Here is a 60,948-nt window from a genome sequence, read left to right as displayed (position 1 = left end):
CAACGGGAGGGACACAATCTCAAGAGGGTGGGAAGAGGGAGCGAACATAGGCAACATTGCTTCACAAGGACTAATGAATGTTGGGGGTGGAGGGGGGGCAATCAGGAGTACATTCACATATTGGTGATCTTGGCAGCTAGGGCCCTGGCATTGTCCTTGGTTGGGCAAACACAGGTGGATTTATCTAAGTCCTCCAACATGAGGGACTCGCCAAAGAGTTCGGCGTCCTTCTGGCATATCAGGCGACGCCACCTGCAATGCAGAACTTTGGTCAGATCCACAGTTGATCGCAAGAGCCATCCAAACCCACATGTTGATGTGATTCTTGTTGAGGGTCCTGTTTGCTTGGAGCTGGTGATCTATTGTGTCCCAGTGGGACACGGTCTTGGTGTCAGGATCAAATTGATTCTTGAGTATGGCAAGTCGGATGTAGGCCCAGCGGGCCTTGAGCATGACGTGATGATCTTCACCCAACATTGCATTGATTTATCCGTTGGTTAGCCAAGGGTTGCCCATGAGTAAGCGCCACATAGCTCGGCAGTACTTATGCAGGGGGGGAATTGAGGGCAGGACCGGGGAGGAGCCCATGGGGAGGATACCTGTGCAGACAAGGTGCCAAAACTGGTATTTCTTCAGCTGTTTACGGAGCTCAGAGTCAGCAGAGCCCAATGCTTGGCGGTTACGGTTGTGGAACCCAGGGAGGGGGGAAGTGGGTTCGCAGGTACACTGCAGGTTGGGTATATTGCCACCCAACAAGAGATTGCTGGCCAACCTTGGAGGAGTCACAATAGTCCCAGAAAACCTAGCCACTGATTTCAATGAGGTCAGTGGTCCTGAATCCCTGGGCTCAACCACATGTACATATGTAATTACATAAGCAAACTGTGAAAATTTTTGAAGTCAGGATCCCCCTTGCCTGAGGAGGATCTACAGACTTCAGCACACCAGAACCAGTACACCCCAGAGACACCCAGGATCACCATATCAGAGGCCACTTCACTCCCAGTATCACCACAGGATATTGACAGTAAGTACCCTCTTTCACTGAACTTGTTTATATCAGAGGAAACTCTGTTGCTCCAGACTCTGCTTCACCTGTTTCTTCCAACTCTTTCAATCTTCAAAGATCAAAAGGTTATCTCTGGTTAAGTCCTATAAAACCAGAGCAGAGTAGTAACCCTACTTCTGAAGCCCACCAGCGTTTCCTTGTTGTGAGTGGAGGCTGTTGCACTCTCTTGGCCTTGCACAGCTGGCATCCAACTTTTCCAGGTTGAGAATAGCCCAGATCAATTATTAAAAGACTTAAAGTCTAGGCCTGATCTTATATTTTTCTTTTTCTCTCTCTCTTTCTCTCTCTCAGTTTGCATTTCTTTATCCCAAGAAATCCAAACTATTCCCCCCTTTTTTCTTGTGTCCTGCTTTCACATAAGATACACAGGCTCACACGATGTCTGCCAAAGAGCCGGCAGGCACACCGGTCGGATGGCTGGTGTAATAGCAGTGTCAATGACAGTCAGCAGATTGTCCACACGACCAGGGATGTATTGATGACGACAGAATGGGTGGCATTGTGACGAGACCCCCACATGCCATAAACTTAAACACCAACCCCCAAGGTTGGTCATAGGAGGCAGAATACTGGCGCTCAGACCCAGGCAGGCCGCAAGCCCAATTGGCAGTCTTATTGGACGGCAATTATTTTTACTTGAGCAGATTGATTATCTTTGCAAACTCCACAAGCAAAATTATATTTATGTACACCAAGCTGATTAACAACTACAAACATTACATATAGACTTCTTTTACAAAATTTTTGAGCTTATTATCCGCGATAACGGGCCGTAGGCAAACAAAAAGAGAGCAAAACAAGAGCAAGAGACAAGGGAGGAGCAAGCAAGTGAGGAATGATGGAGCAATGAGGAGCAAGAAGGGAGGATGTAGGAAGGAGTGAGGAGCAATGGAAGGAGGAGGGAGGATGGGAGGATGGAGGAGCAAGGAGGGATGGAGGGGGGAGTGAGAAGCAATGAAGGGAGGAGCAAGAAGCAAGGATGGGAGGAGGATCAAGAGGATGAGGGGGGGGGGACTTGAGACTTGGGAGGACAAGAGCATGCCTTTGTACTCTCAAATTAGGTGATGTCACCCCTGCTGTTCAAAGTTGCCCCAAGGACTTGTGCACAGGACCAACCACCATCTGCCTGGGAAACTGACCAAGTTGAGCAGCTCCCAACAGGTCTGGCATCATGACCAATAATATTTGGTCATGTTTCCGGTCTCTAGCAAGGCAGACGTGGTTTTGCCGGGGTTGGATCCAACCTCACAGTGGTTTTGCCGGGGTTGGGTCCAACCTCACGTCCTGGCGGTCAGAGATGGGGCAGCGGGTTGTCTGCAGGGCCCTGATCAGGCAATTTGCCGTCATCTGGGGTCATTTTGGCGTCAATCTGGCCTGTCCGTTGGCTGGATCATCCTCAATCTCTCCCGCCATGTAGTCAAACCAGCCGCTCACCCCGCAAAACCATCTGCTCAGACCCCTTGTGGCCCCCCTCAGGTGAGTAATTGGCCCGCGCCAAAATCTGAGAACAGTCGCCGCCCAAGTGCAATGCTGACCATTATCAACTGAGACTTTACTGCAGGGCTGCACCAGCAGTAAATCACCTTTTTACTGGCCTGGGACCTGGCCAATCTGTTCTGGCAGCAAAACCTCACTGGCTTCAATCTTCTGAAGTTCTAGAGCGAGAGGGCTTAGATATCAACATAATTTATCTCTTGTCACTGCAAAGTAGATTGTATTGGTTGCAACCCACAGTAAGGTCAACCAGAGGCAACCAATATAATGTTGGTCTCCAGGAGCAATCCTACGTTGGCAGGGCCCACCAATACATTACAACAAAGGGATCAATAATTACAACCCTCTTGGCAGTGTGTGGGTTTAATTTTTACCACTGATTCCTGGTACATGAACACATGGAATAGGAGGTTTCATGTTGGCAAAAATCTGCTACTGATTTTGACTTCCAAAGGGTAGCTGCCCACCAGAACATTGTAGCTTTCCCAGGATAAGCGAAAGCTGCAGGTGATGGTGTTGATGATTGATTTCAAATAATGCTGGAATTTGCCCAGGCTCTGCACACCATTAGCCCAGTTCATGTTTGGCCTCAATCAGCAAAATTTTAATTACAATCAGCTGTGTTTAACATCAGCTCTTGCTGAAATTCTGACTTCCACGGTTATTTTAAGGCTTTTTAAGCTTCCAATTTCATCAACCAGCAATATCAATTTTAGTTGGGGACTTAAAATGCCCCAACGTGAACCAGGCTGTTGCCGGCTTGGTCAAAATTTGATGAACTTTGAACTGCCTTGTGCCAAGCCTTGCAAAGCCCACGGGAAACCTTTCATTTGATTTGATTTCAATTTTCTTCACATTACTAATCCTAACCAAATAGGACGCCGACAAGCCGGCTGGGCTTGCCAGGGTCCTCACCAGATTCACTATTTTCAAAACATGCAAAATACAGTTTGCATAAATAATTCTTCAAGATACACAAACAGGAATACCAATCTTAATCTGATCCAGAGGGACTCAATGCACCTATGACATTTTTTGCAGGAATAGTACAATTGAATAAGGGTCTGCCTTTTTGCACACCAAAAAATTCCCCCGCGCACACCAAAAAGGTGTGCATGTCTGTGCACTCAAAGTTCCATGGAGTGCGGGTCAGTTACTCCAAAGACCACACTTCCCTGGAGTTCTCAATGACCGGTCAATGCTGGTCATTGGGAGGACTCATCCCTCTTGATTGCCGGTCCACCCTCAATGGCCAGTCTGCGGCGGCCGCCAAGGGGGGAGTGCGACAGGGTCTAACTTAACTAAGTCCCACCCTCCTACAGGTGGAGTGGTAAAACACTGGTCGCATTGCGCCAACCGGAGGGAGGGACTTACACGCTAAACGGACTTACAGGCTGACAGAATTTGGTTTTTTGGTGGGGACTTTTTTAAAACTGCTCTCACCCATCCATTTCCTGTCCAATTCCATTATTGTTTGGATTTCCATGATGACCAAAGTCTTCTTTATCCATGTACTATACCTACCTATCCCCAACCTGTATTCTTGATCTGCAATGTCCATTGTAACATCATGAGTTTTGGATTCTGTACAGTGTGAACTTTGTAATATAGGATGAAGCGGACCACAGATAGTCACAAAAAATGTATCTGAGGGGTTCTGAAGGCCTCAAAAAATTCAGAAAAATCTAGAGGGATTCTCCTTGATCTTGGGAATCTTTTGTTCCCCCAAACCTTTGCTGCCCAATGGGAAAGGGTGAAGCCAGAAGCATTTGAAAAAAGACATAGTTCTGATTCTGTCAGCCCAAAATTGGACATTGGGTGTAAGTCCCTCCTTCGGAGGGTCCCGGCGCGACATTGTCCCCCCTCAAATAGAGGGACTTTGTTAAGGCCCTGTTTGGCAGCAATCATGTTATGTCATATTGCACACTTACCTAATGTGATGCACATCACTCTTGAATTGCATATATTTCAAGATAACACAAGTGTTTGGCTGCCACTCGCGTCATACAGCTTGCCTACATAACAAGCTCCATGGCCGGTAAATACCGGCCATTGAGCGTACATACCGGCAAGGCTAATCAAGTGTTTAACTCCTCTCAACAATGGCGGGTACACGGTCATCAAAGGGAATACAGAGTTCCTTTTGGGGAACACATAGTCCCATCAATGACCATTGGTCATTGAAGGGAATACATGGTCCCTTGGATGACCAATGGTCATCGAGGAGAATATGTACACAGTCCCTTCAATGACCAATGGTCATTGAGGAGAATACATAGTCCCTTCAATGACCAATGGTCATTGGGGAGATTCCCCTTGATGACTGATGGTCATTGAAGGGACTGTGTACATATTCTCATTGATGACCAATGGTCATTGGGGGGATACATGGGCCCTTCAATGACCAATGGTCATTGAGGGGAATATCCCTTTGATGTCCATTGGTCATTGATGGCCGATTGTGTTGGATCGGTCATCAATCTCGATGACCGGTTGTGTTTGCCCATCAATTGGAGTGTGTACTCCGCTTGGTGACCGGTACAAAGTCTGTACCGGCCATCAAGGTGAGTAACAGAGGTCGAGTTGGGGGTGTGTTGTGTAAGGGTGCCGATATCACCCCAAATACACCCCCAGGGGTACTATATCGGAAATGGTGGGGATGATGAGGAGTGATGAGGAAACTCGTGATGACCCTCATAACTTCTTGAAACTGCCAAACATGCGAGTGATACGATATGGGCCTTGGTGAGGCCCGGTTATAGAAAAGCAGTGGTTATTACATAACATCACTGCTGCCAAACGGGGCCTAAGTTAGCGACAGGGTGCACTCCAAGGTTTTTTTCTGCGCACCCCAGCATTTCCTGGAGTGAAATTAGTTCACTCCAAAAACCACATCTTTTTGAAGTGAACTATTTTCACTCCAAGAAATGCTGGAGTGCACACCTTTTTTGGTGTGCCCGGGGTAATTTTTCGGTGTGCCAAAAGGCAGACCCTTGAATAAAACACGTCACTTTATTTGTGATGTGAATCCCGCTGCAGGTAAAATTAATGCGGATCATTTCCTGAGTCCCACGACAGGAGTTGGAGCAGCTTGAGCCAGTGGCGATAAAGTGCCATGATACCGATGGGTGCAAGGGCGATCGGATGAGTTACGCGCTGGCCCACGTGGTAAATATGCAGCGTCTAATAACGTCTCACATCGAGTGCAAGCTTTTCAGGGCAAACGATGTACGTACTTATCTATTGACATGCTTCCCAAGGCCGATTCAATTCAATCTGGCCCTGGCCGTCCAGAGATGTGCCAGTGGTGGTTTGCGCCTGCCGGCCGCCTGTTTGGACAATCCTTGCTCCCAATGGTCGGAGACTCCGACGCCAAAAATCAACAATTTTTTATAGAGATATTTATTATAACATGAGCAGGGTGGAAATTTGATTGCAGCCGTCGCCAACGACCTAACTAAATGTCAAAATATGCGATCATAAAAAAGGAAGGACTCCCCCCAAGGAGCAAAACAGTGTGAAAGATACAAAAGGGAGCGTCTTTCAGGTACGTGCAACCTTCGTGCAGTTCTTTATCCACGTCCACAGAAATCCGTTGGCTGTACAAACATCTCTACCCCGGTTCGTTGCCTTTGATCATCCAAGTAACTGAACAGTCTATATAGTACCATCCTCGCCCTCCGCAGATACAGAATACTTCGCACAAATCCCCTGGACGGACTTGCAGAGCTGAGAGGGCGTGTTCCAGCGTAGTCCTCGGTTTACTAGTGCCGAGTCAGTTGTTACGTATATGATATATCCAGCTACCTTTGACCGATGACCAGACAAAGTCTCTATACTTCAGTTTCCCCAGGAATCAGATTCGCAGCTCAATGTCGGACCAGATGAATACCTATCCATCTAATTCGCCATGCGAAGCCAACGGTGGAACAAGACATGTAGAGAATGGCATGCGATCTCCTCGTATTATTGACCTGAGAGGCAGCGACTCATCGAACAGCTCAACCGAGCTTTCGTTACACCGCGAAATTGTCGAGGGTCTCAACAGGCGAACGCTTTTGGTTCCCGGTCCAGCGCCGGATGATCGCTCTTTTGCTTACTCCAAAGTTATACCCACCGGTGAGTTCATCATCCAGATGCCTCCACTGGTTCGTCCTCCATCGGTTTTTCGGCTCCAATATGTCAAGTCAATTCGATTATACATCCACCCCCGTGCGGCCTGACCGCGACCGAGCCGTGCCACGGCCAAGTTACGGAAGAGTCTCTGGACTTGGCTAAGCACCAAGCCTCAGGGACTGCATCACATCGACGGAAGTGGCAAGGACAGATCACAATCCAATCCAATCCCTACCCAGACTCTGGGACCTCCAGCAGGATTCTCTTGCGTGATATAAATGATAGAGGAAAGTCTTTGATTGTGATAAATTGATTGATATATGTTCGCTTTTTTTTCTTTTCCTCTGGGCCGTCCCATGGATTCTGAACTTGGACATGTTGGTTCCACCTCCATCCCTCAAAAATCTCCGGGTATTTGGGAACATCTTCGGTAACTACTAGTGGTTTTATGTGTGTGATAAAGCTTTCCCTCATAGCCGTCATGATATTCTTCTATTCGTTTTATCGCTTGTCCCTTCGCTCGTGATTTGGGACGGCCTGGGCCAAACCTGATGGGGTTCCAGGTCCATGATGACACATCTCAGATTCATGACATCCCAGTGGAAATTCATATCAAGCCTGTGTGGCTGATCCTCCCAAAACCTCTTTCGGCCCACTCAGATGATAACCTTGGCTTGGACATTTATGATCAAATCACGGCAGTTGAGGACTATTATGTGAGTGCTCACACAAAAATCCTGAAAGAATGCCTTTGTCGGATTGCTTTGCGGGTGTCTGGACAGCTGGATGAAATGAAATATATATTGCTGATGCTGAACGTATGAAGCCTTTTGCCACCGAGTTAGCAATCCTCCGGGCCAAGGGCCATGAGATCGTGAGTGGAGCTTTCTTCCCTTGCTCGCACGCAGATTTACTCGCAACTTTTTTTCTGCCTGCGAGTGCGATGGCCTCTTTTTCACACCTTGGAATTTAGCACCTTGTACCTGTCGGTTTTTTGCTACCCAACTGATGAGATTGCATCCGGCTAGGCGTGTCGCCTCGGTGGAATGCCCACTTCTTCAACGCCCAATCGTGGAGAAAGCCCCGTAACAAAAGATTCAGATCAACGGAAATTGATTAATCAGGTGCATGTGGACGGGTAAGTTGATTATGTTATACAAACCAGTCTTGGCTTGAGTCTCGCGTCTTGTCTCAGCGCTACTGTCAGGTGCTTTACACCCTATGGGCTTCATTCACGCTAATATGCCATCCAACCGCGTTCCGTGGGTCAAGGTTTGCTCACCCTGAGCTGGCAGATTATGAAGACTTCTCGTCCTCTCCGGCGAACGCCACCGGTTTCTCCCTTACAACGATCGAGTTGGGTGCAGGGTCAGTCGCCAATTCTTCCTGGTCCTTTAACTGCTTATTCCCAATCTGCTCTCCTAATCAATGTTCTGATCCAATTTGTTTTGTGGATGTATTTGTTAAGTTCTTTAAAAAAAACCTCACATCTATTGGAGAATGTGGCTCGACTCCTGCGAGCTCGTGGGGCAGATCAAACGGTGCCACATTTGTCGCAAGCAGAATATTATGCAGTGAGTATTTCAATTTTTGACAGCTTTCAAAACATGCACCTTATCTTTTCGAATCTGCAGCTCGATCTGGAGATGGAACAATTAAACTCGACTCTATCGGCGATCCAACTGCAGGAAGATAGTGGAGTGGGACCTGAGGTCGGGAATCAGGTTCAAGGTCATGGTATCTGCGGGACTTACACCCAAGGCCTGGATTGGATTTACAAGTCGTTGACTACGACCAGTCACGCGAAAACCGCCGAGCTTGGGAAAACCGAATGTCGCAAAGCGATTCTTTGGTTAGGATCCTCGATCGGCAACTTTTCTCCTGCAGAAGCCGTTGAGTTTTTGAGAGATGAACTCGGTCGAGCACTGGATCGTGACAGTCGAGCGCTGATCGGTATCGACAATTGCCAGCTGGCAGAGAAGGTCCGGCTAGCCTATGATGATCGGCAAGGAGTCACCAAAAAATTCATCCTGAATGCGGTCGCAGTCGTCGCTCGCCATCTCGGTCTACCGGAATCTGTCTTGAGCCCTAAAGATTTCAACTATGTATCGCGATACAACGTGGGAATGAATCGGAACGAAGTCAGTTAAGAATCGAATGATATCGATCCCTCACATGACTTTCCGACCCGTCACCCACTGGGGGCGTGCATGGGGTGGAAGCATTCAATTGGGTTTAAATTTTTGGAGCCGATTAAGTTTTTAATGCCAATGTTTTTTCTCCTCATACCAACAGGCCTATTTGCGGGCTAAGCGCGACATTAGTTTCAAAGTCGCGCCCGTCGATGGAATTGGCAGCAAAGTTCAAGCTACTTCCACCCGAATCAAGGCGGGCGAATTGATCTTGATCGAAAGGTCGTACAAGTTCTCACCAGACGACGCATATCGATTGTTTGATCAAGCGGGTCTGCGAGTCATTCAGAAATGGAGTGATTCCCCTGATCAAGTTGCCCCGACACACACCCTCTACCTCATAGAACGCGCCGCTTTCCACTTTGTCCGCACGCCGCCATGGGCTTCAACGGAAGACCATCCACTTTCTTCGGCTGAACTGCCAGTAATCCAGAAGGAAGACTCGTCCGGATGGCAGTCTCTCCGACAGATATGGGCCAAAAACTCAAAACATTCCTTGCCAGTTCGGATATCGGATACACATCAGCTCACACCCGCAAGCAAGCCTCCTAGTAAGAAGAAGCACCCCACCTTTGTTTGTTTTTCAGTCTGCTGATCTGATGGCCAATGAACTCTTCATTAGATCCTCAGGGAGGCAATGTGTCGATAGGGTCCGAGCCATCCAAAGGGGAATTTGGCCCGACAAATAGTGGGGGATTGCCTTCGATGTCAGACTGGATCACATTATGGAAAGCATGGGACACCGTAACGATAGGAATGATTCCTAAAGATATGTTGCATCAAAAACCCATCGACTTGCGACATGCTTGCTTGTGTAAGCCAGTCATTCCAAGTCAGGATACGTGAAGCGATGCACTTACTTCGTTCACTTGGTTGTTCCCTTACCAGTTTACCTGGGACACATACCTGTGTTTGCAGACATTCATCTTAGTCGATACTTCGACGCAGCAACGACGGAACCTCACTGGTTTGCTCAGATTTTCGAACGCGGAATCGATCCCAACTTGGAAGATCCAAGCAAATGCAATGAGCATTCCCCGTTCCCCGACCAGGAAAGTGAATGGCCATCCCTCGAAGAAGTGCTTCGATTCAGAGATAAATTGCGAACGAGGCTCACCGGAGTTTATGACGGACTCGGGAAAGAACCGGGGAGGAAGATTCGACTGACAAGGAAACTGGGCAGGGTTTTGTCGATGGTCAGTCACTGATGAAGCCTCTTCCCGAAACTTAATTGCAAACAAGACATTCATTATCACGTGCGCTCAATGCGATGGCAAAAAATCGCGATTCGCAGATATACGAGCACGAGGCAATGCATCTCGAGACACTGCTTTACATGTTACAACAGACTCATTTTGTCAATCATCCACCTGAGTTCACACCACCTGATTGGGACTCTTTGGCTCGTGAATGGGATTCCGCAGTAGAAGTAGAAGCTCAGAGTAGGGAGGCCGGTCTGATTGAGTACTCCACTCTGCAAATACTCACTGTTGGACATGATGACTTGGAACAAGATGATTCTTCCAAACCCTTTTCGGAAGTTCACGAGTATGGATGGGATAACGAAAGTCCATCGAGGAAGGTGGAGGTTAAGCCTTTCAAGCTCGAAGCAACAACCATCACCAACCAGGAATACCTCGAATTCGTGCTCCAAGGCCTTTCTGACTCCGAGCCCATCCCTCATCATGCGATTCCTGAATCTTGGGGTTATATATTCGACTCTAGCGATCAGGAATCGAAGAGACATCAAGTCAAGATCAAGACAATTTATGGTCGAATCCATTTCAACTTTGCGAAGCACTGGCCAGTGCAAGCATCGGGAAGCCAGTTAGAGAGTTTCGCGAAGTGGAAAGGCGGTCGGTTGCCCACTGCTGATGAGCTCAGGTTGTACCTTTTCGACAACCCGATCAGCCTGTCAGCCCAAAATCCAATCGGATTCCTCAACTGGCATCCCCTACCACCTCAGAGGCCCCGGAAAGGAATAGATGGACGCTGGCGAGGAGGCTGGAACGGCGGAGTTTGGGAATGGACTTCTACTACCTTTGGACCTCACCCGAACTTCAAACCTAGTGAATTATATCCCGGTTATTCGAAAGACTTCTTTGATGGAGAGCACAATATCCTATTGGGTGGTTCTTGGGCAACGATCCCACGAATCGCACATCGACAAAGCTTTGTGTAAGTGCTTGAAGTCTACTGCTTGAGGGCGACCTAGAGCTGAGACATTCTCGTTGTATCTATGTATACTTACGTCTTTCAGAAACTGGTATCAATTCAAGGTACGGGTCAGATTGCATGTTCCATTTAAAAGTTAGAAATCCTGACCCGGCTTGTTTTTGACAGTATCCATATGTTTTTGCCGGTGGTCGAGTTGCCTACGACTACTGAGCTCACACAGTCCGAGTCGCTTACGCACCAGCCAGCAACCGGGCGTCTGAAGGAAATGCATTGCACATCACCCAGTCTCTGTGGATTCAGATTGCTTTGCCCCCTCATACCGAATCGGAACCGTAGGTAGTACTCAGTACTTCGGGACGCACCTAGAGCGTCTCCCTTTTTGCCCTTGTGGCCCCTGACGTGCTATTGACGATTGCCCTTTATTCTGGATTTCCACACATATCATTATTCGACAACTCATGCAGCTAGAACAAAGGAGCCACGTTATCCAACTTTGCTGGGCTTAATCATTTCCTATTTTTCACACGACTTCTGGGCTGGTTATTGTTGGCGGTCGCTCATCAGTTGTATTCAGTCAAATATAAGATATGCCTGTGCCTCTACCGAAATGCTCTTGGCTTCCGTGTTATACAACTCATCAATGAGAGGCTAGTGGTTTTTTAGATAACCCAAATATTTCGATGCGATTTGACATGTCATTGCAGACACATAACATAAGTCCTTTGAATAAGTGTAAAGATAAGAAAGAACATACATTACTACGGCGCAAACAAGAGGAACTCTATTGGTTTATCAGCGAGCAGCCTTCATTAAACTTGAACTTGAGACGTTGAGACGAAGAGCACTTACTTTTTAGAAGCTTAACTAATTGACTCCCAAGAATTTGACTGTGGACTCCCAAATGCATCGAGACCCAAATTTGACATCTGTTCCCGGTCCCCAGGACTGAAAATTGACCTGGGGCAGTTTTGGGAGTCGGAAGTTGAATTGCACTATCTGTTTTGGGAGTTGGAAATCAAAGTTTTCAAAAATCCCAAAAATAAAGAAAGGTTTTCCACATGGGGTACCCAAAGGCCACCAAAATATTACAGCGGGAAGAATACCCTCTGGAGATCACATGTGGCATTAGCTTGCACCAGGGAAGGGGTGGAAACTGCGGGTCTAATTTGTTGGATTTCCTACCAAGGAAAACTACCCAAACCTTGTCACAGGTGTCCCAAAGCTCACAAAAGTTTTATAGGGGGCAGAATACCCTCTGAAGAGCACATTTTGACTTGCATATGGCACAATTGATAGTGCCTCCCGCACAATTAATAGTGTCTCTGGAGCAGTTAATAGTGTCTCTGCCACAGTTAATAGTGCCACCAGCACTGTTAATTGTGTCTCCTGAACTGTTAATATTCCTCCAGAACTGTTGATAGTGCCTCCAAAACTCTGTGCTGTGCTATGCCAGCACTATTAACACTTGGAGGCACTATTGTTGTGACACTGCTGTATATCTCAACTGCAACCCCTGTCACAGATGTTTATACATAGACTATTTAGGCTGTTTCTCACTCTATCTTGTACAATCATCAATTCTAGCTAGCTGCACTTCCAACAACTATTAACCATTCCAGAGGCACTATTAACTATGCCAAAGCCTAAGGAACTATTGAATTTTCTGGAGGCACTATTAACTTTGCTAGAGGCACTAAACTGTAATACTAAAAAGTGGGTTTGAAACCCTCTTGCCAAATGCTGAAGGGGATGATGGAGATGCAAAACTTTGCCCTTCTGGCTATCAGCTAAAGAGACACACCAAGCTACGTGTGGAAAGTTTTAATCAAGTGATGGGACTGGTCTGTTCCAGATGAAGATGTTTAATGACAGTTATGTGAGAGTTGAGAGTGAGTTCAGTGTTTATTTTCAAATCTAAGGTTTGTTGTGATTAAAGAATGTCAATCTGTACATGGCACCGCTTTGCGGGTACCACCTGCACCTGAATGGTACCTGCCAGGTGGTGCCAGGTGCCTACTTTTTGGAGGAAAGGCGGTGTGGTACCCAGGTACCCCCGCAAGTACCGCTCAGCACATATCATGGCCCCGCAGCTCCATGTGGGTTGGGGGAATCATGGGAACTATCCCTGTTGCTGCGCCACTACCTCTTGCTTCTCAACCCACCAGGAATCACCCTCTTGCTCCTCAACCCACCAGGCACCTGCACCAGCAATACCAATGGCTCTCAACCGCAAAAGACAAAAATCAAAATTACCTGGTACATATCCAACCCAAGATACAACAGACAAAGAAGAAACCCCGGGCCAAACTGTTAGACAACAAGAAAACATGACCTCTCCAACCAGTACCCAGACACCGCCTACCGCAAGTCAAATACTCACCAATGAAGAAGAGCTATGTGAGTTAAAGAAACTCATTGATTTCATCTTAACAGCTCATCCCTAATATTATATTAATATAGGACAAGCTCAGAGGATTGGGCAAAATGGCGGGAGCACAAGCTATGAATTTTACCACATAACCCAGCTTTCCAATCAACTAGACAGGAACGGCAGGCGCATGATCACCTATCCATGCAAATTGTAAGTTAAATATTCTATTTGTATCTTTATTGTTCCCTTTGGTTTGGACTGACATTCAGCATCAGATGTGGCACTAAAATCAATTGACAAACGGGGGATTCCTCTTGCAGCAATCTCAACAAAAATGCATCAATCTGCTTGCGCAAACACAAGGATGCTAAATCCACTCAATTTTTGGCTTCTCTAGGCATTACAGGCATAGGTGACATCCATATGAAGGAGGTAAGCCGGACTTTTCATGTCTTGAGATCAGGAAATTTACATTCTACATTCTTCTAGGTCCCCCAACTCTGCCCAATATGGTGTGCTGAAGCTGCTCGGCTGTTTTCAGCCCTTGTAGATGCTAGTCACAAGGTAATTCTCCATCCAACAGTTGTCAAGCATTCACCACAACCGCACAATATATCAAAGGATATCAACTTGCTCCACTCAGCGATCCAACACAACTACTGCACTGTTTTCAAATTGAGTCCAGTTCTAAAATTTCTTTTTACAGTTGTTAATATTCTAATATTTTATATCTGTAGGAGAAACAAGGAGTGTCATATATTGGAGTAGACGCCTGGCAGTCAGAAAACGGCTTTGATATCTTGGGCATGGTAATCTATCAATTAGTACAAGATGAGAAGTCTGATATGAAACAAGAGGCTATGCCACTAGATTTTGTTTGGCTTTCTCATCCACACCGGTGAGTATTTGGCCAATACTTTTTGTTTAGCACCAGGAAAAAACAATGATAACTTGCCTACAAGTGACATGAGAAAGTACAAAGGCCCCTTTTTACTTTGCTATGTCACTTGCAGACAAGTGATGATTGTTTTTTCCTGGTGTAGCCGTGGAGAAATTCAGGATTCAGGACTGGAGCTTTTTTGTTCCCTTTCTTTGAAACTGACAAATGTTTTTGATATTTAGATCTGTGGTCTTCTCAGCAACAACGCAAAGAGTAATGAAGTCATGGTGAGGGAGATCAAGAAGTTCAAGTGGCCAAGTTTTTGGGGCAAGCCACAATGTATTCACTATTTCGCCCATATCCTCAACCTTTGTCCGGCCGTTGTGGTCATTATTCCTGTGTTTGTAGGAGGAAAAATTCAAACTTTTATGTGTACTCACATAACGCCTCAAGATACGGCCAAATGGACATCAGAAATGAAATCTAGGACCAAAATAACCCCTAGTCACCCACTGAAACCACTCTCATATCTCTACCGGATCAGAAGATACGCAAATCATCCCTTTCACGCACCAGTCCCAGCGGGTTCACACACAGACTCAACCCTTGGCTACCATACTTGGCATAATGCATACGGCACATGAATTACTTTTGTTCCTTCCTTTTATCAGTTCTCACCTCCTATTTTCCTTTGCATATGTTTGTTTTCCATTTGCATATCTTTGATCTTGGAAAATCCCTGTATGAATATATATGATCCTCTTTGCATATCAAAGGGACGCATTGTAGATAGTCTAGCCAAATTCCCTCAAAGCTGTTCCCCTGGAGCTAAATTCCCTCATCATTGTCTATATAAGGAGGCCTCTGCCTGCCAGTTGTTCCCTCCTCATGCCATCTGGCGGTGGATATTCTCTACTCACTTATCACTCATATTATCTATCCATGTCACAGTTATCAGCTCACATCACCACTCAGTTTCACAAACCTTTCACACTTTATTTGAAATTCATATCACCGCTCAGTCACACACCTTTCACCAGTAACCAGTCCCCGGTTCCACTCCTGGTTGAGCTTAGCTCCCTCTCACCCTCATCACTCCTCACTTTCTGAACTTATATACCCCCCAGGCCAAGGACCTAGGTTCAAGCCCCACTCGAGACATCAAGTCACCGTCACCTATCACATACATCAGTAACCCCATCAACCTTGGACATCGACAACAATCCTCTTATATATCTCATCTTTGAACATATCCTATCACAAAATAAATTGCCAAGCTTACCTTGGTGGTCTTGTTTTCTGATATACAGAAGGGCAGAGCTTGCACCTCATCCATACCTTTCGCCATTTGGCAAAAGGGTCACACGACACCTTTTGAGTCTTACAAGGGAGTCCCCAACGTGATTGGATTACCGTATAATTGGATTGTTGAACGAAGTCAACCAAATTAGTCAAATACTCGAATAAGAAGAAAGAACAACAAATCTATCAGCCACTACTGTCATTTAAATAAACGGATAACTCAGTTACTCTGAAGATCAACTAGTCTACTGAAAAAAACTATCCAGCGATGAAAAAGACTCACCATCTCTGAAGAATAAAGATTGAACAACGAACCAGTACTGAAGGACGTATCTTGAAGAAAGCAGCCAGTTATATACCAGAAGACGGAAGATTGCCAAAAGATTTGGATAACTAGGATCCTGTTAGAAGAGAACGTTGGAGCACCACTCAAAGGAAGCGGACGATTAGAAGCTCGGAAGAAAGGTTATTGCACCTGAAGAAGCCGGACAGACATAGACTCTGGATAATCGTATACTATTAGAAGAACCCTCCCAGCTACTATTAGTTATTTGGAATAAAACCCTCAACTTGCCCTGGTAAAGAGACCAGAGACCATTTATAATCGAGAAAATCACAGATTAGCAGGATAAATACTAAACAGATAGAATTTTTTTAGAACAACCAGAAAATCAACAGAAGTCAACATGGGCTTACCATTGACAAACATGCCAGAATTGGAAGGCGGATTTGCTCCTCTAGAAACTCCTTCGAGAAACCAATTTTTTGCAAACACTTCAAACTGGAATCCACAAACCGGTTTACCACCACCACGCCCAGACAAAGGCAAAGGACCGGCAAACACGTATAGAGATCAAGAGGAAGGCGGAAATGAATCAGACTCCGGTACACCTCAGAACAAAAGTCGACCTAGACCACAAGCTCAGGGATACGGGATGCATAATGTTCGCCAATCTGAAGGACTTATGGAAGAAGAAGACGAGCCTCCTGTCATGCAAAGAGGAGCACCAAAAATTATTAAAGACCCGGGATTGCTCTACAACGGGACCCACTTTATGAAGTTTTTAAAACGATACAAGAGAGCAGCAAGGAAATACCAGGCAACAGATTACGATAAGGCGTTACAGATCGGACGATTTGTGCAGACGGAGGAACTTGTTGAAAAGACGACCGGAGAGCAGATGAGGATTGAGGAAAAAAGCTTGATTGAGGTTTGAGGCCTAGAGGAGAAAAGCTCTGAGGCAACCAAAAAGGAGAAGGAACCCCAGAGAGAGGTCAAGCTGCTAGCTGTGAGGAGGAAAAAGGCTCCTCACTACAAGAGACTCACTGGTCTCAGGGAAAAGCGCGCAGGAGCTGATGGAGTTTTGATTATCCAGATGAGCAGACTTTGTAGCTGTTACAACTGAGTGACAAGTTGTGGGCAGAAGGTGAACAAGCATATTCATCTGGAGGGAGGAAAAAGGAGTGACAGATGTGTGACAGGGAGAGAAATGGACCCTGGGCTGTTGCAGTTTCAACAGAACTCAAAAGCGAACTCAAGGCGATGGACGGATACGACAAATGCGATTGGAAGAAGTTACGAAAAGATATGGTAGAATCGTGGGGCGAATTGGACGACACAGTTCTATACACCACAGCCGATCTAATCAAACTAGCAGAAGAATACTCCAGGGAAGGTCAACTTAGCAGTCATCGAGAATACAAAGCATACCTTGGGAAATTCACCACCATTCTCAAGTATCTAGTCAGCAATGAGCACATAAACAAAAAAGAGGATGCCTCGCTATTATTTTTAAGTGCATTTTCAAAAGAAAGTCAGAAGAATATCCGGAGATCGCTTGTCAGCCAAGGAAGACTACCCAAGGGGAAGGATGGAAGTAACAAACCGCCACTCTGGGACCATGCGATAGAAGCAGCCGAGTTGGAAATCCAAACGGAAGAAAATGGATATGTAGATGTACAAAGCTTTGCCGATTCAAACCGGGTCATGCAAAAAACCATGGACACTCAGAAGGGAGATAGTCGTCGACGAGAAAAGATGATTACCAACACGCCTAATTCCAAAGTAGCAGATAAACAGGTTCAAGAACTCACTCAAGAGATATCAGCTCTCAAACAACAAATGCGAAGTTTAGTCCCAGTTACATACAACCAAAACCGTCCGGCAGAAAGGCCATCAGATTGATCAGAATTCTCACGAGGGAATGGAAGACCTTCAACACCGCTCTATGAAAGCCAGACTTGTTACTACTGCCATAGGGAAGGTCACTCCACTACTCGGTGCGGGGAAATGTTGAAAGATGAAGCACAAGGCTTGGTAAAACGTAATGGGAAGGATTGGTACTTACCAAACGGCCAGCACATTCCTTGGAATCCAACTAGGCCCATCCGAACAGTTGTAGCTACCGCGTCAGCAGACCCTAAAATGCAAGAAGCAGCTCAGGAACATCAAAATTTGCAGCCAGTCAAAACCTCCGCACAAATAATTGAGTGGCAACCACCAACCCTGGGGGCGGAAAATTAACTTAAATCTCATCCAATGACAAGGTCAGAAGCTCAGAAAGGACAAAGAAACGTAAGTATCCAGGAGCCCGGCCAAGAGGAACAAATGGATGTTGACCAAGCAGAAGAACCTGAAACACCGGTACGCAGCCCAGCAAGACAAATGGTCGAGAAAGTATGGAGCAAAGAGAAGGGACTAGCTGAAAAAGGGAAGGAATTGAATCCGGAAGAAACACTACTCCAGGAACTAGACAACGTCAAGATACCAACAACATTTGCTCAGCTCACGGCAATCTCTCCGGCATACACAGCCCAGATTATTTCCAAGTTACAGAGCAGGTTACCAGAAAAATCAAACACCACATACATTTCAACAAAGGACACCAAAGTAGCACCTATGGAACTCAATAACCAGGAAGAGGAGAGGGACCCGTGTTACTACAGCTGCGCCTTGGGATACGTTTCAGCCGAAATTAATGGAGCAAAGGTCGATTTCATGATAGATTCAGGATCCATGGTCAATGTCATACCTACCTCAGTAGCACACAATCTTGATTTAGAAGTTGTGGCAGTGGACATACCAATGAAAGGGGTAGGCGGTGTGCGATGCGACATCAAAGGAGTAGTGGGAAATTGCCCGGTAACCATAGGAAGATTCTCAGGGCCAGCTCACTTGTTTGTATCGCCGAAAGCTCAAGATTGCATCCTTGGACGACCCTTCCTTTTAGACTACGAATGCACTTTAGGATACCAGGAGACAGGCGAAATTCTCACGTTCCTGGGTGACAAAGGAAGACAAGTATCAGTACCTCTTGCAAAAGTAGGACAAGGAAGGGGCTGGAACAACATGAGGGATCTCGGCGCAAATAATATACGATCGTTTGGGTTCAGCTTGGTTCCACAAGGGCTCAAAATAGGACAGGTTTTGTTATGTTGGATAATGGCCTTAACAATGATGATTGTGGAGGGAGTCAAAGGGCTAGCAAAGATCAGTACATCAATTTGTAAATCCTTCAATGAAATACTGTTGATCACCCTTTCATCTATCAGTGGCTACGTCAAAACGGGAGCAAAGAAGAGTTGGGAACTGGGAGCAAAATTAGGACGCCCAAAAATGGAGAAGGAAGAATCGATAATCTGCCAGTCCCTATGCTCAATCAAATCAACTTCGAGGTTTTCCACCAACCAGTTGCAGCATCTACTAGCAAAAGGCTTACAGATCTCGTTCCAGGAGCAATTATGTCGGAACTGGAAGGATGGGGGGCTTTGGTGTCTGACAAAATACAAGCCAGTGGGGAAGAAGATCAGACCAATCAACGAAGCAATTCCTCAATCACTCAACCCACCACTTCAAAGGCCTGACCTTTCTCGAGACCCCTACAAAACCCCACTCACACCAAATCCACCAGAATTCGAGCCAACGCTGAAAGTAACCGAGGAACAATTAAAGATGGTCAATTTCGGACCTGAAGGATGGCTTTGGAATGAAGAATTGAAACTCTTTAAACACCTGATCACAATTTGAGAAAAAGCAATAGCATTTTGCCCAGCGGAGAGAGGACTTCTGAAACATTCATACGGCTTACCTTACGTGATACCAGTCATAGACCATCAGCCTTGGCAGAAGAAACCAATCCCAATTCCAGCTGCAATAAAAGACGAGTATGTGGAGTTAGTCAGGGAACGAATCAGGACAGGCTTATATGAACAGTCAACCTCAAGTTACTCGAGTCCAGTTTTTTGTGTAGCAAAATCGGACGGGAAACTTCGAATTGTCCACGACCTGCAAGAAATGAATAAAGTCACTATCAAGGACGCAGGATTACCACCGGCAGCAGAGGAATTTGTAGAATCCTTTGCAGGAAGGGCCTGTTACGGTCTAGGCAACATCATGGGCGGATACGATGAACAAGAATTAGCGGAAGAGTCACGACCATTGACCACTTTTGACACACCACTAGGAAGATTTCAACTCACTCGCCTCCCTCAAGGTGCTACCAATTCTGTAGCAGTATAGCAAGCACAGATGATGTGGATCCTTCAAGACGAAATACCAGGAAACGTTGGAGTATTCATTGACGATGCAGGAATCAAAGGGCCTAGCAGCAGATACAATAACAAAGTCCTAAACGAAAACTCAGGAATCAGAAGATTCATTTGGGAATATGCGGTTACTTTGGAGAGAATCTTGTTCAGAATTGAAGAAGCAGGACTTACGATCTCGGGGAAGAAGTTCGCAGTGTGCGTTCCGGCTTTGGATATTGTTGGCCACGTGGTCTGTCAAGAAGGACGGCGTGTTTCAGCGCACAAGAAGAATAAAGTATCAACATGGCCTACACCAAATAATGTAACGGAATTACGGGGATTCTTGGGAATAGTAACTTATGTTCGAATCTTCATCAAGAACCTTTCCGAAATCGTGGCACCTCTTAGGAAACTCACAAGAAAGGACGTAGAATGGGTCTGGGGTCAAGAATGTGACAAAGCCTTTGAAAAACTTAAAGAGATTATCGGAGAAGAAATCACCTTGAAGAAACTAGATTACTCTGAATATGTGGGAATGATTAAGTTAGCGGTAGACTCAAGCTTCATTGCGGCCGGCGTGGTTCTCCTTCAACAAGAGCTAGAAACAGGACTAGATCGTCCGGTACTTTACAAATCCATCGTGTTTTCACCTGTAGAATCCCGGTACTCGCAACCGAAATTAGAACTTTGCGGGGTGGCAAGAATTCTAAAGAAGCTACAGATATATCTTTGGGGTCAACATTTCGAACTCCAGGTGGATGCACAGTCATTAATTCAAATGATTAACTCACCATCACTCCCAAACGCCCCGATGACGCGCTGGGTATCTTTCATCCAACTCTTTTCATTCGATATTGTACACAGAAAAGGGAGCACATTTACCCTCCCGGACGGGTTATCCAGAAGGCCAATCAGTGAAGACGAATCAGAGTTCTATGAAAACCAAGAGGATTTTGACGAGGACGCACCGGTAATCAGAGTCTGTTCGCAGTTTAGAATTCTGAAGACATCATTGGAACCACAAGAATGGGAAGCGCCGGGATTCTGGATGGACCTTAAATACTTTCTGTTATCTCTGAAGAAGCCTGAGGGGATGGAGCCAGAGGATTTCAGACAATTAAAACAAAAATCAGTTAACTTCTTTGTGCAGGACCAGAAACTAATGAGGCGGCACGCACCCATGGGACAACTAGTGATATCCAATACAGATTATCAATTCAAGCTGTTGAAAAGCGTCCACGAGGAACTAGGGCATAGAGGATTAGAAGAAACTTATCAACGACTAGTTTGCAGATTTTGGTGGCCAAGTTTGAAGAAACGAGTGAAACTTTGGGTCCAAAGCTGTGAAGCATGCCAGAAACGGGACTCTTTAATTCCCCGAGAAATCCGAAATCCGACTGGGGAAAGTACATTGTTTGGTTGTGTAGCATTGGACATATGCCATATCAAAGCAGGGCGGTACAAGTACTTACTGGTAGCCAGGGACGATTTATCCGGATGGGTAGAAGCGGCGCCTCTAGAAAAACTGACAGCAGCAAAAATCGGGAAATTCCTACTAGACAAATGGGTTTATCGGTACGGCCCTATCAAGACAGTCACCGTCAACAACGGGCCGGAATTTAAAAACAAATTTATCAAAGCTGTGGAAAAGATTGGAGCAAAATTTAAGCCAACAACACCCTACTACCCAGAAGCTAATGGCATGATTGAAAGAGGGCACAGACCTATTAAAGATACCTTGGTAAAAATGTGTGGGGAGTCTGGGGGAAAGTGGCGGGAATATCTGCCTTTAGTACTTTTTTCCGACAGGATCTCTACAAAGCGGACGACAGGATACTCACCATACGAGTTGGTATTTGGCCAGAAATCAGTTTTACCCGTGGACCTGGAAATGGATACATATTTAGGAATCAATTGGACAGATATTAGTACAACTGCGGAACTCTTGGAAGCACGGACTTGGCAACTAGAGAGAAGAGAGGAAATTCTAGGAATAGCTCATCAGAAGCTTCAAGAAACACGAGAATCATCAGTTAGGTTCTGGGACAGAAAGATGGCGGCCCGGCTTTGGAAACCTTTAAACCCGGGCGAAATGGTTCTTATTTACAATAAAAGTCTAGAGGATCAATGGGGAAAGCTGTTTGCGCATCGTTGGAACGGGCCTTTTAAAATTAAGAAGCAACTCAGTGGTGGATCCTACATTTTGCAAGAACTGGACGGAACAGAACTAAAAAGGGCTTACGCAGCATCACATATCAAACGATTCTATCCACGAGGACGGCTATTGACCGAAATTCAGGAGGATGAAGTCAAAGATTTAGATCAGGATTCGGACCAAGACGCCGAGGAAGGGTCGCAAAGCTCAGAATGAATCATATTTCTTTGTTGTAACAGTATCAAGAAGGTAAAACATAAAAAAAGAGAAAAAAGAAAAGGAAAACAATATAAAAAGAAAAGAAAACAAAAAGATTAAAAGAAGAAGTTAAACTCATTTTTTTAAGTTGGGGGAGGATCTTTTACCATGTAACAGTATCATTCTCAATTTGGTTGAGGACAACCATCAAAGTTGGGGGAGGGGGTTCTTTCTTATCAGTCTCAAAGTCTCATCAAAGTCTCAGTTTTTTTTTTTTTTTTTTTTTCAAAATTTTTAAGTTTTACTTATCCCCACTCTTAAAAAGTAAATAATAGAAGAATCAGGCTTGATTTCTTACTTGCAATCTTCAGACATATCAACCATAGGATTGGTACTCGGGACAAGCTGGAGCAAACACAGGAAGCAGGGACTTAAAGTCTTTAACAGTACAATCAGGACGACAGTATAACAAGCAGGACACAGGATCACAAGAAGGGAAGGTTTTTTTTTCAAGGCTTTACAAGTTTCTCAAGGACAAATGGAACGGAGAAGGGATTCGTTTTCAGAGGTCAACACATTTTTGGCCGCCGATATCGAAGCCGGGTCTAAACAGTCAACAAGCGAAAAGAAGAAGAAACAGTCAGTACTCAAGTCAGGGAACAAAAGAAAAAGGGACATACCTAGAAGTAGCCAGCGTGGGTGGTAAGGAACACCGCTCGATTGGCGGTGAACGCCCATTGGAAGTTCTGAAACAAAGTAATACGAGATTCAAGCTCGCCAAGGGTGGACGCTGGATATTGGTTGCAGTGAAGGATGAAGTCGTCGGCAATATGGTTGAAAATGACGAGCAAGTCTTCTTCCTGGTAGACTTGGGTACCGAACGGAACAGTATGGTCACCCACAAGGGTACGGCGAATTTGGGGAAGGTCAAGATTAATCAGACGAGTAGAAACGGCCGGCGGAGCAGGTGGCGGACCTTCAGTGGCCCAATCAGTAACTGGACCAAACTCAATGGGTGAATTTGGACGAGGGAGAGCTCCAGCAGGATCGACACGGTCAGCCACATAAGGAGGCGGGTCATTCATGACAGCATCAACTAAAGTCCCCTCCGTAGAGGAATCGACAACAATCAGAGCCGCTGCAGTCGCTCCGGGGGCTGGAGAACTGGCGGGCGAGGTGGAAGTAACACTGGAAGGGCTAGTGGAGGAATCGGAGACCGGCGGATATACCGGGCTGGCCAAGCCAGGAGGAGCTTGAATGGAGGAGTTGCTAACCCAGGCCGGGGACCAATCACCGCGGATGGGGTAAAAATTGATTCCGTCCTGAACTCAATCGACCTGGGAACAATAACGAAGATCAGTATCACCCAAGGAAAAGAAAGAGAAGATTGAAAACGAACCGAGTTGGGCACCACATCAGCATGGCGGGGACCAGCGGCAGGATCAACATCCATGTCCTGGAAAACAACAAACAAAGAAGTTAGAAACAAGGACACAAAAGAAGGGAAACTGGTGAACTTACCGATTTGTTGGAGGTCTTCTGGCTAGGAACAGGCTCCCCAACCGCTCCAAAAGTAACTGTGGTATCGATTGCGAGACGGTTCGAAGACACAATGGTCCCAAACTCAGACTAAACAAAAGGGAAACAATAACATAAGTAAGGAGGAGGGTGGAGGAGAAGGACGAGCAAAGTTATGTACGTTATCGGTTGGAGGAGAAGGACGAGCATTACAAGCCGGCTGGGGAACAAGCAAAGAACGGATTACAATCAGAATTGTGGCACAGAACTCATAGGCCATAACCACAATCAAAATCTACCACAAAGGGGGGAGCCTCAGGAGAGACACGTTGAGAACGACGGCGAGTGGAAGGCATAAAGATCTGAAGACAGCTATCAATAAGGGAAACCTGGGTGTGCAGACTGAGGACGGAACGGAAGAGCTGAAGACAAAACGCTTTTATCTCTTGAGGATCAATATTGAAGCGGACAATACTCTCCTTGCACAGGGACCCCATTGACCCCCGTGACAAGGAGAGAATAGGAGTCGATTTCGAAGCGGTTCCGTTAGAAATAACAAGGATTCCAGTCAAATTTCATTTGGATGCGATATGCATATGGGCGGGCCTTTTGTTTGAATGTACGAGTAAAGTGAATAAAAAAAGGAAGCGGGCAATTAGTTCTCTCTTGTAAACGAACTAGAAAGCGCTAGCAATGGCGAATCTTCGGAGAGGATGCTCTAATTAGAGAAGAAATGAGAAGAATGCGAACAGGAAACGACTTACCTAAGAGTTAAGCACCACCGCGGCCAGAACAAGGAGTGGGTCGTAGACGTGGGGATGAAGGATGAGGAAGAAGCTGCTCGAAGCCGGGATCAAACAAGCTGAAGGGATATCACAGGTGCTGTCACGGACTCGAACTCCAAATCGGAGAAACGCACACGTCACCAGAACGCGCAGAGCGCGACTGCGGGCGCAGCAGCAAGGCCCGCGCGACCAATCACGCAAACCAAGTACCCCTGATGACTACTCGACACCCGAGGCGCGCGAGCAAGCACAGCGGCAACCAGCGCGCACTGCCGGCTGTGCAGGAGCCGCTACAAGCAGCTTGGACACCACAGGACCACGGTTCAAAACCCAAGGGGCATAACCACAACCAACCACCTATAACCTGGGTTCAATTCCCACCAAACCCAACAAAACCGGACACCACAAGCGCGCGGTTTCAACCCTCAACCTCAGTATGAAAATAATTTCAGCCAACAAACAGGGCGCCGGTTCAAGCCTCCGCCTCAACCCATAAATTCGAGTCTCACTCTCCACAAAACACAAAAATACCTATACAAAAACCATGAACTCAAGAATACACTCTCAAGCCAAATCAAGCCTCAACCTCAAAACAAACACAGTTATCAGTCATAATTGACTGGGGACAGTCAATAAGTTGGGGGAGGATGTGGTCATTATTCCTGTGTTTGTAGGAGGAAAAATTCAAACTTTTATGTGTACTCACATAACGCCTCAAGATACGGCCAAATGGAAATCAGAAATGAAATCTAGGACCAAAATAACCCCTAGTCACCCACTGAAACCACTCTCATATCTCTACCGGATCAGAAGATACGCAAATCATCCCTTTCACGCACCAGTCCAAGCGGGTTCACACACAGACTCAACCCTTGGCTACCATACTTGGCATAATGCATACAGCACATGAATTACTTCTGTTCCTTCCTTTTATCAGTTCTCACCTCCTATTTTCCTTTGCATATGTTTGTTTTCCATTTGCATATCTTTGATCTTGGAAAATCCCTGTATGAATATATATGATCCTCTTTGCATATCAAAGGGACGCATTGTAGATAGTCTAGCCAAATTCCCTCAAAGCTGTTCCCCTGGAGCTAAATTCCCTCATCATTGTCTATATAAGGAGGCCTCTGCCTGCCAGTTGTTCCCTCCTCATGCCATCTGGCAGTGGATATTCTCTACTCACTTATCACTCATATTATCTATCCATGTCACAGTTATCAGCTCACATCACCACTCAGTTTCACAAACCTTTCACACTTTATTTGAAATTCATATCACCGCTCAGTCACACACCTTTCACCAGTAACCAGTCCCCGGTTCCACTCCTGGTTGAGCTTAGCTCCCTCTCACCCTCATCACTCCTCACTTTCTGAACTTATATACCCCCCAGGCCAAGGACCTAGGTTCAAGCCCCACTCGAGACATCAAGTCACCGTCACCTATCACATACATCAGTAACCCCATCAACCTTGGACATCGACAACAATCCTCTTATATATCTCATCTTTGAACATATCCTATCACAAAATAAATTGCCAAGCTTACCTTGGTGGTCTTGTTTTCTGATATACAGAAGGGCAGAGCTTGCACCTCATCCATACCTTTCGCCATTCAGCAAAAGGGTCACACGACACCTTTTGAGTCTTACACCGTTTGGAAATAAGGATAAGGAAAGAACTTCTAATAAAAGAACCTCAATTAATGCAAATCACGGCTCAGATTAGTCATAATTTGAAGACAATGAAACCAAGGAGCAAATCAGACAGTAAGTGCCACTCTCATTCCGCCTGTGGCTAATCTTTTTATTAATTCATATGTTGGATGCTGCTCTATTCTCCCCCGGGGCAACAGTGATATTTCTACCCACCTCATAGATGAAGAGAGCAAGGGCAAATTTTTTCATGAACAAGAAGATGGTGACGGTAAATCTCTCAGCATAGCTGACATTGAACAAGCAAGTGAAGAAGACAAAAGAGATACCTATACAACCAATATATATAAGGGGTTTCAAAGTAAGGCAAGCCGGCATTAAACTCAAATTTTGAACGTCAACTTGCAGTCTCCCCGCAAAACTGGGTTATGCAAAGTGACCTGCATGCACACGTGGGTCTACTTTGAAACCCCCTAATAGATGCAAACTCACACTGGCAAAGGTAAATTTCTTCACAGCATGAACACTCCCTCATTTAAACTTACCATCTCGTTTCTACAGTTTTGAGCCATTGCTAAGAAGTTACAATTCTCTCCTAATTTGAGGGTGGAGTTTGTTGCAATTTGTCAAAAGCACAAGTGTCAGACTCCTCACAGTGTGGAAAGAGATGTACGTACTTGGTGGAACTCATTGTTTGCTCAACTCAAAAGCATCATTTGCTGTGATGCTTGTTGGAATTCTCCCTGCACTCCGCTCTCAATGATCCAGGTGCTCTGCTCTGACTTCCTGCTCCGCTCCCCGCTCTGCTCTCCTTCTTGTCCATCTCCTCCAAGCAACAAAACACATTCTGAAAATCTCTCCCACTCGGGTCAACGGTTCAACACTCAGTTCAGCCTCTTCCTACATTCCTGAAACACTCAATGCCACATATCTCAAAACCACAAGTTGGCCTGTCTCTTCCTTGAATATAAAAATGGGTCTTTCTCTCACTCTCCACCAATCCTTAGAAGACTTTGTCCTCAGTTCTCCCCAGTCACACCTCCGACCTACTATCTCCATTGCCCCTTCTGCTTGGCCTTTGCTACCTCTCAAGTTCTTGCTTTGACTTTGGTTCCTTCCTTCCCTTCTTCTCTTCCTCCTATCCCTCATCCCCCTCTTAATCAACTCTCATTGCCGAAAAAATCTTATTGAACTCACATCAAGCTTGTCCTCCGTCGTTCTTGTTGCGCCCTCTCTATCCCTCAAATACATCAATTGGCTCTTTCCAATTTGGTGAGAAAAGCAATAAACTCACCAACTAATCATCAACCTCAAGACTAATCTCCCGATCCTCCATTGACCTTCTTCTTCTTTTTTACAGTGTCTACTACTTGAACCTCTTTGATCTAGTGTTCTTCAGTATATCTGTTCTGCTTCCTCCAAAATCTTCCTCTCATTGTGGTATGCCTCAAAATCACTTTCCAAAAAAACTCTCTCATTTTTTATCTACATTAAACTAACTTTGCATATCTTCTAGTTCTGGTTCTGGTCACAGTAATAAAACCTGTTTTTCTTCAATGCTGTAATTTAAGTTGTCCTTATTCCATTGACTTTGGTATCAGCTTAAGATTGCTGACTGTGCAATCTCACATCCTCACGGCCTTGAGTGGCAGTAGCATAAGCAACATGGTATTGAGCGCAAGTATCACTTGGATAAGTCTGATATTGACTTAGCACGTGATTTAGCCCACGTCCTCAGCATTTTCCAGGAGTTAACACTTCAATTTTCCATCACTGGATAGTCTTGCCTATTCAACATTGTAGTCTACATCAACCAAATCACCAAGCACTTATCAACTGTTATCAGTGATTTAAAATACCCTCCAGCATTGAGGAACACCTTCAGATATGGATTAAAGCTAACTAACAAGTACTATAGCTTAACTGAAGCTGTCGAGATAAAAGTGTGACACCTGATAAGGATAGGTGTTAAGCCTCCTTTCTAAGATAACTCCGAGTTTGAATGGTTATCGGCACTGGGTTTCCGCAACGTAAAGACCTCTTCAGCACTCCACAATGAGCCTGAGATGATCTGCCTAGTCCACGTTGAGGAACTCCTTCCGGTGCTAGGCCGGCGGCAGTTGGGGGAGGGGAATGGAAAAGAAATGAATAGCTTGCGTATGCCCTCCGGTGATGCTTGGCCGTGAGTGAGCGCGGTGATTTGTGTAGCGTTGAGGGGGGGGGGTTTAGATTTTACAACGGCTGGAGATGTGCGTCGGCGGTTTTGTTTGAGAAAAGAGCCGGGAATACTGCCGGCGGGGTTGTGATCTAAACCAGAGAGGTGCAGGAGATCGGCGTTTGCGGGGTAAAGAAATTTAAAGATGGGAGACTTGCGGGCAGACAATTGCCAAGACTTAAACTTTGAATTTTTGATGGAAGACTGAAAAAAAAATACGGTTCAGAGGGGGTCCATGCCGCTCCAAAGCCGGAGTTCAAACTGAACTCAAACCCTGTAGCTTGTGACATCTAACCAACAGCTCATCACAACCTGGCGCGCACGCGCGCGCTACAACAAAACAAGAGAACACAAAACAAACAACAAAACCAACCCTCCTCATCCAAGACCTAACCAAGACGCGCAGATAAGAAAAGAAAATAGCAACCATAATAAAAGAAAATACAGGAAAACAAAACTATCAACAAAGAAACAAGAGAAAAGAAGGGATAAGGGGAAAGAAAACCTGAAACGCCTTGAGGACGCGCCACGCGGCGCCTTTGAACTTGAGGAGGCCTTGAGGGCTGAAGGCTTGAATCTTGACTTCCTCTGGCGCGCGCCCCGCGCAATAAAGTCTTAATCCTACGCGTGTACCAATCCGTCCACCACATCCACCCACGACTTGCAGTCTGTCCCTAGACTGCTTGTTGAATGCCCGTGCCTAAAGAAAATCCAAGCCCTAAGAAAGAAGAACAAAAAGAAACCAACCAGGCGCGTCCGCGGTGCTCACGAGCGTGGCAAGAAGTAGAGTTTTGACAATACGCGGTAGTAACTACCCGGGAGATGCATACTTGGAGGGGAACTTACTTCTGGTCAAGAATGTCCCCACAAGAAAAGAACCTTTTTACTTGATCCGCGGCGAAGCGGCGCTTGAGCTCCGTGCCATCGAGTTCCGCCAGGACATAAGAACCGCCTTGAACCTGCTCCACGACGCGATACGGGCCGTTACATCGGTGCGCAAACAACTGACCCCACTGCACTTCCAGTGACCGGTTGTAGGCGAGGACCTGATTGCCGGGCTTGAGTGATTCGCGAATCCTTGAGCCGTGCTTCTCCTCCCAATATCAAACCAAGTCACCCTGTGCGTCCATCATCTTCTTGAATGCGATGCCTCTCGTCTCCTCACTGCGCTCCAGCTGACGAGACCGGGCCGCTAGGAGGTCGGCCGTATCTTTGACGGAGTCCCAGTCCACGCCCAGGTACGACTCAATCTCCATATCCAAAGGCAGGACGGCCCGCTGGCCGAAAACTAGCTCATACGGAGAGTAGCCGGTGGTCCGCTTTGTCAAGATCCGATCAGCAAACAGAACTAGCGGTAGGAATTTGCGGCAGTTTTTTCTGCTCTCACCCACCAACTTCACCAAAGCCGCCTTGAGGGGTCCGTGGCCACGCTCTACCATGCCTTGTCCTTCGGGGTAATAAGGAGTAGATACGCAATGCTGGCCGGGCAGTGCGCGCAACATCTCAGCTAACGCACCACCGAATTCGGAACCGCCGTCTGTCGAACACGCCTGAGCCAAACCGTGACACATCGTCCAGTTCTCTTGCAAGAAGGAGGCTACCGCCTCTGACGTCAGGTTGTTGAGAATTTTGGCTTCCACCCAGCCTGAGAAGTCGTCCCGCGCCACTATCAAATACTTCGCGCCTCCAGCCTTGAGATGCACGGCGGCCATCGACACCCGCCCAAAAACCGTAGCCTCGCCAGTGGGATAGCGCAGCTCCTGCGGGCGCCTCAGGTCCCTCTTCTGACACGCTTCGCAGCTCCTACACCACTTAGCCACCGCTTCCTTCAACGACGGCCACCAAAAACGCTCTGCGACTCGACGATATGTCTCTGTGGAGCCCCTGGGGCCCAAATCCTTGTGAAGCCTGGTCAGTATCTCGTGCTGTTTTGACGGGATAGTTAATGGGGCAGGCTAAATCCACACCAAAAAATTACTTCATCCACTCCAAAAATGGAGTGAACAGTAGTCCACTCCAACTTTCATTGGAGTGAACCATAGCCTACTCCAAATTTTTTTGGAGTGAACAAAATTACACTCCAAAAAAGCCTGTTTTTTGGAGTGTACCCATGATGCACTCCAAAAATTTTGGAGTGAACCCAATTCCACTCCAAAAATATTTTTTCAAGGGAGATTTTTTCATTTTTTTTTTTTGGAGTGCACAGATGTTTACTCCAAATTTATTGGAGTGGATTAAGGCTTCTCAAATTTAAAAAAAAATGCAATTTGGAATCTGTATAATTGAAACTTGTAACTTTGAAAAATGTATATTCCAAGTTCTTGGGATGGAGTACCAGGAAAACTTTATAGCAGTAGTATGCAGGTTAGATGAATCAACCTAATTGAATCCCCCCTAATTTATTTCTGGTGAAGGTTTTAGTCATTGTAGAAACTGAAAGAATTGTACATACATCATTTTAGATGTATTTTAAATACACATATGATGCTGACATAAGGTTTTGTTCCTCTTTGAGAACCCTGAATTCTTTCACTAGAATATTGTGGAAAACCACTCCAACAAATTTGGAGTGAACGTCTGTGCACTCCAAAAAAATGAATCATTTTACTTTGGAAAAAATATTTTTGGAGTGGAATTGGGTTCACTCCAAAATTTTTGGAGTGCATCATGGGTACACTCCAAAAAACAGGCTTTTTTGGAGTGTAATTTTGTTCACTCCAACAAAATTTGGAGTAGACTATGGTTCACTCCAATGAAAGTTGCAGTGGACTACTGTTCACTCCATTTTTGGAGTGGATGAAGTAATTTTTTGGTGTGGATTTAGCCTGCCCCTAGTTAATACAATGCGAGGTAGGGGACTTCCCCGCTTCATCAATCTTCCGGCTTGTAAAAAGAAATCCGACAACCGGCGCTTCAGCGCTTCAAAATCTTTTGCGTCCATTCCGTTGGGCTTGAGCAGAGTAGCCAGAAAGCGCTTGAGGTCGCGCCAATAGCCTTGCTGATATCTGGTGTACGAGTCCAACGCGCTCATCGCGTATGAGTGCCGTGCTTGAATGTGAGGAGCCTCTTCATCAAAATCCAAGGGGGGGTCTGATTCGTCGTCTCCTTGTGGGCGCTGAGAAAGTCCATCGGGCATCGTGAAAGTCTTCCTGGGCCGGTGTACAATGTCAAATGAAAATAGTTGAATAAACGCTACCCAACGCGTCATAGGCGCGTTGGGAAGGCTAGGAGCATTGATCATTTCGATCAGGGAGTGGGCGTCCACCTGCAACTCAAAATGCTGGCCCCACAAGATTTTCTGAACCTTCTTGAGAACGCGTGCCACACCGCAAAGCTTGAGTTTGGGCTGAGAGTAGCGAGAATTGATGTCTGAGAAGAGTAAGGACTCGTACAAAGCCGGCCGGTCCAATCCATTCTCATCTTCCTGGGTGAGCACGGCTCCCGCCGCGTGAAAACTCAAATCCACGGCCAACTTGATCTTCCCAGCGTCCAATCCATAGGCAATCTTCACCAACACTATATCCTTGCCAACTATGGTCTTTAAGCATTGAAAAGCCGCCTTGCAGTTCTCCATCCAAATCCACTACGAGTCCTTGCGCATCAGGCGCCGCAGCGGCAGGCAAATCTCCAATAGATGGGGTATAAAGATCCACACATAAACCACCACACCCAAAAATCCACGCACTTCCGTAGGGTTCGCCGGTGTTGGCCAGGAGAGAATTTTATTCACCTTGGTCTGAGACATCTTGCAACCCTCCTTGCACACCACGTGCCCGACAATCTCCAGGGCCGGGACGCACACCGCCAGCTTCAAAGCCAAAACTGTTAAACCAGATTCTTCAATGCAGAAGAGGATCCTTTCGAGAGTAGTCGCGTATTCCCAAATGAAGCGCCGGATTCCAGAGTGCCAGGGAAGAAGCTCGTTGTTGTAGTCGGAAACAGGGCCTTTAATCCCCCCATCATCTATGAATATACCAGCGTGGTCAGGAATTTCCTCTTGCAGGATCCACGCCATTTGCGCCTGGTACACGGCCACTGAATTCGTAGCTCCCTGAGGTAGGCGTGTAATCTGAAAACATCCTAGAGGCGTATCGAAGGTTGTCAGAGGCCAAGAGATGGGATCCAAAGCTTGCTCATCGTAGCCACCCATAATATCCCCTAGCCCGTAGCAGGCCCTTCCGGCGAAAGAGTCAACAAACTCCTCCGTGGCCGGCGGAACGCCCGCATACTTGATGGTCACTTTATTGAGAGGCTGCAGATCATGAACCACGCGAATTTTCCCGTTGCTTTTAAGAACACAGAAAACCGGAGACGTATAACTTGACGTAGATTGCTCATAAAGTCCCGTTGCAATGCGCCCACGAACCACTTTGATGAACTCTTCCAACTTCGCCGCTGGAATAAGAATTTTTCTTTTCTGCCATGGCTTGTGCTCCACGACCGGGATGATATATGGGAGGCCGTAAGATTCTCTCAACAGACCGCGTTTGTCTTCCGTGAAAGCTATAGCCAAGTTCCACTCGGCTAGAACATTCTTAATGAGATTGAGTTCTGCTGGGCGCAACCAACCCTCCGGTCCAAAATTAACCACTGCAAGACGTTCTGGAGTCACTCTGCCTTGAGTAGCGACCGGGGAAGGTAGCGATAAAGATCCCGGGATAGAGGGGGACAACAGAGAAGAGGGTTGAGATTTTGCGGCATTGACTGATTGACCGGCTTAATCTTCCTTGCCACCGGTTTGTACTTAGCGGCAAAAGACAAGAACGCTCCCTTGCGCCCGCTGAGTTCGTACACTGAGACTGCATTCAAGCATCCTCCACGTCCGGTGCTCTGCAAAGCTTTCAAAAGGCGCCTTATCTGCAAATGTAGAAGGGAACACCAGCGCTTTGCTCATGAGTGTGGCCCAAGGTAGTGTTTTCGACGAAAGCGTGGCATCTTGCCCGGAGGTGCACAATTGGGAGGAACTTACTTTTGGTTCTCCCAATCCCTCCGTCATCCCAAAATACACAAATCCTCCTTCCGCCACCATTCAAAATTCCGCTAGTTTCACCTCATCGCAGAGGTTCATTAGTTTTACCTCGTCGTGGAGGCTTGGGAGTTTAGGCTTGTTGCAGAGCTGAACTAGATTAATCTTGTTGCGGAGGACGTCGAAAGACGCATCTAGTTTATTCTCATTACAGAGACGTGTAAGAACTGAAACCGGCAATAGTTTTCCCACATTCCGGAGGCGTGCTTGATAGGGCGAAAGGCCAACTGGAATGGGGAAGCAAAGCGGTTTGGTAGAAGGGCTCACATGTGTGGCATGTAATGTTTTCAACGACTTAAGAGCATCACGCCCAGAGGTGCACAATTGGGAGGAACTTACTGTTGAGCTAGTTCACATAGTGTTTTTATCTCTCTTTTCCATTTCCGCCTCCGCGTCCGTATGCCACACACATGTCACTTTGTTGTTAGTTACCTTTCACACATCCTCATGTACACCTGAGACAGCAGGTGTGGAAGAACCTTTTCCTCATCCTTCCACACCCACCGCACACTCGACCCGCCTCGTGCCCGCTGTCATCAGGTATGTTTTTGTTTCTTGTTTCTCTTTCCTTCTCATTCTCTCTCTCCTCACTTCCTTCTTTGTATGATGATTTGTCTTACCCATGCAATCCACATCCTTCCCCACCCACCGCACACTCGACCCGCCTCGTGCCCGCTGTCATCAGCTTATCAGGTTATGAGCCCAGAGCGCTACCAGCTGCGTACGATCTCGCCAAGCACGTAAAATACCGGCTTTCTTTCGAGTTCCTCGTGAATACGACCGTCAGACCTGCGTCGCACAAGGCTGCCACCGAGAGAAGAGGTTCGTGGAGTGCTGGGACCACGAGGGACTTGACCATCTTGTCGCCTGCGATTGGTAGTCTGAGAAGGCCTTTATGGGAGGCCTCGACTGCTGAGTGATCGGCCAGTCTGACTGGAGTGCTATCTGGCCTCGGGTGATCAACTTGCGAGATATCCGGCGTCATCAACATTGAGCAGCCCGAGTCGATGTTGATATCCCCCCCTCGCTGAAGGTCGGAGGGGATGGAGAGAGAAACCACTGCGTTGCCGGCCGTCACCTCGATTTCGGATCCGGAGTAGTCTGATTTGCCGTCCTCTTCATATTTGTGGGGGGATTGTCCCAAGGTAGCAGCCAAGTCCTGCCCGCCCGAGCAGCCGGTTTGGTGGAAGTAGAGGGCTTATCTTGTTGACTCGCTTCCCAGCGCGCCTTTTGGGCAGCTTTATGATCCGCGATGAGCCTCCTGGTGTTGTTGCAGGAGTTGAGATCATGTGAATCGCTGTTGCACAGCGGGCATCTGCGAGGTTTTTTGGAAGAGTCGCCTTTGGTAGCTTTGGACGTGTTAGACGAGGGAGGCGGCCTTGAAGAGTTGGCTTTGGTGGATGAGACTGAGATAATATCGCCTTGAGACTCGCGACGTATAGCTTCGTTCTTGAGGGCTGAAACTATTGTTTCCGTTTTTACCCCTTCTTGATTCATGAGAGCGGAGACACAGTGGAGCCAATCGGGGGGAATCAAGCTGAGAAGAGCAGCGTTATGGACGTCGTCCGGGGTTAGGGGTTTTTCGGCAGTGACGAGCGAGTTTAAGCGCTCGTAGTAGTTAGCCAACGTCTCGATGTGGGAGTTGATGTCGCTGCCTTCCATGCGAGCATTCACCAGCTTCCTGATCCAGTAGACTCGACCTCCGGTCGAGGAGTCTTGATGAGCCCGGGAAAGATCGTCCCATATCTTTGCTGCGTTGTCTTCGTTGGCAAGATGACGGAGATTTGCTTCATCAACAATCTGAACTAGGACCGCACAGACAAGGTCATTGTCTTCCTCCCAGGTGTGGGGTCGGAGGTTAGCGGCGACAGGGGTGAGGACATGATTGACTTTTGCTGATTCAAACACCCGGAGGACAACCTTTTTCCAATTGAGAAAGTTGGAGTCGGCGCCCGGTGCTTTGAGGATCGGAAGTCTGGCCGTAGAGATCTTCGCGGTAGAGGCAGACGTCGAGGGTTGGAGAGCGACGCTGGTGTGAGTGGGTGGGTTCTCTTTTGTGTCGTTCGACATCGTTGTGGGAGAGAACGCTAGAATTGATCCTTTTTTTTTTGGGTCCACACGTGCAAGAAAAACCAACATCCCTCCCCCCTGAATCTCCCGCAAAACCATCGCCGCCCTTGGGCCCGCCTGGAGCCTGAACTGCATCTGAAACTTGAGAGGAGTCGGAAGAAACTTGAGAAGCCCTTAAAGAGCTGGCGAAAGAGACTGGGTTAACCAAAGGAAACGTTTTTTCTGAGTTTTTTGCGTTTTCTAATTGTTTTTCGTGTTTCTTGAGTTGAAGTTGATTTTCTTGATGCACGCGTGAAGAGAGAGAGAAATAGCGCCCATGAGTCCCTAGAAATACAGTTGATTCAGCGGCAAGATGTTGGGACTCTAGATTAGATCTGCCGCCTCCCAAATCAACCGGATCTACAAAAAATGTCGACCCTCCAAAGGGTCCTTGCGAGCCTTTCCTTTATGAGAAAGGACCGCCCTGCGTCCATGCCCCGGAAACTCGCGCTCCCAGCGCCCAGAATCCACTGAACATAATAAGACCTTGATTTTGCGCCCAGTCGAATCAGGTAAAAGGATCCTCTCGCCGACTTGATTGTCGAAGTTGAGAGTCGCGTTAAAGTCCATCAGAAATGGCCGGCCAAAGATGAGAGGCCCATCCATGCGCGTAATCCAGAAATGGCAGGTGCCTACAATGGTCTTGCCCACGCGAATAGGAACGTCCTCAGCGACTCCTACTAGCTCGCACGCCTGATTGCCGATCCCGTAAACAGCCAAGCTAAAGTTCACGCGTGGGCTAATGTTGAACTTATTAGCCATTGAATCTGAGATAAGATTCAACTGCGAGCCGGAATCTATCAGAGGAAGCGCGTTGCTCTCCTCGTCGCCCACCAAGCAGGGCATGTGACCCAGAGGACAAGAATAGAGCCTCATTCCATCGATTCGTCCCTCCCCTTCTGAATCTTCGGCCAGAGTCCCAGAAGCCACCTTCAGATCCTCCGGCCCGACCTCCACGCGTCTGCGCGACACCCATTTCTTCATTCCTTTGGCCACCAACGGGGCCACCGCTAGCAACTTGGCCACGGTGACGTTAGGCACCGGAAGGTCAAACATCTTCCTGAGCATGCCATCCACCGCGTTAGGATGGTCCTTTGAAACACCGCGTTTGAACCGCACCTTAGGGGTTGTCCTAGGCGCCGCTGGCGCAGCTGGGTCGTCCTTCAATGCATCCTCAGTCGGAGGAGCCGAGGGAATCCGCTCGAATAACTCCGGTTCGACATCCATTTCTTCCGTGTCCGATCCAACTCTTGGGGCCGAAGCCTTACGCAGCGGCCGCCGCGACGTAGATGGAGGAACTACAGGGGCCTTGAAAGGCTTAGGGGCCTCGTGCTTCTTCTTTGCGGGGTCCGACTGATACACCCCTGAAAACAATTGGGATGAAATAGACGGAGGCTGCCATGGGTCCAGAGATCCTCACATCGTCCTGAATTCCGCCTCTGAAGAACTAGCAGTCGCGGCCTTCGGACTGTAGGATGCTACCACATGTCGAATGGGACAAGAGTTGTCCACTGGGATAAGCGCTCCATTTGGAAGAAAAAAAACTGCCGCCGCGCTGCTCCACCAACTTAGCCTCCTTGTATTTTTGCAGCTCGGCGCATCGACCAAGTCCGTGACCCTCACGATGGCAATAGTAGCAGACCATGGGCCCTCGCGGCGTTGACGGCCTCGCCTGAGCCGTAAACTTCTGCTCCAATCGCTGTTCAAACGACTGCAGCATGCGTTTGATCTCATCCACGGTTGCGGGGGCCCTAACTTGACTAGGGGTTTCCTTGGGGCAACGATCAGTCTCCATTTTGAGCATTACATCGTTAGATTGCTTGAACGCATTGACAGGAACCGGAACCTCGGCGCGTGAGCTTTTGAAGGTAAGCACTGTCTGACTTTTCATCACCTCTTCAACGGCTTTCTTCAAGATTTCAAAAGTCGGTAGCTTAAACCTGTTGTCCTGAGTAGTGATCATAGTCTTGTCCTTAATTAGTTGGTCGCGAATGCGCTCTTGAAGGCCGAGAAAGAAAGACTGATAATACAACCGCTTGATTTCTTCGACGGAATCAATATGATCCTTGCGCAAAAGATAAGACTGAATTGGCTGACAGGCTTTCCGGAAGTCTTGGAAGTCCACCACCGATTTGACGCCTCCCCGGGCCTTCCACCCTTGAACCAAATCTTCCAAGTCCCGCGTTGTAAAGCAAGCAATATCTATCTTTCCCCAATGAGAAAGCATCGCTTCTTTGAGAAGCGTCCAGTTGGGGGGGTCGAATCCGTCTAGGGTCTCGACTACATCTGTTGCAGTGAATGACTGGAGCAGCGAGACACGATGCGGTGTCGAGATGCGGATGGGCGAGGAAGGATAAGGAATTCATTGCACACATAGAGAGAAAAATAAAGAGAGAAAGAAATAGAAGAGAAACTAACCTGGAGCAGCGAGACACGATGCGGTGTCAAGATGCGGATGGGGGAAGAAGGATGAGGAAAGGAACTTCCGCGCCCGCTGCTCCAGAACTACACTACACCATAGATGTCACAGGAAATGAAAGAGAAAGGAAATGTGTGAAAGCATACATCCTACAACCTGTGAAACTCAACAACATCCTTAACCTCCGCGGTGCGAATGAAGAACCGCACCTGCTGAGCCATGTCCGTCTCCGACGCGCCATCAAGTTGTGCTGCCAACCAATAGTCCGCCAAAAAACGCTCCACATTCGAGCCGTCAAAACCTAAGGACTTGTCCTGCAGTTTAATCTTCACCATCTGTCCATTGGATGATCTTGACGCGGTTTTGGCCATTACAAGAGAGCCGCTATTTCTCCTGAGAGATAAAAAAGAAAAACGGACGATGTTCAAAGGCTCACACGCGTGGCGACGTAATGTTGCAAAAAAAAAAACTTTTTGGTAGAGAACCCGCGGAGGTGCACAATTGGGAGGACTTAATTCTATCTCCCTGTGCCTCCGCCGCTGAACACTAAAAAAAGCCAAGACCGCCAAGCGTCTCTGACCGTCCAAATTGGCGAGACTGTAAATCTTGAGGTCGCTGGTTTGATCCCGGCTTGGGGGACCAAATGAGGAACTCCATCCGGTGCTAGGCCGGCGGCAGTTGGGGGAGGGGAATGGAAAAGAAATGAATAGCTTGCGTATGCCCTCTGGTGATGCTTGGCCGTGAGTGAGCGCTGTGATTTGTGTAGCGTTGAGGCACTGCCAGCATATAAGGCTTGGATGCGTGCATCCCCGTTAATCTGGGGTGCGCGCAACCGATTTAAAATTGGTTGCGCGCATCCGAGGCAATCCGCACCCGAGTCAACATCGGGGGACAGCAACCCGAAGGTTTTGCTGTCCGATTCAAAGTCGGCTGCTCCGCAGCCGAGCCAAAATCAGCATGATGCCTGACCAATCAATTCAATTCTTCGGTCAGGGGTCAGCCGAGTCAACCTTGGCCGCCACCAACCAAGTAGTGGAAGCTCGGTTGACAGTTCAACCGAGCTTTCATATGATCGGTCATCCACAACCGATCATATGAAAACTCGGTCGGGGGCCCATCGAGGAAAATGAAAATTGGTGGCTCAATAACCGATGATTTTGAATCATCGGTTGTTGGCTAATCCGTTGAGGAAACTTTCGCCAGCAGGTTAACCTATCAAGCTGCTGGCCGAGCAGGTCAACCGGCTGGCCGAGCATGTACTTGTGCCCGCTTCGAAGCCGCTACAGGTACCTGCTCGTCGAAAGCACCTGCTTGGCGAGCAGGTCAAATCGCTGGACAAGCAGGTTGGCGAAGCGGGTACAAGTATGTACCTGCTCCCTGCTGGCCAAGCGGGTAAACTACAGGTACCGGCTCGGCCAGCAGGACCTGTACTCGCGAGCCCAGCAGGCCAACCTGCTGGCCGAGCAGGTATTTGTATGTACCCGCTTTGGCAGGAGGTCAACCTGCTGGCCGAGCAAGTTAACGTGCAAGCCAAGCAGGTAAAATTACTGCTTGGCGAGCTGGTCAAACTGCTGGCTGAGCACATCAACCGCTGCTTGGAAAGCAGGCCAAACTGCTGTCCCAGCAGGCCAATCTGCTGTCCCAGCAGGCCAATCTGCTGTCCCAGAAGGCCAATCTGCTGTCCCAGCAGGCCAATCTGCTGTCCCAGCAGGTCAACCTGCTGGCCCATCCCAGCAGGTCAACCTGCTGGCCCAATTGAGTCAATTTATCTTTCCATTGTGTAAGATCTATAGAGATGGACCAAAACATGGAAAAACTCACTAATAGAACTTTCAAGCATGGTTTTTTTCTTGCAGGACATGAGAAACACCAGTATGCAGCTGTGAGCTAAGATGCCAATTGTGGGAGGCTGACGCAAGGAGATGAGAGAGAGGAAAATAAAATTGCCAGATATTTGCCAGGTATTGAAAGGCATTGCTGCGGACTGCCCCACATTTACACGGAGTTGCCAGCATTTCTGGCATTAACCGCTGTAACACAGTGGTATGAGCAGTTTTCCTGTCACTGCACTCTGCGGATTTTTGATCTCTATCCAAACCAACAGCAACCTTGGTCAGTGCAACAGTCATTGCCCCACTTGCCAAGCTCTCACTAGCGGACGGGTCAGACCCCCTCCCCTCCTTTGCTGTTCCTGCAAGGACCCACCATGTCTAATCAAAACCCTTCCATCCCAAATTCAAACTCCTGGAAGCATGGCAAGAGATCTCCATTGTACAGAATTGCTGTAAATCAATATGATTAGACATCAAGTGTGGAGTGGGAGTGGGTAATTACCTAGGTTCAGTTTTGAGGAGCACCATTTCCTCTCAACCAGCCATTTATTCTGCCGCCATTTGGTAATCCTTGTAGGCTTGTATCAACGGTGGGCTGCTACGCTAACCATAGCGGTTAGTGTAGTGTAGCACAGCACAAATGCACTATTTTTTAGCGTAGCGTTAGCGCAATTGCACACATCTGCACTAATGCTACGCGCACAGGGTGCGCAGCTAAATTAGCTGTTAGTGTAGTGTTAGCGCAGATGCGCGCAATTGCGCTAATGTTACACACGCAGGGCGCAAAGAAGCGCGCGCTACGCTGTGCTACAGCGCTTTTAGCGGAAAAAAGGCCTTTTGTCCGCTAAAAGCGACTGTAGCGGCGCGCTAACGCTAACAAAGAATTGGTGCGCTGTGAGCACCGCTGAAAATTAGCGCAGCGTAGCAGCGCTAGCAGCGAGCTAACACTATTCCAAATTGGCGGGCGCTTTTTGCCGCTATGCTAACGTGTAGCGCTGAAATAGCGTAGCATAGTGGCCCACCGTTGCTTGTATGGCATTTTGCTGCTGGAAATGTAACATCAGCTTAACAAAATCTTCAGTTGTTTTCAAGGCCTACTTCTGCTTCAGCTTTGTGAGTCAGTGGCATATTTAGGTGTCTTGCAGCACACTGAATCAGCGCTGTCACAGCGCGAAGCGCGCTACATGTAGTGCAAAAAGGAGCGCTTTAGGCTGAGAAAAGCGGCTTTGCAGCGGTCTCATTGTACTTATTTCGTGAGTGGATATTGTGAAGCAGCAGTGCAGTGCGTTTTAGTTTGAAAGAAAGATAGCAGGGATAACAGGGGAAGGAAACAATTCTGGGGGGAGGGCAGGAGATAAAAGCAAGAAAACATTTGACCAAGAACCTATTGAGCATGTATTGGGTGAGGATATTGTAATAAAGTGCATCTTGAGCGTGCATAGATAAAAGAAAGAAGGGGAAAAGGGCTAGGCCTGGATTTCTTTAGATTTTCTAACTGGATTCCTTCACAACATGTGCCAAAGTCAAACAGTGTGATGTATCTCAATGATTGATGTTTAGATAGGAGCTGATACAATATCCAATATTTCTAGACAAAGTCTGAGAAAAACAGGCCAGAAGTACCAATTCCACTCACTGAGCTGGAGCAGCATTGTATGCGCAGCACAGCGGTGAGCGCAGCCATTTTTTTGTTGTAAATGCAGCACTGCGGTTAGCCCTGGGCTTCCCTGCAGTGCAGCGGGCGCAAAGAAAGTGTGGAAGCACAGCATGTGGTGGCTTGGCAAGTTGGGACCACTGCTCTTATTTTGAAGCATTAGCACAATATTTGTGCTTTTCTTGTGCTTTATAGGGGGGATGAGAAGCGCAGGTATGATGCACGCAGCAGGAATTCGCTTGAGCTGCCGCTTTTTGGGCTGGCTGTAAAGCAGCCCTCCGCTGCGCTTTGCTTAAACTGTGGTTTTTGAAGCAAAGCAAAGAGCATGCAACATTTATTTAGGCACAAGGGCTAGTCTCTTACCTATGCCAATGAGCAAATGCCCTTTGAACATGGCACATCTTAGGGATGCTCATGTTGCATTTTGTATCCAACCTCAATTCTTTCTATTCCCCTTCACTCCACTATGCCTACTTGAATTCACATTCCCCTCCTCCTTCTCCCCCAAATTAAACCATTACATGACATCAACCCCATCCCTTGAGAGTCTAGTATGACTAATATACATGACTCAGATAGACAATTGATGACAAGTGCAAGAGTGCCAATCAGAGTAATGAGATACATATATTTATGCAGCCAAAGGAGGCTACAAGTTAGATACCAGTTTTGGATAAGAATGGTCAGTAGATGAAAGTGGATAGAAGGCCAAGAGCAGCAGAATAGGGGTGGAAGCCCAAGAGGGGAAAGAAGAGAGGCCATTGGATCAATGGTTATGGTGGGCCGCTACGCTACACTAAACTCCAGGGCATCTTAGCATTAACATAGCAGAGTTAAAAGTGGCCCTGTTTTCCTGTAGTTTTAAACCAAGCTACTGCCACTGTGCTGTGTCATGCTAAGCTAAAGCGTCTTGAGCGGCAAGATAGGTAAATTTTTGGCCCTGGAATTTGCAGGGTGTTGCCACTGGCCAGGCATTTGCAGGGCATTGGATTGATTACATCAGCAACCACCTCCACTTAGTCTCGACGCCTCCGCACCTACCTAGCTCAGTAGAGAAAAGCTGATTCACCTCTATTGAGCTAGGTATGTCCTTTCCCATCTCCTTCCTTTCCATTTCACTTCCTCTTATCCTTTTCCTTCCCTTTTCCTCTCATTTCCCTTTGCCTTTTGTATATACCGGAGAGAAAAGCTAATTCACCTCTATTGAGCTAGTTGTGCAATTTATACTGTTGGGTTCTAGAAATCTCTCCAAGACACAAGGTCTTGTCTAGCCCAAACTCCACTGGATCCCGTCGGATCAGCTATACTGTACTGCAGTGAAGGACCTAAAAGAGGTCCTTACACTTTTTTTTTCTTGAACCCGGCTATTGTCTTCGACGATGGTCCCCCCTCCCTCACCGGCACTGCCGGCCCGACTGATCATCAAATTGCAACTGAATGGACGGCCAGTACGCGCGATGATAGACACAGGGTCCGAACTGGACCTGATCAAGACGCATACCGTGGATGCCGCCAAACTAAAAAAGGAACCATTGACACGGCCAATTGGAGTCCAACTGGCGCTCCACGGGAACTCCTCAGACCGTGTGATCATTCGGCACTTCGTCTCGGCCACCCTAGAGGACGCTGGATCAGGCCTAACATTTGAAAATGTCCCACTGAGGATAGGCTGCATCGACGGGGATTACGACATGATCCTCGGCATGCTGTTCCTCCACCGGTTCGACTTGGCCGTTTTCAGCAAAAGGAGAGCGCTACAATGTCAACGGACCAACATCCTTATTCACGACTTCAGGACGGACCCACTGGCTTCCGTCGCCTCCACAACCCCACTACCCCTTTCCCCTGAACACAACCCTGAAAAAAAGATCCTTAAGGAGTTTGAGGACCTCTTCCCTCCGGACATACCCGCAGTATCCGACGAAGCCGAAGAGGCAGGTCTCTTCACGGATGGCTCCTTCCCCTCGAAACTGCAGAATGAGAGCTTGAGGGTGCGCCACCGGATAATTTTAACCAACCCAAATGTTGTAATCAACGAGAAACAGTATCCCTACCCCCACAAGTATCTGGCGGCTTGGCGAAGACTCCTGGAACAACACTTAGAAGCCGGTCGAATTCGCCGGTCATCCAGCCAATACGCATCCCCAAGTCTGATTATTCCCAAAAAAGACCCGGACGCCTTGCCCCGGTGGGTCTGCAACTACCGCCGATTGAACAGCTTGACGGTGAAGGATTGAGCCCCACTGCCAAATGTTGATGAGCTAGTGCGAATAGTGGCGACATGGAAGATTTTCTCCATCATTGACCAAACCAACGCGTTCTTTCAGACAAGAATGCGCGAAGCAGATATTCCCTTGACAGCCGTGAAGACACCATGGGGCCTGATGGAATGGTGTGTCATGCCCATGGGACTTACTAATGCGCCGGCGACTCATCAAGCCCGATTGGAAGAAGCTCTTGGTGACCTCATCAATAGATTCTGTGTGGTTTACCTGGACAATATCGTGGTCTACTCTCAGTCTCCCGACGAACATGCAGTACACGTCCGAGCGGTCCTGGAACGCATCAGAGCCGCCAACCTCTATTGTTCCCCTAAAAAGACCTTCCTCTTCCGAAACAAGGTGAAATTTCTCGGCCATTGGATTTAGGCCAACGGGATTCAACCAGATGATGAGAAGATCAAATCCGTACAGAACTGGCCTTCCCCACGGTCCCCCAAGGGTGTAAAACGATTCCTGTGAACCATGCAATGGATGAAGAAATTTGTCTGGGGCCTCCAGAAATACATTGGCACCCTGAACCCTCTCACCAGCACAAAACTCAACCCAAAAGAATTCCGATGGGGCGAAAGGGAAGAGCAGGCCTTCGCAAACATCAAGAAAATTATGACTTCACTGCCATGCCTCAAAAATGTGGATTACAAGTCCGACGACCCGCTTTGGTTATTCACAGACGCCAGCGGATCCGGGTTGGGCGCAGCCCTGTTCCAAGGTGAGGATTGGAAGGGCGCCTCTCCCATTGCCTATGAGTCCCATCAGATGACGTCGGCTGAACGGAACTATCCGGTCCATGAGCAGGAACTTCTCGCCGTCATCCATGCGTTACAAAAGTGGAAAATGTTGTTACTAGGAATGAAGGTGAATGTCATGTCCGACCATCATTCCTTGATTCACCTTCCTAAACAGCGAAATCTCAGTAAACGTCAAGCAAGATGGACTGAATTGATGGCCAATTTTGATTTGCATTTCAACTACATTAAAGGAGAAGACAACACGGTCGCAGATGCGTTATCAAGAAAGGATCTAACAGCCAAACACAAAGAAATCTTGCCAGCGGATGTGGCCTGCGTTGCAGCCCTAACGGAACTATCCACCACCCTCTCCGATAGTATTAAAAAAGCGGTAGTGGCGGGGTATGAAAATGATCCCTTCTGCCAAGCTATGAGGGACACAATGCCACTACACGACAACTATGCAGATATCAATGGTTTTCTCTTTGTAGACGGACGACTTGTGATCCCAGTCGACAAAGATCTACGGCGCTTCCTAATTGATGAAGCCCACCAAAGGCTCGGCCACCTCGGACATGTGAAGACGCTCACAGAAGTACGCCGCGATTTCTTCTGGCCAAAGATGACCATTGATATCTTGCGTTTTGTACAGTCATGCTCAATCTGCCAGCGCACGAAAGCGCAGACCACAGCCCCAGCAGGAAAAATGGCGACCCCTAACTTCCCGAAATTGCCACTGTCAGACCTAGCCATCAATTTTGTGGGACCGCTGAAGTCCTCGGCACACTATGACATGATATTGACTTGCACCTGCCGCCTCTTGGGGTTCATGAGAATTATTCCTGTCCTGAAATCAGACTCGGCAGAGAAGACCGCAGCCAGATTGTTCGGCGGCTGGATGGCAACGTTCGGAGCCCCGAAGTCAATCATTAGCGACAGAGATAAAGCTTGGACTTCGCGATTTTGGAGGGCTTTGATGGGCCGACTGAACATTAAATTCCATATGTCAACGTCCTTCCATCCTCAAGCTGACGGCCGGATTGAACGGACGAACAAGACTGTGGGCCAAATCCTGAGATCTTTCACAGCGAAACGGCAATCCAAATGGCTTGAATCACTGCCATCTGTTGAATTCACCATTAACTCGGCAGTCAATATAGCTACAGGGTATAGCCCGTTCGAACTTCTCTTTGGACGACGGCCGGGACTGTTCCCCTCCACCGATGCAGCAGAAGACTCGCCAACCGCGCTGGCGACCTGGCTGAAAATGCGCGAAGGCGCATGGGTGGACGCTTGAGATGCACTGTGGACTAGCAGGGTTAAACAAGCTAGACAACACAACAAACGCCGAGGCAGAGACCCAAATCTGCTTCCAGATGACTGGGCACTACTGAACTCAGCTGACTGGCGAGGAAAGCATCAAGCAGGTGTTAACAAGTTGAAAGAACGGTTTGAAGGGCCCTACCGAGTGTTAAAGTTCTTCAATCACAGCCTCAACGCAGAATTAGCCCTTCCGGCTGGAGACAAACAACAACCGGTTTTCCACATTTCAAAACTCAAACGCTACAACTTCCCCCCCGGCGAAGACCCCCCTGATCCAGCTCCTCCCGACACATTGACTTCTCCTTCTTTATAGGGGGGGAGACTGTGACGCCTGCGCCAATCACCTCGACGCGAGTATCACACAACAGTCCTGGATTGATTACATCAGCAACCACCTCCACTTAGTCTTGACGCCTCCGCACCTACCTAGCTCAGTAGAGAAAGGCTGATTCACCTCTATTGAGCTAGGTATGTCCTTTCCCATCTCCTTCCTTTCCATTTCACTTCCTCTTATCCTTTTCCTTCCCTTTTCCTCTCACTTCCCTTTGCCTTTTGTATATACAGGAGAGAAAAGCTGATTCACCTCTATTGAGCTAGTTGTGCAATTTATACTGTTGGGTTCTAGAAATCTGTCCAAGACACAAGGTCTTGTCTAGCCCAAACTCCACTGGATCCCGTCGGATCAACTATACTGTACTGCAGTAAAGGACCTAACAGAGGTCCTTACAGGACCCTGGATGAGGGATTTTAGCTGGTGGGCTGCGTACAAGTGGTGTCAGAAGATACTAAATACAGGCAAAAGTGGGGTGAGAAATGAAAGATGATGTGATACTAATTATGCAAGGAGCGCATAAACAAGGCGGGGAAATGTCAAATACAGGGGTACCTCATGCAAGGGGTGCATGAGTGGTGTCAGAATAATGCAAGGAGTGCAGAAATGGGGTCAGAGGACTGCATGCAGCTGCAAGGGGTGCATAAATGAAGCGGGGACATGTCAAATACAGAAGAAATGGGGTTGGTCCCCTGCATATGCAGTGGAGATAAGATGGATAGAAAAGAGTATGTGATAATTTTCAGGCTAAAAGAAACTAAATTTCAGTAAATGAATAATAGAAAAACAATGATGGCAAAGATAGAAGAAGATTTTACCTAAAAGAAACAGGGACAAGTTTAAATGAGAACACTAGAATAGAGCACTGTTTAACACCACACACACACTAGGACTTATAAGGCTGTAGAAGAGCCGCCTAGACTGATGATCTCGACTAGAACCGCGGTGTACTGAGGCTTGATGACGGTGACCATGACCAAGGTTAAGAGACGTTGTCGAGATGGGGAAAGGAAATCAGGTCGGAGAAGGGGAATCAAAGTAAAGTGGTCAAAAACTCTCAATTTGAAGTCTCCTCAGCCGTGACGTCATTGACGGACTTGGAGTACCGCAGGCATTCCGCAAAGAAGAGTTGGCGGATTCCAACAGTATGTGTTTGGCTGGGTCTGAGTATGTGTATACCTGGGAAAGGTGACTTGAGGGGTGTGACAGGTTGATGACTGGGGCTGGCCGTGTCCATGAGGGTCCAAGAGGGTGTAACTTCCAATCCAGCGGGGTTCCAGTGATGCTTTCAGTTGTGACTAGGGGTAAAATTGGCCGTAGAATCCATTTCTGAGGTCTTTTTGGTGTTTTCTTGAGGCGTATTTTGATTAAATATGTATTATAGAAAAAACTTTTGTTTTTTCACTTTTCCGTCTACCACAGCAGGGACCCGTTACTTTTAGCGGTAAAACAGCGGAACCATTGCTGCGCTACCACTTTTTGAGCTGGCCGCGTAACATTCACCCGCTGCCGGCAAAAAAAGTGCAGCGCCGTGCAAAGCACAGCTTTTTTGGAGGGCGCTGTGTGACACTGAAAGGAGTGGCCCCACCCGCTGCGCTACCACTTTTTGGGTTGGGGAAATATGGGGGCCCAATATTCCCAGCAGTAGCACAGCCAGACTAGCGCTGCACTACCACTTTTTGGGCTGACTGCGCAGCGGTCCCCCGCTGCACTGCGCTAAATAACTGCTTTTTTGATTTGCCAGGCATTGCCATGCATTTCCAGGCATTGCCATGCATGCCGTGCATTGTCAGGCATTGCCATGCATTGTCATGCATTTCCAGGCATTTGCTGGGCATGGACAGGCATTTCCAGGCATTTCCTGGAACTTGCCAGGCATTGTTGTGCATTTCCAGGCATTTGCCAGGAACTTGCCAGGCATTGCATTTCCAGGCATTGCCAGTGTGATGCTCGCCAGTTTCAGGTGCTGGAAATATACAAGCGAGCTAAGTTGGGGCTTCATTGCAGGGAGCCGAAGTGTTGAGGTGTTGTTTTCTTCTTTATGCTTCCATCTGTCTGTGTTTTCCTTTCCTTGTTTCCTTTCACCTCTCATATCACAGCGTGTGACATCTCAGCTTGTATGTAGTCTAGGCCAGGGAGGCAGGCGCGGAAATCCTCTTCTTCACTCTTTCCGCGCTCTGTCCTTCTTGACCTAGGTTAGTGTCTTTCCTTTTCTCTCTCTTTCTTTTCTTCTTATTGCAATGACCTACTCTTTCCGCGCTCTGTCCTTCCTGACCTAGTTCATTGCAACACGAAGGGCTATTTATGTTGTAGGAGAACAATTGGGAAGTGAAGGCTTGATGAGAATAAGGGGAAGAAATGACAAGTCCCATTAGATGGGGCTCTTCGCGAAGTACAAAAACGGACTTGGAGAAGTCAGTCTGAGTAAAGAAATCTAATATACAGGATTGGAGATATATAAAGTAGCAAGGATCCAGAAGATAGCCAAGAGCGGCGATGACAATATAGAGAGGCCGAGAGCGGCGGTCATAGGTAACAAGAGACAGGGCCAAGAGAGGCTTATCTACATATAACTAAAGAAATGGCCTCTGGGGGCCAAACAAACCAGTACAAATACCTGTCATGCGAGTAACGCCGGCGTCGGTATGCAAGTAACGCCGGCGTCAATACTTTTTTGTATTAACCGCGTCCGTTCAATGCAGAGTCCGTTCCCTCTGAATTGACTCTGCTTGAACGGACTCGACTCTCTGAAAGGATTTGGTAAGAGAGTTTGCTCTTCTGCTTGAACAGACCAGCGACTTCATTAAAGCAGACTCCAGACTCATGTTGTCAAGTCTGTTCATCAAGCAGACTTGGTGATCAAATTTCACCGAGTCCGCTCAACCATATTGCTTGAATGGACTCTTATCACACATCAATAATCAAGCCCATTCAAGCAGATTGCTCAAAAGGACTCTTACAGACACCAGTTCCATTCAAGCAATGTTAAACTGATAATTGATCTGCATGAATTCAGCAATCATAACACCTACATAATTCCCCTCATCATATATGCTTGACAATCCCATCATCATCAACTTTCACACTCTCTTCATTCTCAACAATCCCATTATCATCAAGGCCCAGCGTCATATGTGGTAATAAACCGCAGCATAATAATCCAAATAAGCTTTAATAAACCTTATTTGTATTATTACTGGGCTTACGCAATTATAGAGGGCCGTTTGGGACGGCCACCGTCATATAGCAACAGCAGTCCTGTCTGTTTGGTGCACCACTCAAAAACAAGTCCGGCCTGCGCTTCTCTCCTCCTCAAATCCAATGCCACGATGCCCCCACTGGGCTCTGCAACCCTTGACAACAACCGCCTCTTGCCTCGCTTCCAAGATGAACGCCAGCAGAAAGTCATCAAGCTGATCATCTTGATGGTGATTGTAGCCTCGCTTTGTTTGGGGCAGGAAGCGGAGGCGGGATTGAAGCCTTGGTTGATTGGGGGGGAGGGTTCAAGGATGGAGGTCTCTTGCGTCTGGGTGCCATTGAGTTGCACGGATTTGAGGCCAAAAGGAGCGATTATGACCGCAAAATTTGGGGTCAGGGTGAAATATCCCAAATGGCTGGGGGAATAATGGAGCGTGAACTCCTGTCGTCAACTTTATGACGCCCGGTGGGCTGCCAAACAGGGACAGCGGATAGCGTAATTTCCCCTGTCCCCCCAAAAATAATCTGCAAAGTTTTTTATTACGCTCCGACATTTTTGTGGACAGCCAAACGGAGCCCAATTCTTGCCCTCCCATCATTACCAGCAATATTCACATTCCCATGTTCTTTTTCTCTGTGACAGGAGCACCAACATTCTATTTATCAGCCTCAAGATTTTCCTCACACTCAACAATCAAATAATCCAAATCATGAGTGGTCTTCATCCCCAAATTTCCATCAACATTGACAACAGACCCCCGCATACACAGTATCATCAAAATCATGAATCTCCTGACAATTTCAATTGTCAAACACAAAACCAATCTCAATACAGTATCATCTAAATCATGAATCTTCTTACAATTTCAATCCTCAACCACAAAACCAACCTGAACACAGCTCACACAAATCTCCATCCCAGCATGGAAATAACAATCATGGCAAACACGCCTCCAGGTTGTATATTTTTAACTTGCTCAACTCCCAGAGTGCTTCACCAAGAAATATGCAGAGTCCATTTCAAACTTATGAATATTCTTCAAATCTATCCCCTGTGAAAATACCCGCAAACTGGAATGACTCACCTGAAATTGATCTGGGCCTTATTCAGGAACAAATTGATTCAAGTTTATATCAAGAGCAGGATTTTTAAATGATCCTCCTGCTGGAAATTTGGTTGAACATGATTTCACAGGTAACCATTCCTTTGGAAATATTCCAAGAATGATGTAAACAGACCAAATGCATGGTGTTGGACTGAGCCTCCTGGGTTCAGGCCAGAAACTTTGAGGGCAGTGAGATGTTGTGTGAAGTGTCAAGCCATAATCTTCACAGGATAAACAACCTAACTTTGCTGCCGCCAAGGCAGGATCACTTCATAAAAACCACCCCCACCCCCTGAATTGCTTCAGATCTTCAAAATTACATATCAACCCAATATACCTGAGGGAAATCAACTCATTCTATTCATCCACTTGATAAATAGCAACTTCACATTTACATCTCTTGGAGTCAATGCCTCAACCAGAGATGCACTCAACAACCAAGGTGAAGGTATCCATACATTCAAGGTGAAGGGTACAATTCACCATAACATTGGAAGTTTGCTTCCACTTTCACAGGAATTCCCCAAATTCTTACAGCTGGACATACATGACACAGAAAATGCGTTTGAAAACCACAGAGTTCATGGTCAAGATCTACTTCCAGGACTTATGTGCAAAGAATCTAAACAATCCTTCACCATTAATATCCTCTCATGCAACAGTTTGAATTTGTTCCATCTGAAATAAATTCAAATCACTCAATAAGGCTTACTTATAATGCTACAAATGTGGATCAAAGAGTTTACAAACTCCCAACAGGTGACCAAATTGCATGCTCAGGAACCTTGATTGGACAATGGGACTTTGTAATGGAACCAGGTTGGGCCCAAATGTGATTTACACACAAGTTATATCAGGTAACAGAGTTAATGATTCTGTGCCCATCCCTCGGAGTCACATTCCTTTCACATCTGACCCAGATAAGTCTGGAGCTGTCTGGACTGCTTTTCAAGCTCATACACAAGAAATTTCCTGTCAATCTGGCCTCCTCCCTCACAATCAATAAATCTCAAGGTTAAAATTGGTAATGTTGGTATTGTACTTCATGAACCTGTGTTTTGCATTGTCAAGAAGCAAGTCAAGCCAAACTACTAAGGTAGTGATTCCACAGCCTGAAAGTGGCCAGCCTTCATAATAAACTTCAAAAAATTTTTAAAAGGAATTTCCCTCACATTTTCAGAGTTTTTGAGTATCTCTCATCACCATTTTCCCAAATATTTACTTTTTCAGGAACAAATTTTGTGTCTTTTCCCAAAATAAAATGCCCTTATTTCACCCAGTTTTCACTTGAAATGTTGATTTTTGACCTATTTTTCATTTGAAATTTGGTTTCTCCTTTGACTGAATGCATAGTCACCCTGAAATTGCATCATCAAAGGTTTGAAAATTTTATGTCATTTCCTTTGCTCTGTCCCATTCCCTTTTGGGCCTTTCACATCCTGTGACTTTCACACCCCCTGTAACCCCAAATTTGGGGGCTATGCCCTTGCTGTGATTTACAAACCCCTATGAATTTAACACCCCCTGGAACCCCAAATTTGGGGGCTTCCCCTTGTAAGTTATAAGTGTATAGGGTGCCTAGTCCGTTACACAGGGGGAGAAGTAGTGGACAAAGGCGGTCGGAGACTGAAGGAGATAGCCAACGGCTATTGCCTCAAATAGAGGTATTGTGGAAGTTACCGTACCCGGAAGCGGGGGACTTCACAATGCCTGGCAATGCACCGCAATGCACGGCAATGCCTGGCAATGCACGGCAATGCACGGCAATGCACGGCAATGCCTGGCAATGCACGGCAATGCACGGCAATGCACGGCAATGCCTGGCAATGCACGGCAATGCACGGCAATGCCTGGCAATGCACGGCAATGCACGGCAATGCACGGCAATTCCTGGCAATGCACAGCAATGCCTGGAAATGCACGGCAATGCCTGGCAATGCCCGGCAATCCCTGGCAATGCCCGGCAATCCCTGGCAATGCACGGCAATGCCTGGCAATCCCTGGCAATGCACAGCAATGCCTGGCAATGCACAGAAATGCCTGGCAAGCACGGCAATGCCTGGCGATGCACGGCAATGCCTGGCAATGCACGGCAATGCCTGGAAATGAACCGCAAAGAACAGCAATGCCTGGAAAATTCATGGCAATGCACGGCAATGCCTGGCAGATGCACCACAATGCCTGGCAGATGCACCACAATGCCTAGAAAATGCACCAAAATGCCTGTAAAATGCAGCACAATGCCTGGAAATTCATGAGAATGCCTGGCAAATGCATGGCAATGCCTTGCAAATGCACAGCAATGCCTGCAGAATGCATGGCAATGCCTGGAGAATGCATGGCAATGCACAGCAATGGTGGAAATGCAAGGCAATACCTGGAGAATGCACAGCAATTCCTGGAGAATGCCTAGCAATGCACAGCAATGTGTGGCAATGCATGGCAATGCCTAGCAAGTTCCTGGCAAATGCCTGGAAATGCACAACAATGCCTGGCAATTTCCTGGTGTGAAGTCCCCCGCTTCCGGGTATGGTAACTTCCATGATAGCTCTATTTGAGGCAATAGCCGTTGGCTATCTCCTTCAGTCTCCGACCACCTTCCTATACTACTTCTCCCAGCGGTGGGTAGTTACGATACGCTACGATAACCACCGTTATCTGCGTAGCGTAACGCTTGCCGTTACTGCGCTCAGGCGTTAGCGCTAATAGTAACAACCAGTTGTAATCCCGGGCCTGATTTTTTCTGTGTGTTACTTGCGTTACTAGTAGCGTAACACATTAACCACCGGTTAACGAGATCAAGAGGGGCAAATGGCCCCCTCTGGATCATATTAAGTCCGATATCTGCCCCTCTGTGCGGGCAGATATTGTAACGGATGTCAAATTTCAAACATCCTGGGTGTGTGATATCGTAACGCACTTCCGTCACGGTTAACGGTAATGGTAACGAGAGAAAAATCGTTACAATATTGGTACGTTACCGATAACCGTACCGTGACTACCCACCGTTGCTTCTCCCCCCTGTTGTACAGGACTAGGCACCTTATACACTTATAATCCGCTCTCAGCCCTGTCTCCTGTTACCTAGGACCGCCGCTCTTGGCCTCTCTATATTGTCATCGCCGCTCTCATCTATCTTGTAGATCCTTGCTACTTTATATATCTCCAATCCTGTATATTAGATTTCCTTACTCGGACTGACTTCTCCGAGTCCGTCCTCGTACTTTGCAAAGAGCCCCATCTAATGGGACGCGTCATTCCTTCCCCTTATTCTCATCAAGCCGTCACTTCCCTATTGTTCTCCTACAACATAAATAGCCCTTCGGCTCCCTGCAATGAAGCCCCAACTTAGTTCGCTCGTATATTTCCAGCACCTGAAACCGGCAAGCATCACAGCATTGTCAGGCATTGTGGTGCATCTTCCAGGCATTGTGGTGCATTTGCCAGGCATTGTGGTGCATTTGCCAGGGCTTGCCGTGCATTTGACAGGCATTGCCATGCATTGCCAGCGAGGGTGGGCCACTACGCTACGCTACACGTTAGCGTGGCGGCAAAAAGCGTCCGCCAATTTTGAGCAGCGTTAGCGCCGCTACGCTGCACTAATTTTCAGCGGCGCTAACAGCGCGCCAATTCTTTGTTAGTGTTAGGGCGACGCTACAGTCGCTACGCTATGCTGCGTTGCGCTACAGCGCTTTCAGAGGAAAAAATTGCCTTTTTTTCCGCCAAAAGCGCTGTTGCGCAGCGTAGCGCGCGCTCTTTTGTGCCCTGCGTGTGTAGCATTAGCGTTGTAAGACTCAAAAGTGGTAATGAAACCCTTTTGCTGAATGGTGAAGGGTATGATGGAGTTGCAAGCTCTGCCCTTCTGTTATCAGTCAACAAGACCCACCAAGCTCAGCTTGGCAAGTTTTATTAAGTGATAGGTCTGGTCTGTTCCAGATGAAATCTGTTTGACTGGCAACGTGTAAGTGTTTCAATTACTTTGTTATAAGGGTTGAATGGTTGTTATAAGGGTTGATTTATTGTTATAAGGGTTTTAGGATTTGAGTGTGGATGAGTGTTGGGTGACTTGTGAGTTCTTGGTGAGAAACTGGGGAGCAGACCACTGGGGGTGGAGAGAGCTCCTTTTATAGACAAAAGTGGAGCCCCAAAGGGGCTTGTGGGTTAGGGTTTCAGCTAATCTAGACAACAGGGTGAGGGATTTTAGCTGGTGGGAGTAGATACAAATGATGTCATAACCCCTCAGGGGCGCATGGATGGTGTCAGAATATACAAAAGAACCTTCTAATGCATGCATGAGGTGACAGTAGACTGCATGAGCTTTCATACAGGGGGAATTAGTGTATACACAAAGTCTGAGGATGCAGAAACAGTGTAAATGATGTCATACTATGTATATAAAGGGGTGTATGTAGTTAATATGTAATAAGTGTAGCCTGACAGGGAGATGTATGTTTGTATCCTGTGATGTGTATATGTGTACTACTGTGAAACTTGGGTTGAAGCAGGTGACAGCTGGGTTACTGGGGCTGGCCATGTGATAGGTGTCCATGAGGTGTAACTTCCACACTAGAGGGGGTCCAGGGGTGCTTCCAGTGGTGACTAGGGGTGAAATTGGCCGTAGAATCCATTTCTGGGGTCCATTTGATGGTATCTTGAGGCCTATGATGAGTAATTAGGTGGTGTAGAAAAAACTTTTTATTTTTCCACTTTTCCGTCTACCACAGCGTAATTGCGCGCATCTGCGCTAACGCTACACTAACAGCTAAATTAGCTATGCACCCTGTGAGCGTAGCGTTAGCGCAGAGTAGGAGAAATTCCGCTAACGCTACTCTACATGCTAGCGGAATTCTGCTAACGCTACTCTACAAGTTAGCGGAATTCTGCTAACGCTACGCTACAGGTTGGTGGAATTCTGCTACGCTACGCCACGCTAACACTATGGTCAGCGTAGCTGGCCCACCCTTCAATTCCAGGCATTGCTGTGCATTGCCATGCATTTCCGTGCATTGTCATGCATTTCTGTGCATTGCCGTGCATTGCCAGGCATTGCTGTGCATTGCCAGGCATTGCTGTGCATTGCCGTGCATTGCCAGGCATTGTTGTGCATTGCCTTGCATTGTGAGGCATTGCTGTGCATTTCCAGGCATTGGTGTTCATTGCCAGGCATTGCCGTGCATTGCCAGCAAGGGACTACGCTACGCGTTAGTGTAGCGGCAAAAAGTTCCCGCCAATTTTGAGTTGCTTTAGCGCGCTGTTAGCGCCGCTACGCTGCGCTAATTTTCAGCGGCGCTGACAGCGCGCCAATTTTCTGTTAGCGTTAGCGCGCCGCTACAGTCGCTACGCTAATCTGTGCTGTGCTACAGCGCCTTCAGCGGAAAAAATGCCCTTTTTTCCGCTAAAAGTGCTGTAGCGCAGCATAACGCGCGCTCTTTTGCGCCCTGCGTGTGTAGCGTTAGCGCAATTGCCCGCATCCGCGCTAACGCTACTCTAACAGCTAAATTAGCTGCACACCCTGTGCGCGTAGCGTTAGCGCAGAGGAGGAGCAATTCCGCTAACAACATACTACAAGTTCGCGGAATTCTGCTACGCTACTCCACGCTAATGCCACGGAACTTCCTAACCCTAAACCTGCCCCCTAACCCCCAATAATCAGGTTGCGCTGGTGGGAATTGAACTGTTGAGAGTCAAGGCCGCACCTCAAATTGAGCTTCCATCATGTGACAAACATGTCACACTGATGTCACTCAACTGGACAACTCTCTCTGTTTTTCCTCTAGTCTCTCAGTTTGTTTCCCTTGCTCATCATCTTGATTCATCTCGCTCAAACCTGCTCGGTTGTCTAGCTTGCTTGCCTTCCAAATCTGTCTTGCTCATCTTTTCCCATCAGCAAAATCCATCTCCCCTCGACATACTTAAGATCATCTCTTCTCCTTGATTTTACCTCTTTCCTTGGGGAACCTGCTCAACAACTTTTCAACATCATCAGCAATAGTCTCACCAACTACTCATCAAATCTTTCTGACTATTCATTCCTCCTGAAGACAGTCATCACACCCGTCTTTGAAATCCTCAAAGCCACAAAGCTAGTCAATCCTCCCTCAAATCAAGCATTCTCCTTGGTTGTATGTCGCGCTCTTGTTCCTCTGTATCATGTGCCTCCCGTTGACCCTGTTCTCTTTAGTCTGCTCTTCTTTTCTTTCTTCCTCTATCTTCATTCATTTTTGTTGTGCTCTTCTCTGTTGTGTTTGCCTTCAGGTATATTCCTTTTCCTTCTGTCTTTTTTGCCCTCTTTGTACATAATTATCTAATTTGCAATTACCTTCAGTTTGATTCTTAGCATGAACTTGCAACCTGGGGGTTCTGCAGGTTTGCAGCTGCGCTGCAAACAACTGGACTATCACAGATTTATTGCGCTAGCTGGATTTGAAGCTAGGGCCTGACTGCAGGTTGGCCCAGCTTGAGCACAGATAATCCAGCTCTGCAGAGATTACAGTTCTAAACCAATCATAATACCGGCTTTATCATTGGTTTGGGACCAAAGAATTTAATTGCCACAGGTGGAATCTATGGTGTAAGAATGGGGAATGATGTTTAGGTAATTAGTGAATAAAAGGGAGAGGGGAGAAGCCCCCAACAGAGAAGGGGGCATGGGGAAAAGAACAGACTTGGATGAGTATCATGTCAATCCACACCAGTTCTTGGGAAAATAGTGCCACTGCAGTGGTTGCAGAAGGGGAAACTTTTTTGTGAATTAGTTCTCTCTATATCCTTGGGGCAAAGATGACGGACATGATCTTGTTGAGAGGTCAAAAACCAAAGCTGTCAGTTTCTTGTCAGGAGTGAGTGAGGGGAGATGGGAAAACAATGGTCGCCGGGAAAAATTCCTACCTGAAAGTGGGGGTGGGAAATCAAACAAACTAATGACCCAACGCATAAGAGCGTTGGCACCACTCCTTGGTAGGAAGCCACTGGGGGGAAGAATTTGCGTAACTGGCGCAGCGTTCAAAGAACGGGAGATGATGATTTAATTGGGAGAATTAGTTGTTTGGTTAATCAAAGAATTGTTGCTCTGGTAATTTATAAAGGGAGAGGGGGAAAAAATTGAAGTGGAAAACAAAGGGAGATCCCAGGGGAAAAAATTGAAGTGTAAATGTATCATACGTATAGCAAATTCTTTTGGGAAGCCCCGGCAAAGGAACTCTGTCGGTTTGGCTATCTTCTTCTGCGTGATCCGGTTGTACTTTTGTTTCATTGATCCAGCACGCTCAAAAAAGGATGCCTCCAATTGCCAGCATATGGTTTTATGACTGCAAAGTAGAATCTGTGGCCAGAGAAGGGGAGATGAGGTGGTGGGAGTTAAGCGTTTAGTTGGTTACTCAAAGGGCAAAAGATTGAAGCGTAGAAAATCCTGCTCGACGGCCAATGTCGAAGACAACAAGCGTGTATAAGGCTTAGGTTTAGTTGATCCAAGGTTCAAAAGCAACTGCGCTGTTCCTCACAAGATTGTGTGACTGCAGTGGCCAAAGCAGGAAGCATGAGAGTTAGGATCTTGGGGGAATACATTGTTGAGTCAAAATTTTGTGGCGGCAATGAAAAAATCTATGGGAGATGATGTTGGGGGAATTGGTTGTCTACTCTCTTAACCTACCAACAACCTTCTTATTCTCTACAACAACTTCTTGGCCACCCAAACGACTTCCTGACCACCCAGACGACTCCCTGGCAGCCCCGACGACTTCCCTGCCCTTGACGTCCAGCTACCCGATCCTCTCCTCCTCAGAGGGGTCAATGGGGTTCCCCTGGGGCTGAGGGGAGAGTTCCCAACTTGCATTGTGTTTCTTTCTTACCTCCAACGACCTCCCTACCACTCCCTCTGACCAATGGTGAAACAAATACAATAAATGTATCTGTATCTGCCTGTATTTGTATCTGTTTTGCACCCAATACTATTTATTTGTATTGTATTCAAAGACCAATACTATACAAATGTACTCAAACTTTGGTGTCTTGTTGCAAATACAGTCCAATACAAGATACTTCATTTTTACGTTTTTTGATAGTTTTTCTGTATCCCCGCATTGCTTGTGTGAGATCTTCAGACTCAACAAGAACCACGAACTCCCAAACGCTGTCGCATCCAAAAAAAATACCTTAATCCACTGCCAACAAATCCTACCTGCCCGTTTCTAGATCCATGTTTACCACTTGCTTTAGACAGCCAAGATCCAGGAGGATCACGGAAATAATCAAGTGGAGGTACACCCGATCTTCTGCCCCTGGTCTTTCTTTCTTCTCTCATTGCTCTCTAACTCTGATTGATCTTGTTTCTTTTCTTAGGCTTGTTATTATTTCTCTCTCCTAAAAAGATCTTTTTATTGTCTAAATATTTGAGTTGCAGATTGGACTAGAACAACTGAAGGTACATAATGTTTTCACTCTTTTATCCCATTATGTTCCTACTTATCTTTTATTTGTTTTCTTATTTGTTTGTGCAAGTTCTTTACTACTATTAGCATTTTTTTTACGCTGCAATAGAGTACTTGACCTCAATTTCCTACAGGACAAGCCTGTTTGATGGGTATGCTCAACATAGCATCAGACAGTTTTCTGATGCCATTTTGGACAAGTTGTCTCAACTGCTTGGTCCAACATGTGATTGGACTTATTTTTCTGCAATGAAATGTTGGACCGTGCCGGTTCAATGATAGTACTGGCCAATTGTTCGATTGAGGGGGGCAAAAACCCCGTTAAACAAACTCCCAAGGGGCCACAAAACCCTGGAACAGTTGGTCAGCTGAGCTAGATCTAATCAGACTGTTACAGTCTGACATAGCATCAAAGAACAAGGCTGATGCCACACGGCACCTACCCTTTGAGAGAATTTGTCTGACACGGCATAGCCATAGGCCAAACTTCCAATGCCATTTCCAACAAATTAGTCTGGTCAGATTTTTCGACGTGGCATTGGTCAACTCTATCCAATGCTGAGTCAGACTAGTCCACTGGATAGGTTCTTTTCACCAGAGGAGGCCCCTGGAGGCGTGAGGTGCAATATCTCTCCCTGGGTACATATTGTATATAGTGCTACAAAAAGGCTTCAATCCAACTTAATACAGATCCCTTGCTGCGTAGGCCTCCCAATCCTCATGAACCAAAAGAGGGCATACAATAATATATCAATATACATACATTCCAAAAAGAATCCCCAGGGGCAAGGATTCATCCCAGCACCAAGTGAATGCAATTTTCTGAGAGGAAAAAAATGTATGTAGCATGTTATATCTGATGATGATTGAAAACCCACAAGAAGAGATGACAACAATGTCCAAAAAGAATTTGGAATCAAACTGAGTTTTGTCCACCGGATTCTTCGGTCCCAAAGCATTGATAAAACCGGTATCATTATCCGTTTGGAACCGTAATCTCTGCACAGCTGTGTGAGCTGGCGCAGGAGCTGCATGAGCTGGCGCAGGAGCCGCGTGAGCTGGAGCAGGAGCTGCGTGAGCTGGCGCGGGAGCTTTGTGAGCTGGCGCAGGAGCTGCAGGAGCTGAGTGAGCTAGCTGGCGAGGGATCTGGGTGAGCTAGATGATTGTCACGCCTTGCCCAGGTTTTTTAGGAAAAAACTCCCTAACCCTAAGCCCCAAATCTAGCAGAAGAAACCATGCACAGATTTTCCGGGATCAATGCCTGGAAAATGCACAACAATGCCTTGAAAATGCCTGGAAAATGACTCACTATGGCGCAGGATGTGCCTGGAAACTGGCAGTTCATGGAAATGCCTGGCAATGCACAGCAATGCACGTCAATGCCTGGAAATGAACGGCAATGCACGGCAATGACTGGCAATGCACAGCAATACCTGGCAATGCACAGCAATGCCTGGCAATGCACGGCAATGCCTGGCAATGCACAGCAATGCCTGGAAATGCACAGCAATGCCTGGCAATGCACAGCAATGCCTGGCGATGCACAGCAATGCCTGGCGATGCACAGCAATGCCTGGCGATGCACAGCAATGCCTGGCGATGCACAGCAATGCCTGGCAATGCACAGCAATACCTGGCAATTCCTGGCATTGAAGGGTGGGCCAGCTACCCTGACCGTAGGGTTAGCGTGGTGTAGCGTAGAAGAATTCCGCCAACCTGTAGCGTAGCTTTAGCCGAATTCCGCTAACTTGTAGAGTAGCGTTACCGGGTGTAGAGTAGCGTTAGCAGAAGTGCGCCTACTCTGCGCTAATGCTATGCTCACAGGGTGCGCAGCTAATTTAGCTGTTAGTGTAGCGTTAG

At 47.1% G+C, this 60,948-nt stretch overlaps 3 protein-coding genes across 3 annotated transcripts; 1 reads left to right on the top strand and 2 right to left on the bottom strand.

Moving 5' to 3' along the window:
• Window positions 1-6,435: 6,435 nt before the first annotated feature.
• Window positions 6,436-11,259, top strand: PtA15_9A275 (uncharacterized protein; the record flags this gene model as incomplete). Its single annotated transcript, XM_053172467.1, has 13 exons — window positions 6,436-6,682; window positions 7,340-7,395; window positions 7,506-7,553; window positions 7,708-7,817; window positions 7,952-8,047; window positions 8,148-8,253; window positions 8,314-8,820; window positions 8,975-9,422; window positions 9,494-9,685; window positions 9,760-10,067; window positions 10,166-11,049; window positions 11,132-11,150; window positions 11,215-11,259. 13 exons carry the CDS (start codon window positions 6,436-6,438, stop codon window positions 11,257-11,259), a joined length of 3,066 nt encoding a protein of 1,021 aa, XP_053023705.1.
• Window positions 11,260-36,149: 24,890 nt separating this feature from the next.
• Window positions 36,150-37,016, bottom strand: PtA15_9A274 (uncharacterized protein; the record flags this gene model as incomplete). Its single annotated transcript, XM_053172466.1, has 1 exon — window positions 36,150-37,016. The coding sequence occupies one exon, from the start codon at window positions 37,014-37,016 to the stop codon at window positions 36,150-36,152; it is 867 nt and encodes a 288-aa protein (XP_053023704.1).
• Window positions 37,017-37,236: 220 nt separating this feature from the next.
• PtA15_9A273 (uncharacterized protein) lies at window positions 37,237-38,016 on the bottom strand (the record flags this gene model as incomplete). The annotated part of the gene is made up of 1 exon (XM_053172465.1): window positions 37,237-38,016. One exon carries the CDS (start codon window positions 38,014-38,016, stop codon window positions 37,237-37,239), a length of 780 nt encoding a protein of 259 aa, XP_053023703.1.
• Between the last annotated feature and the right edge of the window lie 22,932 nt (window positions 38,017-60,948).

Source organism: Puccinia triticina, chromosome 9A (assembly GCF_026914185.1).
Source record: "Puccinia triticina chromosome 9A, complete sequence".
Lineage (NCBI taxonomy): Eukaryota > Fungi > Basidiomycota > Pucciniomycetes > Pucciniales > Pucciniaceae > Puccinia > Puccinia triticina.
Note: the sequence above shows the minus strand (reverse complement) of the source record. Positions and strands in the feature narration are given on the sequence as shown.